General features: G+C 40.0%; 1 protein-coding gene across 2 annotated transcripts; it reads left to right on the top strand.

Annotated features, from left to right (window-relative positions):
- Positions 1-17523: 17523 nt before the first annotated feature.
- LOC126354263 (cytochrome c oxidase assembly protein ctaG) lies at positions 17524-49339 on the top strand. 2 transcript variants are annotated; one of them, XM_050003787.1, is made up of 5 exons: positions 17524-17627; positions 17788-18097; positions 24877-25032; positions 48878-49045; positions 49123-49339. In XM_050003787.1, exons 2-5 carry the CDS (start codon positions 17849-17851, stop codon positions 49267-49269), a joined length of 720 nt encoding a protein of 239 aa, XP_049859744.1. In that variant the 5' UTR covers positions 17524-17627; positions 17788-17848; the 3' UTR covers positions 49270-49339. The 2 variants fall into 2 exon arrangements, with proteins under 2 accessions (XP_049859744.1, XP_049859745.1); XM_050003788.1 differs by having other exon boundaries at positions 17598-18097.
- The last annotated feature ends 22750 nt before the right edge of the window (positions 49340-72089 follow it).

The raw sequence follows: 72089 nt of genomic DNA, 5'->3' as shown, positions 1-72089 counted from the left end.
ATTTGCGACGGCAACCTACTGCTCCACAGCGTTCTGAGCAGACTGTCTGGCACTGTAACGATGTCAACTTTGCTGCGTAGATATCTCAGGTTTTGAGAAGGCTTCCTGTCGCCAGTTTCTTCCTGTGTGAGAACCTGACGTATTCGGTCCTCTTGTGACGCGGCCACCCGTCGAATCAACTCTTATTTTAGCCTGGCATAAGCTCCAGTCTCGGGCGGTGCTGTGATTATGTCCTCCACCTCAGTTGCATAACGTTGGTGGAGCTGGTTCACAATCAGCGCAAATTTAGTTGCTTCGGGCGTTATTCCAGCGCAGCCAAAACTTGTCTCTGCCTGCGCGAACCAGAGTACCGGGTTGTCGGGCCGGAACGGCAGCAAACGGACTGCAATCCTGGAGACGGCCTGCTGTTCGGTAGTTATGTAATCGTAAGTTACGTAGCTCACGCCTGCTTCTTCTTAACCACGTCGGTTTGTGCTTGGATCACGTCATGATCACCAGTTGTCGGGTTCAGCTAAAATGGTGGCTGTCCGACCTTTGGTTAACGTGATTCAGAAGAATAAAGACCTTCAGTTCAGCAACAATAACTTTATTGCGAGCGCATATGGACTGATCAGAGTTACAAAATTTGCTTCCAGCCTCTACAGAAGGATCTTTAATCCTGGGAAAACTTCCGTAGTTATTGGAAAGAAAACAGTACTCGCCCATACAAACCAGGAGGCACAGAACTACCAATTAACTCAAAAAACAAGGAATAATAATAATAAACAGAACATATATAAAAGCTAGAAAACACAGCGCCTCTAGAGGTTGGTCGCGGAACTACGCAGACGTCGTGTACAGTAATTACGACCGCACAGCACTGCACTGACACACGCGCACACCACACACACACACACACACACACACACACACACACACACACACACACACACACCAGCGAGCTTGAATTAGCGCGCGGCAGCGTCGCTACAGGCTCATCTGTAAAGAAGCTTTCAAAACCATTTTCGCCACTGCATTACTCGCATCACATTCTGAAGAGCAATATTTCTGAAATTTTATGTTAAATACTCAGATGCTATCTGTAGTACACCAAAGGCACACTGGAAAGTAAGATTAATGTCTCAACAGTTATGCTTTGGTTTTAGTTAGTCAAGATTCTGATAAGTTACAGTTGCTGCAAATGTGACGCTTCATTTGCTGGTGCAGTACTTAATCCTGTAGCCATATTTCTACCAACGTAGAGAACAGTCATTTCTCACTGACTGCGCCAATACAGACACTTTTGTACTAACATAGGATTTTAATTAGGGTCAAGAGTAGCTTTAATAAAATCCCTTAAGGCACAAATATATTTTGTACTTTTGCTTTGGCGTAAAATTTACACTCAGAGGTAAAAGCAAAAATTTGTTATCATTATACAGTAATAAATACCTTCACAGTCTTGATCTTTCTGCAGTAATTTGAACCAGAGAAAGTCCACAATCACAGTTACAATATTTTTTGGGTCTGTAAAACATTTAAAACAATGCTGTGTTACTTTATTACAAATGAGTGATTATACAGATTTGCTGAATGTTACAATGAAACTGCAATAGCATGGTGTAAGAATATTATGCCATTTTACAATGTATTTATTTATTTAACTGATGATTAAGCTCATTATTTTGTCACGACACTAACTATTTATTAACTTAAACAAACGTTTCTAAATGTGTATAGTTAAACGAGTGCAGTATGAGAGAAGATCCACCTAGTGATAGTTGCTGAAGCTTGTAGGTAATGATGGGAGAAGCGACATTGTATAAAAAAGTTAAATGGCTTTTAACATACAGTGGTATCTGTGCAGGTAGGATGTTTCCACATATAAGTTGAGTTAACGAGTAGTGACGGGAACATGCACACGTAAGTAATTCATTTCTTCAGAAACTCAGCTTTTCAACTGGTGATCTATAATATGAAGAAAATTACTTAGTTTAGCATAATTTGGTAGGAGGTTTGTAATCATTGTTGGCAGCTCAGCTAATTTACCAAACTATTTACAAATATTTGATTTTTTTCATATTTACATTCATTTTTACTCCCTTCTTATGTACTCATGTGTTATTCTGTATGTACTAGATGCACATGGTAGAGGTTGCTTCCAATTGATAAGTTTCCTTTAAATATCTCACTGTACATAACCTACTCTGTAGCACTCTACACACAGACTTCATAACATATTTTAGGACTAACTGAGGGACCCTGGGAACTGTAGAGTGTTAGAGTAGAGTGAGTATTAGGATGGGGATGGAGGTAGGGTGAGTAATGGGGCACTATGTGTGTGTGTGTGTGTGTGTGTGTGTGTGTGTGTGTGTGTGTGTGTGTGTGTGTGTGTGTGTGTGTGTGTGAGGGTGTGTGTTACGTCTGTGAAATTTTATATTTACTATTATTTATATAAGATTTAGTTTTTTTGTGGAAAATTGTGACTTAGTTTGAATATTGTTCTTCTGGTATTAGTCTTTTGGTCATTGAGTATCTTTTTAGTTTTGTTTATGGTCTTCTGTATGAAATATGAGAGACAATCAAAAAGTTACCAGAATTTCATTACAATTGTTTTTCTGCCCCTCATATTAATCTGAATTATTATATATATCGGAGGTGGAGGGGGAGGAAGGAATGGAAAGGGAAGAGACTATTGATATCAGGTGCATGGGGAATTTATGCAGACTCAGCGGCGATGAGTGAAAATCTGCTGTTTACTAGACAACTGCCTTAACGACTGCACCATCCAGACACAGTGTTTATCCTAATGCAGCTAAAATCAAGAGTCCCTCCCTTTCCTTTCCTTTCCTTTCTCCCCCATCCACCTTCAATTTCCATAACATGTATCGCATCTGCAGTCTGATATCTACACATTCACATAGTCTGAATTAATTACTCTGATTTAAGTAATTATTCTTGATTACTCTCCAACAGCTTGCTTTATTGTTTGTTTACTAATTTACAGTTAAGAGTGTGTGGTGACTTTTCGAGTAAAGGGCGAAATTCAAATTCTTTGCAGCCTTTATAGCTTATGGGGACGCTGTTGTATAAGAAACAGCAGGTTACAAGTGGTATTCAAGATTTAGAGATGGACAGGAATCGTTGGGAGATTAGCACTACACTGCAGCACCTCCAGAAACAAATAAAGGGGCGCACAAATGAAACAGTTAATCAAGTCAGACTGACAACTGACCATCTACGAGCTGGCACAAGAATTGCAGATCTCTCATGAATTAATTCACGCAATCCTGTTTTATGATGTGAAGATAAAACGTGACAGAGCAAAATTTTTCCCGCAGATGCTTACTATGGATCAAATGGAAACACGTTTGTTGACTGTGGCCAAATGTTTTGAAAAAAGCACAGATCACCCGACATTTCTTAAAACAATCGTTTCGGGCCATGAAACCTGGGTGTAGGTGTACAACCCTTAAAAAACTGGCATCATCAGAATGGCACACAACATCTTCTCCTTGACCAAAGAAAGCCATCATGTCAGATCCAGAACAACAGTGATGTTCATTGCATTTTTCGACAACGAAGGTGCGGTGCACCATGAATTTGTACCAGATGGACAAAATGTTAACAGCGCATTCTAAGTACAGATTTAGAAGCGAGTGTGTGTGTGGGGAAGGGGGGCAATCTGAAGAATGGAATGGCACCCGAGATGCACACAACATTGTTCTCTTCCACATACCAGTTGTTGTGGTGATACAGTTCACAGAAATGAACATTCCACTCCTTTACCAGCCTCCTTACTCACCTTGCATAACACAAGCGGATTCCCCAAGATCAAAAGGGGTCTCAAAGGTTTTGTCACTGTAGAAGACATCAAAACCAAAGTGATGGATGAACTTTGGAACATTCCAATACAGCACTTTCATCGTTGTTTCCAGCAATGGCAGGAGTAGTGGAGCAAGTGTGTGTGTGCTGAAGGATCCTATTTTGAAGGCGATTATGTAAATGTGTACTAATACTATGGTAATAAATTGAGCCATGCCCGGCTCGTGTTCATGCCGCTTATTGCTTGTCGTCTTGTCTTTACGGTACTGTCGCCTCGTTTTTTATTCTGCTTACTGGCGTCTCTAAGTTGCTGGTTTGCCTGCCTGTGAGTGGCAGCAGCCGCACTCATCGATGAGTGCACTGTTGTACTATCTCTGGAGCGACCGCTAGTATTTCCGGGTCGTTCTCTGTCGGTGAGCAGTTGTGACAGAGCGCAAGTGAGCTCCAGACAGCCAGTACCCTCCGACCGCTGGCGACACACATGTACTATCTGATGGAAGGTGGATGCAGCCGGAACTACCGTTAGTTGGATGTTCGGTCGGTCGTCTTATCGGGCGACGTGTATTTGGTCTTTCGACCGTTTCTGGGCCTTGTCAGTTGGTTCCTTCCTTGTGCAGAGATGTCGTGGCCAATGGGCAAATGTTACCTCTCCATAGTTGAGTCGAAACCAGTGTGCCCTGGTCGCCGTGTCTTCGAGTTCAGAACGGACATGGAGTTGAGTTGGGATGGAACTGCAGTGAGGTCATCACAGCCAAGACTTGCTAAAATGTTGCTGACACACATGAATTGAATGGGTACGACCTTGGTTGGTCGTTCGGTCGGTCGTCTCATCGGATAATGTATATCTGGTCGCCACCTGCTTTGGGATCTCTGTGTGTGTCGACTTGTCAATCGTCCTTGTTGTTCCACAGTGATTGCTTTTATGATTGTTCGAGTTCTTGTAGAAGTGTTTTCATGGGACTGCTTCTAGCTTGTATAATTTCGACTGAGCAGTTACATTAATGCTATCTGAGTACTGAAGTAGGCAGTCGGTCAGTTGTGACAGAGCAGCGAGGAAGTCTCTGTGGCGCAAGGTCAGCTCAAGGCCACTGGTGGCGTGCACGAGTGGTCAGATTTGTGAAGCACTTGAGGCACATCTTCAAAGTGAAATTCATGGCATTTGTTTCTTTATGTTCAGGACCACTTAACTGCCTACTGATCAATTGTGAACTTCCTTGGGGGTTTTATTTGCTTTCTCTTCAAAGGGTACTTTTGATAACTATCATTAGTGGAAAATCATTGGGGTACATCAGCAACAGTATTTGTCCCCAAATGCTATCCTGAAGAACTCCTATATTCATGTATTTTTGGCTCTGGTGAATATTTTGCGAAAACGTGAGACTTATTTGAGATTAATGTTATCTCTGCTCTTTCTATCCTATTTGCTAGGTATGATCAGAACCAGTTATTAGCTAACCATCCTATTCCAAATCTTTCTAGCTTATTTAATAGAAAGGGTCAACAGTATCAAAAGCCCTATAAAGAACTAAAAATACGACTGCAATGCACTCATCTTTGCCAAGAGCATCAAATGCCACTTTGGGAATTCCAATGTGACTGAGTCTGTGCCTTCGTCACTTTGGAAACAAAATTGTGATTATTCAAATAACTCGTTAATCTGTCTTTCATAACTGGTTCTATTTTTTGGGAATGATGATTCCTTCATGCTCTGTGGTTACCAGCAACGTCATTATACTTAATGCATAGTTATTTACAGGTGTTATATTCGGTTTTTGAAATTTTTTCTGTAACTTCGCTATAAACCTTGAACAATATTCATTCTTATAGTTTGCTTATCAGTATGTTCTTATGCCTTTGTTTGTCTCTCCCTGTTTCCTCTTTTATGCCATCCCAGACCGCTTTGTTTTTATCCTCTGCATTGTATATTAATTTTGCATTAAACAACTTGTTAATCAGCACCTTTCTATAAATCTTTTTATATCTGTGATAGAAATTCAAGAACTGTGGCTCATTTTAATTCTATTTCATGAAATTAAGTTATTTAAGGGTTTTGGATGAGTTCTTAAATCTTTGTACTCCATAATGCAGGAATAGGGCATCTCCAAGTGCTCCTATTTAAATCGCCACCACCCAGGTGACGACTGTACCACAGAGAAATGTGGAAACTATGAGGCCACTGAATAACAATTAGTCTACATTGAAACAAGAAGTGGGTTTTCATTCAAATACATTTATGTAAATACAAAACACTTCACTGTGTCATATTTTTTGAAACTCTTCAGGGTGGACTGTTTCCTATCATCATTTCACTTGAATTGTTAACAAATAAATCCCTGTCATCATCAAAATCGCTGTCATCATAATCATTGTCACTCTCGTATTCAGTAACACATTTCTTTAAAAGCTCTATAACCTCTTCTTCAGAAAGGATTGAGTGTGAAGCATAGCCATTTCGCACCTATTTGAACATAATAATTACAACATTTCTCTCAACACATCTGCTGCAGTGCGACACTGAGTTAACACTGGCTTTACTATGGTAATACTATGTAGAACTGATGACTAGTCCACTCAGTTTCTAGAAAGGAGTATGTGAGAGCTATGCAACGGGAAACAAAAATCGCAGTGTTGAGTGCAATTCACCACTGGAGTGGAAACGATTAATACCTGCTGTTATCCATGTGTTTTTGAGACATTGATAACTTTTCAATCTGCAATTTAAGTAATGCTGAGAACTTAACATTCACATTGGTTTCTGTATAAACTTCATTCTAACTTTGGTTGCTAATTCTTGTAAAATCTGCTATTTTAAGACCTAATAAATTTCTCTTGTAAGGTTGCAATTTATGGAATTTGGCCATACTCGATTTTACTGTTATTATTTCACAGAATGGGCTGATAATCCCAGATCTTTTACAGATACATCACACTTTTCCCTGCCCATATTTGTGGCCACATGATCAGTCACTGATGCAGTCATTGTAGTAAGCCTTGTTGCACTATTGTCCCAGAATGACGTGCAAAACTCTGAAGGATATTTATGAGAAGCCTAGGACTACTAGTTCCATGTATGCTATCTGTGTTTACGTATATGTCGACCATTTCACTTGAAATTTTATCTAGAACTTCTGTCTATTTATTGAAAATCATGTCAACACTATCACTGGGAGGTCGAGACACACACAAAGTGATTAATTTCTTGGTGTTATCAATGGTTCGTGCTAATTAAATACCTGATACTTGTAAGTGTTTGTCTTCACTCACTGTGCTAAGATCATGTCTTTATTTGAACTAAACTCCTTTTCTGATATAAATTAGTTGTGATAATAATAAGCAAAACAAAAATAACTTTCTCTCATTTCATGTTATGTTCAATCTCTGATTAACAAATTGCAAGAACAAAGATTAATACTAGACTCTGACTTAAAATTGATGTTATCTACATAATGGAGCATTGCCTAAAAAACAACAAACAGAAACTGTAAAGATCTTTGGTTCTTTCCCCTAGGCAGTCCATTTCGCAGATCTCATTAAAGGCGTGGTGGGACAGCTATCTTTGCAAAGCATAATGTGAGTTATAAAGAAATCCAAACTTTTTCTGGTTTGATGAAGGTAAAAGTATTTGAAATAAAAGCTACTGAACTTACTGGCACCCACCTTACCGTGGTAACCCTATCAGATCCCCCAGACAATGATAAAGCAGTAAGTGTGGACTAAAGTAAACATGATGTCCTGTTGTTAACACTGGATTTTTAAAATTTATTATGGTTTGGAAGAGCTCATACAGCCAGAGGAATATCATTTATGACGATAAGAACGTAATGACAACACAACACTAAGTCTCCGAGTGGAGAAAATATCCGGTGCAACTGGGAATCGAACCTTGAGCCCCTTCACTTAGCAATCCAAAATGCTGATAATGCTGCTACCGAGGTGAACTAACATTGGAATTATGAACAGAGAAAATATCACCATTTAAATGTTTGAGTGCAGGGATCTGTGATGGTAATATAGCAAACTTTTATCACCTATTAATCTGGGAGACATGGGATGGAGTGTTCAATGAAACACATGTAAACATAATGTTCATGGAACATGTCAACACTCTTTTCATGTAGCCTTACCACTTAAGCAATGCGAATTAAAACCAACTAGAAACAAAATTTGATTTACTAAAGGTATACAAATTTCCAGTGCAAACAAAAGATTTGTGCATTCATAAAAAACAAAATACTGTATCATTAGAAATGCAAAATTATATTGAGGAGTACAGTAGGATCTACCACAAAGTTATTGAAAATCAAAAATGGTGTAATCATTAATACATTTGCAAATCAAAATACAAGACATGACCCACATGGAAAATCATCATATCTGAAACGGGCACCACGTCAGTGGCAAAAAGCATTGGCCTAAATCTGGAAGATGAACAAGTATCTGATACCACTTCAGTAGACAATATCTTTCATGAGTACTTTATCAAAATGGCAAATGATTTTATCCAAAGCAACTTTCAAACTCTAAATGTGCATCACACTGAAAACCACAAAATTCCCAGTGGGTCTATGTTTCTCACACAGGTCACACAATGATCTCATACTGGTAGTTTGATCATTAAAGAAATTTTCGTATGGTTTTGATGATATTCCATTCTGTATTATAAACCAAACAGGGCATTATCTTGTAGAACCATTGAAGCTTATTACTAATCACTCCTTCTCAACAGTTACATCTCCAAATCTCCTAAAGTTTGGAAAGGTAACCCCCTTGCACAAAAAGGGACCTACAGACAATGTTAACAATTACAGGCGTGTATCTCAACTTAATTGCTTCTCAAATATCTTCAGGAAGCTCTGTTATAATAGATTGCTAGAGTTTATTAAGAAAAACAGTTAGCTGTCAAATCATCATCATGGTTTCAGGTAATCAAGATCCACAATCACAGCAGTCCATGAATTACTGTGTGCTATCCTAAAGGCTAGAGATGAAAAGGAAATGCTTACTGGAATATTTGTGGACCCATCCAAAGCGTTTGACAATATAGATCATGCTATTCTCTCACATAAATTGGAGAGAGAGAGAATCAGAGGTACTCTAAATGAATAGATTAGGTCATATCTTACTAACAAACAACAAAAAGTTGTTCTTAAACAAGGTAAAGTCGGTGGAAACATTATAAAAACAACAACATACTTATGAGAACAAGCTAAAATGAAATGTGGTGTGCCACAAGGGTCGACATTGGGTCCAGTCCTTTTTTCATTCGTGTATAGATGACCTGTCCATGAGAAACAAAATTTTATTTCTTGATGACACAAGTACATCGATTACAGGGTTAAACCAAAAATATCTTCAGTTACTTACAAGCACATCATTGCTGGAGCTAACACACTGGTTTGAAAGAAATAAACTTGTAATAAATACTGGAATAATGGTAGCCATAAGGTTTCATGTACCCCACTCTAAGCAACAAAATGACCATTCATTGAAAGTAAATGACAAAAGTTTGAAACTGACTGATGATATGAAATTCCTGAAAATATATCTGCAGGGCAATGTAAAATTGAACACAAATGCTGAAGCTCTTACAGCTAAACTGACATCACTCTGTTGTATGCTATGGAAACCGAGCTCAATTTGTAACAGAGAAACAATAATACAGACATATCATGCACATCCTCAGTCAGTAATAAGGTATGGTATAATGTTCTGGGGGAATGCACTTGTAGTCAACCCATATTCAAAACCTCAAAACGAGCTATCAGAATCATATGTTACTTAAAACTGCAGAACCGCCACAAGTCGCATGTAACATATACATAAGAAATGTCAATAATATCCATATCTCCTCTGCCAGGACATCATTATATGAGAGAAGCGTTCTTCATAGAGAAGCATAATTATGTAACAACTACCTAACAACGTCAAATTATTAAAGAAAGAAAGTTTGATTGACAGCAGTTTTTACTCTGTAAATGAATTCTTCACCAATTAAAGTGGAATCTTATAATGAAAAATTAAGATACATATTATTGCAATCTTAAGTGTGATAAATTGCACTAATTTTATGTATGACGTTGTGTTGGTATAGTAATTTGCATTTACATCAAACTTGTCGAAAACTGTAACTTATTATAAATTCTGTTATTGTAATTATGTACACTGTGAAAAATGTAACAACACCAAAGGAATACAGCTGTATAGTGTAACGGAACCTATTAAAGGCTTTACTTTACCGAAGTATGCGATAGCTTCCAAATTCAACCAGTTTAAAGAGTATTTATGATTATAGAAAAGTTATTGTGTATGTTAACAATAATTGCATAACATGTCTCCATAAACAGTCAACCCATTAAATTATACTCAATAACTGACCCACACAAAAGTTCATATCACTTGATCACTGCTACAGCAAATGTCATCATGTAAAAACACCAAGTTCATCTTAAATAATTAATATGAAGTACGAAAAATAGTGGCCAACTTAGGTATTTTGGATCTCCTTAAATAAAAATCACCCAGTGAAACCTATTTGTTCACTAGGAGCGTTTTCACTCAGTATTCACGTAAAAACTCCTATTTTAGACAGAAACCAATGTAATTCTTAATAATTCGTGTTATTTATTTATTTATGCAAATTATAGAATTGACAGAATAATTCTTTGTTACAAAAAGCCGTTTTTTTAAGAAGTTTATCAATGATAAACTTCTTAAAAAAACGGCTTTTTGTAACAAAGAATTATTCTGTCAAGTCAACACATCTGTCTGTCATTTTAATAACCTGTTAAATTAGGTCACTCTATATAAATTAATAACTTTTCTGCAGATATTACGATAACAGATGTACATGTGACTTATAAACTATATCTGTTTTTAGTAGTTCTTTGTCAAGGTTATAAATACAAGCAGCAAGAAGAGTCGGGAGGGCAGTTGGAATGTCACTTTGGTAAAGTGTGTATGTGTGTTATTGTTGGAGGTGGATAAACAACGCAAAGAACATGTAAAAGAAGTACTATTTTGTGTTGTGTCATTGTCTTTGGTGGACAGTGGAATTAAGATGGCCACAAGAGTAATAAATATTTGAAGTTTAAATATTTGTTGGTGTCGCTCGTTATTTATCATCAAAAGCGTATCAAAAACACGAGACCTCATCTTTTTACCCCTAGACAACCAGATTTGGAGCCAGCACCAACATCGAGAGACAGCAGCGATCCAGCAATCAGCAGCGATTACCACAATGCATTTTAATGGCACCAACCTAACATCAAATCCTAACAAGCTCCATAAGTGGGAGTGAAATAGTGCGATTATAGCAATATGTACAACTAGGCAACCATTATAATAGGCAAGTGATTAACTTTGCAAGGTCACATGTTAATGTCAGTGTGAGATAAGCAAATTAAAATGTGAAACGCTGGCATATTAATAATGGGATTAAACCACCAGAGAGCAGAATGCAAGCATGCAGATGTGCATGCATTGTGTTGTGCAGGTGCCTGTATGTCAGTTTGTCAGTTGGATTTACATGCCTGTTGCACTTGATCGATCAATACAGGTATGGATAATGTTGGCTGTGGATGATGCTGGAGTTGTTGCCAAATGATATTCCGTATATGCTCGATTGGAGACACATCTGGTGGTTGAGCAGACCAAGGCAACATTTCGACACTCTGTAGAACATGTTGGTAACAATAGCGGTATGTGGGCGAGAGTTATCCTGTCCGAAAACACGCAGAGAAATGCTGTTTATGAATGGCAGCACATCAGGTCGAATCACAAAATTGACATACAAATTTCCAGTCAAGGTGCATGGGATAACCATGTGTGTGCTCCTGCTGTCATATGAAATTGCACCCCAGACCATGACTCCAAGTGTAGGTTCAGTGTGTCTAGCACACAGACAGGCTGGTTGCAGTCCCTCAACTGGTCACCTTCTAACAAACACATGGCCATCACAGTCATCACAGCTGAAACAACTATCATCAGAAAACACAAGGAACCTCCGCCATACACACCAAAGAAGCTCTGCCCTGACACCATTGAAGTCACAATTGGCAATGGCTGGAGTCAGTAGAATGCTCGCTACTGCGTATCTGACTTAGAGTTGACCTTGAAGTAGCTGATTTATAAGTTAGTTGATCGCCTGTGGTGCCATCTACCGCTCAGACTGCTGCTGCAGATGAAGTAAGATGTGCCAGAGCTACACACTAAAATGTTTCAAATGCCTCTGACCACTATGGGACTTAACATCTGTGGTCATCAGTCCCCTAGAACTTAGAACTACTTAAACCTAACTAACCTAAGGACATCACACACATCCATGGCCAATGCAGGATTCGAACCTGTAACCGTAGCAGTCACACAGCTCCAGACTGAAGTGCCTGGAACCGCACGGCCACACCGGCCGGCTAGCCACACACTGAACATGAACTTTGTCCTTCTTGGTAGTAACACATGGCATGTGGATCCTAGTTTTCTTGCGAGCGAACATTTTCTTGACCACCGCCGCTGGCAGTCATGTGCAGTGGCTATATTCCTGACAAGTTTTTCTGCAGTATCGCAGAAGGAACATCCATCTTCTCGTAGCTGTATCACACAACCTCATTCAAACTGAGTGATGCTCTGATAATGGCATCTTTGTCAGCTTAAATGCGTTCTTGACTAACATCAATTCAGACTGTTCGGTGACAAAGGTAACTGAAGCCCACAACTGTTAGTGTATTCAATGAAACCCTGGTTCACTCCAACATAGTGTCCCCACTGGCGCCACTGTTATATGACTGGTATGAAATCTGAAGACACATAATCTTTCAGATGTAGAAACACACCTGCCAGCATTGCAATTTCTTTTCCATTCAGCATACATCTAATATATATGTAATAATTTGCTTTTACATCAGACTTGTACAAAGCAGTCACTTGTGATCAATTCGATTATTGATATTACATGATCTCTATTTCTTCTGTATTTTTTATGGACTTGGTCTATGTCTATACAGGCTCTTGCAATGTAGAGGGTCGAAGATGAGAGTGACTAAGTTAGTTCTGCAGTAGTGAAGCTAGTTAAAATGTGGAGAATATTGGGAGCCAGAAGTCGTCACATTGGGTTGGGCAGTTCAGTGCTCGATACCGTGGCGTAATTGGGTCGGTGGAGCGCCGAATTCAGCAACAAGGAGAACACTGTGTCAACGAGCAGCTCGCTGCACAGTAGAAGACGTGCCAAGGAGCAGCTCGCTGCATGCCAGAGTGCAGTAATCGGGTCAGTTATGCCAGCTGAGCAACACCAGAATATTCCACAGACCTACTAGGGAAGAAGAACAGCAGACATCAGCGTCAGAAAGCCCTATTTAAGAACTGGCAGCCAGCTCATCAACGTCGTCCGTCATGAGGTGTTAGAGCGATGCAGGGCCTGTATCACTTAGCCCCACCACCAGTCCAAAGTCGTCACTGTCATTGTAATCATCATAATAGTCATCGTAGTAATGCAGGTCCTCACCTAGAAGGCGCTAGAGGACGCCGCCACTGTAACTAACTTCGGACGGCATCAACAGGGAGCCGCCAGCCGCCTCTCAAGGGAGTCATTGCTTGGGGTGCATTGTAGTAATACACTATCGCCAACGTCCTGGGACGTTGCCACCAAGTACGCCATGGCCAGGCAACCGCCCCTGGGGATATACGCTGAGACACAGCACTGATCTATCCCACTACCACACCTGCAGCTGCCAGCACAAGAGGTGTGTGATGTGTGGTTCCAAATGACGCAGTAAGTCAGTGCAAGGCCAGAGCACGGCTGTCGAGGTAGTAGATTCGAGTTATGGCAGTGCAGCTTTAGACGCAACAGTGGGTGCATATGTGAATGCCAAGAATATTACAAATGGAAGCAAACCTCGCCTGGGGTGCCCACAGCTAATGTATTGCAGTTGATCAATAAATGTTGTTATTCTGTCATCAGGAGCCATCCATGGACACACTCTCACCATCCTCTTCCTCACACTGAGAACCCATGTTCTAATCTGGCGACGAGCAGTGAAGTCCCATGCCTGTGACACACATACGCACAGACAAATGGTAGTGTGTGGCGGGAAATCACCGCAAATATGGAGCATGAAACGTGTCTACTTGTGAATCTGATCTTGTACAGTCTATTGTTGCTCATCTTTGTGTGCACACTGAAATCTGCAGTGATTTCTTCATGTCAATTCTCTAGAGAGGTCATTGCCAAATTTATCGAAATATATAGTAGTCACAGATGTGTGTGGGAAATAAAGAGCATGGAATACAACGAGCAGGTAGTTAACTGTAATTCTAAAAGTCTCTAACATTTTGCTGGTAGAATTGAAAATCTCCAGATACTTAGAACAAATTAAAAGACATCTCATTAACCTCTGCTATAGTTTATCAGAATATCTGAAGATCCGAAAACATCTAAAAATGTAAAAATGTTATATTGAGAGGTGGCAGAAGCCCCCTCTCATATTTCTATCTTACTCTGAGTAATTAGATTTTCCTCTCTAATTGCATGCGGTGAAAAGTTGATATTCCTTCCCACACGGGCTTCCCACGCGGTGTCTCTTGTCACCCGTGTGGTCCGGTGACAGGCGAGTTCCACTGAGCTTGAAAGGATTAAGCCGACAGGTGTGAGGGAGTCGAGTGGATGCTTTCCAGAAGCCGACATTGTCATAGGAGCGGGAGCGATACGCACAGATGCGCCGGAAGGGGCGGCTGGGATAGAGATTCCGTTACTTCGCAGAAACTTATTGAAAACCGTTTCTGGCGAGCTACCAGCGAGGGGTGGGAATGACTTGTGATCCCAAACAGTCTTGGTGGGCAAATTACCGCGATTTCTGCAAAATCGTAACTGTGATTGGCTTGCTCAGGGCATTGCTCCCTGACGTAGCAAAATCGGAGGAGAAATTGGCGCCAAGAATCTGCATTGGTGGAATGGTAGTGCTTCGGCAATAGAGTGGAATTTTCCGCCAGTTTTCGAGTTGCTGATTGGAACGTTTAACCACGGCCACTGCCGTGGGGGCGGGAATGTTCTGTGTTCGGTTTGTATGGGTGCTCTTGTGAGTGTCGTTTCTCGCGTTTTGGTAGGAGTAGGTTACAAGACTGAGCTCTCGCTGCTCTGGACAGCCTGCTTTCCGTTGGCTGTCTAATATAATTTTATTTAATTGTAACTGTTTGACGAAGTTGCTGAAGTTTCGACTTCAACGTAACTTTCCGAGTATAGTTGACAATTGAGCGTTCTGCGTACAAGCGGCCTATGTTGTCTGTCTTGAGCACTTTTGGTTAAAGTTGACTGTATCGGAGTTACTGTGTGACTTCGCCTGTTAACATCAATCACTGTACCGTCAGTGATTGTGTGGCGAGCCTTCTTCGTCTCCCTCAGAGGCTCATTTGTATTGCTAGGAAGTCTTTAGTCTGGAACAACCAGACCAGGATAATTTGTTTCAGGCTATACTCGCGACATTATCATCACCACGATGGGACGTCGAAGCAATCAGCCATCGCCTTCGGTACGCCAGATCGTGTCCTCGCAGTTAAGAAGACAGCTTGGTAATGTACGTCCATAACACTGGCAAAGCAGGCAATTTTGCTAGGTGACAATCAGAGCTCAGCAGAGCGCGCCTGTTCGTTTTTTCTAACTTTGTTCTGTTTTGGGTGTTCATTGTCTGAGTTCTCACTACTGTAGCAGCAATTAATGGTGGGTTGGCTGTGTGTTTCTCTTAAGATTTGAGTTGCAAGGAATTGGCTCCACGTACCACTTCATCATAAATGTCACAATGTAGTTTAGGGACAACTTCACCTTCACAGCATTTATTTGAGTATCCAATTTGAGCCAATTTGATGTATTGTAAATGTTTTGTTTATTATTTTGAGTTTAGTCATAATAAATCATATTGTTATTTTGGACAGAACTGTCATTCTGTTAATCGGTAGAGCAACCCTATCATTTCTCATTACGTTAATGAAACTTTCTTTTATTTAACTTATTTATCAAATTAAATTATTGCAGCTGCCAAACTATTTTCTACTCCACTTGCAGGGTCGATTACAGTCAGTTCGTGTATGTTTTTAATCAATGTGCAACAGCAACAGTCGGAGATAGAATAGGGGGCTTAGAGCATCATTTACATATGAAGATTCTAGAAGAATTTAGTGTTAAATACACTGCTAGTCCCGGCACCTCGCAATGTGTACCTTTTTACAGTTGATATATCAGATAATTGATGTACCAATACTTTAATTCTCTTCATGAAGTGTTTTTTCGAACAATGTATGTATAGCAACTTCACATCTGCTATGCACTATTTAGCTCACTGCGTACTTGGACAGTGCAGTCGAAAATTGTAACCTTCAAAACTTTGTCCTGATGTAAGGAATTGTACTTTAACTGTCATGTGATGAATCTACTTTACTACTGTAGGCTAAGTATTTCGTCGAATTATCGGAAGAGTTGCGGGTGTGAATACATGTTTCTACATCTCCATGCACATTCCGAAATGATTTCGCTATTCGTTGGTATCTCACAGTAACTCGAAAAGTAAAATAATATTTTGACCATTTACATCACTCTTTCTGCCTGTGACACACGCACTTTTTCAGTTGCGAAGACAGGTTACAGAAGAGTTTCCTTCATTAAGCCGAGCTCACATACGCAACAAAAGTGACTCCACAGGTAGTGACATACTGTTGTTGCATCGCAGTTGCATGTGTGACCTCCCAGTTTTAGTGGCACAACTTAAGAGACGCAACTTTTGTCATGCCACGTAAAGTTCAGCTTGGGATTACTCTGTTGCGTCACACGAGCACTCTGTTGGAGTTATCGGGATGTAATTGCTGCTGTATGCCGTTCGATTTTTGTGTTTTTTTAATTTTATTTCTGAACAAAAGTGAAAATAATGGTCGGCAGGTACATTTTTGCGTCTTAAAAGATCTTTGAACGAATAACGAAACTTAATATAGTTAACCACAAAAAGAGAGCCGTATGAACTTCGTAATTTGTGAGACCGCACATTGTATAAATTGTGTATTATGCGCAGGAAATAGTTCCAGAGTGTGATACGGCAGTTGTTAAACTAAAAATTAGTTATTCCAAACGCCTATAACAATGAATATAATAAGATCTTAAAATCTGGGAAGACTGGTGTCTCGGCCGATATTTACATGCCAGCTGTTGGTTAGTTTGCCATTGCAAACAGCATTTTCGTCTATGCGTGTTATTTCTTTTATAAGTGTGTTTTTCCTCCCGATTTATCCCAATGTGAAATCTATTTTCAGATCCAACATTTGGGTTTCGTCTTCCTTGTATTTAACTCGTGTCACAGCTCTAGGGCCACAACCTGCACTATAACATCTGACACCACGTTGAAAGCCGTGCAACTAGGTAGAAATTGTGGCATCCTGTGTGAGCGGTAGCCCGCGATGCCACTATATTAGGCAGGACGCTGTGGCACCTCATTATATGCGTGTGTGAACTTGGCTTTACTTGCTAAGTTTTCTGAAATGAAATATTCTTTGCTAGGAGGTAGCTATTTACCTATGAAACTTCTTTTCTAGTAGTAGTAGAGTGAAAGTATGTCGCAATAACGCACGAGATTTGGGGCGATATATTGCATACAGAGACTTCTGCGCAGACAGGTGCTGGTCTGTATACTGGTCATTACAGCTTGCTTTGTGGCTGGAATCGACCTACACCGCAGTCAGGTTCCATTACGATAATCGATTTATAAGTCCGATTGTTACCTGTTTCGATTAATGATAATTCGATTGTTGAATTTGTTTTTGTTGTGATAGCCGGGATTTAAATGTCGTCTGTTACGGTACGGGACAGAGCCGCTTATGCAATCACAGCCGCTTATGCAATTAATCGACGATGTTACGTCCTGAATAATGACGGATTAGTTAGCGACAGTTTTTAGTTATGTTGAGTGCTGAAGTTAGGTCTTCCTTTTTGTGCTCAGTAATGTATTTCTTTTTCAGATATTTCGGAAAGTGTTTAGGGAGATGTAAACTTGGAACTGTGCATTTTACCTGAAGGACAATGTTCACATGCGCCAGACATTGTCTCAAACGAACTTCTGTTTTGTCAACATGGCAAACGCAATTCATCAAGCAAAAGTTTCATTCATCTTCTTATAGAACTCAGAAACGTAAGAACAGTGACTCCCAAACAGCGCATCGAGGAAGGGAGCAAAAGTTGAAGTCAACTTTGTACTATTTAACTGCTGCAGGTGTTTTGACCGTCGGATTTAGCTACGCTGCTGTGCCATTGTATAGAATGTTTTGTCAGGTAATTGTGCTGTTTTACATTTCACATTTATAGAAATAATTGAAATGGTGCTTACTATGACTGTTACCATGACTATTTACCATGACTATTAAAATGTCACGCGGAGAGAGTATACATATAGCACAAGAGAGAACATGAAAACATAACATATAAAGGTCAGAATAAAAGGAAAAATGTGCCATCAGTTAGCATACGAGAAACACATCTTCCGCAAGTGCCAATGAATCGTACTGCGTGTAACACACGCCTTAAGCCTGTGCAAGAGTCATATTGATGCGTTATAAGCAAATTGTACCACAGTACACAGACAATACAATACAATTTAATCTGTATATATCTTAAAAGCACAGTAATTTCCCTAGTTGTATGGTAAGTTTCCTTTCTCATGGAAAAAAAGTGTAACAGTGGAGATGTTTGTCGCTCTTTTATTTCCTTGAGTAGCTCATTGATAGTGACAAACATAACCCCATATGTTATTGGATGCAATATTTTGCTTCCATTGTTTCCAATTTACAGTTAGAAGTGTGCCAGCCCTACTTCCAGCTGCTATTAGTTCTGTGTGATCCAACACAAAACTGTGGCTAAAGTTACATTGTAGGATGTCCCACTCCACCCCTGAAATCTTGCTTATGGTGACAGGCTGATCTGTACACAGCCCAAGGTCTAGCTTAGGGCAAAAGCTGACAATTTGGTTGAGAGTTGGTGAAGCCAGGGAATTGAAAAGCAGAAAGTCTGGTGGTGGCAACAAATTAACTGGTAGCAAAGCCTAATATTTACATCCGCACCATATTGGAAAAATGTAAAGAGGGTCCAATACATAGCATTTACCAGAACCACTACATGAAAACAAAATTTAGCTAAATCACTGTACACTGTCAGCCTTCTATTAGTACAAAAAAGGTTACATGATTGGGGCAACTCTGCACATGTCAAGAATATTCTTAGCCCAAAAACGGATGGTCGTATCTTTCGAGTCAGTTTGTGAACATTGTGTAAGCCATTGCTCAGGGGGTCTTGGAATGCTAACTCTGCCTTCCCTTTTATATATTCCACCATAGAATTTGTTGTTAACAATCTTGACTCATTCAGTAGACATTACAACATTCCTTCTGTGAACAACAGTTAGATAAACTATACACACTTGGATAACACGTGTTTAAGTGATGTGTACTATTCAACAGGTTTCATTTTCTGATGGTTGCCACTGGAACTGAAGGAATGGAATGACAAACCCTAAGTATTTAAATCCAAGTTGAAAGGTTTCTTTGTGGCACATTCACTGTAGGACTTCATTATGATAGCTGAGAACTTTTTCTGTATGTGTTATCTTCATAACATCATTCCTTTTCAGACAGTTTGTTGGGCACCATGACATTGGTAGTCGGACAGAGATAACAAACAAACAAAGAAATGGTAATGTTTTTCAAGTCTCAGGTGTAGCTATGTTCATAGTAACAATTAATCATATATCGTCCACATCACAGTCAGCAGAAGAGAGCTAATAGTTTGTGCACAATTTTGGTATGATGTGCCATTTCTCCAGTCTATTTATCAGTTACAAATAATAACATGATGATTCTAGGTTTGGAGAGATATAACAGGTTTTAAACTGACACAAGGGAAGTTTGTTCGTAAATTGTAGGCATTGCTGTTTAATTTTGTACTTAATAATACTTCACAGAACACCCTCTGTCATGGAATTGACAGCTGCTTGCAGGGTATACATGTAGGTGAAACCACTCTTTAAAATTTGATTAGATTTGTGAGCTTCATTTTTGTTCTTAATCTTAGGTGGTCACTCCACCCAAATTATGTCACTCATGGATATTCGTTTGAGAACAAATACTCCAGTTCTACATAATCTTTATGTGGGTGAGGCTTGATAATTGATGCCGAGTTTATGGTACAGCTAGACCAACATATTTGAAAATTGCTGATACTGTTTATTATGGGCAATTAGTCACTGAAGCAAATTGCATTGACCCAACACCCAGGCACTGGAGGCCAGTAAACTACCAGTTGCTGTACAGTTGGAGGTACCAATAGTTTGCAATGTGTACAGCATATTCTCACTCTTGCAGTCACTGGCATTCTACATATCTATGCTTGCTCTACAGTGTAGTGAAACTCCATCAATTGACACAGAGAACTGGAAGCATTTGAGGTCCTGTTGCAGACACATTACATTCCTAGCTGAGGGTTAAATCCTTTCCCAACTTGTCCATACGGAAACGTAGAAAGAACTGCACTCCAGACTATGTTTTTAAGTCCATGTTGTAGTATTTTAGCTTAGCACCAAAACTAAATTTAAACCGGTCAGTCTAAGCATTGTTATACTGTGGTATTCTGTGAAGGTGCATCAAGATTTGCTCACTTGATGGTGTAGAATTGTGTGTGATTTTGAGGCACTGCAGTGGTAGAAGTGCTATTGTGCCTTAAAATGTCTCGTCTATACTTACTACCTAGATGCCGGAACTTGGAAACAATATTATGAAAAGAAATAAGGAAGCAGAAGAAGGTGAGATGGGAGGTAAGGTACTTCGAAAGGATTTGCCAGAGCACTGAAAGACCTAAATCAAAGCAAGATTCCCTCTGAATTATTGAGATTCTTGGAAGAACATACCAAGACAAAGCTATTGTACCTTGTATGCATGATATGAGACAGGTGGAATACCATTAATGAGTGTTACAATACCAGTTTCAAAGAAGGCATGTTCTGACAATTGTGACAATATCAAACAGTTCCTTTAATGAAGTGGAGACTCAGGGTCGCAGATAGGCACAATAAGAAGTCTCTCACAATTACAGCTTTCGGCCATTAAGGCCTTTCAACAACAACAACCACCCCCCCCCCCCCCCCCCACACACACACAAAGGCAGTAATTGAGAAGGGTGTGAAGCAGTGTTGTAGCTTCTACCTGCTGCACGTGTGCAAATGCAACTCGCACACACTACTGCAGTCTCAGGCAACTGGAACCACACTGCGGGTTCATTTGTCTGAGATGGCAGTTGTGGGTATGTGTGTGCGTGCGCGCGCATGTGTGTCTTTTGTTGACAGAGACCTTAACGGCCGAAAGCTATAATTGTGAAAGTCCTTTTGTTGTGCCTATCTGCGACTGAGCATCTCCGCAATATGGTGAGTAGCAACTCATAATATTGTTACATTCCACCCTGGATTTTCCATTGTGTGATTCATTTAAAAAAAAGTCATGATTTCATGACACTGCCATGATTATTCATAGGAAAATAGAAAGATGTAGAAGCTGACCTCAGGAGAGGTCAGTTTGGGTTCTGGAGACATGGAGGAACACGTTGACCTATACTTTACCCTATAACGTACCTCAGAAAATAGACTGGATAAAGGTAAGCCCATATTTATAGCATTTTAGATTTAGAAGAAGCGTTTGTCAGTGTTGGCTGGGATAAATTCTTTGAAATTCTGATGGAAATGAAGACAAGATGCAGCAAGTGAAAGGTTATCTACAACTTGACTAGAAACCCAACTGAAGTTATAAGAGTCTTAATATATGAAAGGGAGGCAGTGTAGTAGCTTCTACCTGCTGTTTTTCAGTCTGTACCTTGAGCAAGTAGTAAATGAAACCAAGAAGAAATTTGGAAAGGGAATTAAATTTCAAGGAGCAGAAAATGAATTTTAGATTTGGGGATAACATTGTTGTTCCATCAGAGAGGACTTGGAAGATCGTTTGAGAGAATGATAGTACATTTAAGCAATTGTAAGATGAATATCAAATAATGTAAAACAAGGTAATGGAATGTTATCAACTTCATAGGAAATTAGATTACGAAATCAGGCACTAAAAGTAGTAAATGATTTTGTTGGTTTGTACCTGTAAAGAAGTTAAATATGAGTGATGAACATTCAGACTAGAAGAAAGTGGAAGTTTTTTGGATGTGGTTTTGCAGAAAAATACTGAAGATTAAATATGTAGATCAGATAGTGAATGACAAGGAGCTACAGGACTGAATTGGGAGAAAAGGAATGTAAGGTACAACCTGACTAAAAAGAAATTGATCACTTGATTGTATACGTCCTGAGGGATCAAGGAATAATTAATTTGGTAATTTAGGAGTATGTGCTGGGTTAAAATTGTAAAAGGAGACAAAGACGTGACTATAGTAAGAGAATCAAATGGATGTAAGTTGCAATAATTATGAAAAATGAAAAACGTTTACAAAGGACAAACTAGCCTGGAGATATTCATCAAACCAGTCTTTGGACTAAAGCCCTCAATAACAACAAAACCACCACCAACACCTGTATGCACCAGGTAAACATATCTAGGCCACCTAAGATGACCTCCTCCACTTACAAAGGAGGAGGGAAGGTGGTGTCATTCTGTTAGCTGCCAGTATATTTAAAGGGGAAATCCTGCAGAACTACATGTTGTCACATATCTAGTGAGGCACAGCATCATGTGCCAACAGGAAGAAGACTGACTGAAATTTAGGGAGAACAAACTGCAGTTAATGAATCCAGCCACGGCAATCTTTCATCCTGCACTAAGGCAGGAGGAAGTAATTTTAACCCTCTACCAGATAGTATACTGTCTTGCTGACACACATCAGGTCCTTCTCCTGTAAGAAAACGCATCATGTGCAGTGCTTATGCCATGCAGATTAATGGACATTATATTGTATATTATATTTTGACAAAAGTTCAATAACTGGTTTACTTGCCCATTATCTTTTTTAACATATCCTTGCAACATTAATACCATCAGAATATGTTTGTTTCAATTTCAGTTTATAAGCCAGTGTCCATAGTTTTATACTGTTAATGTACATATTTTAATTTATTATAATCAAATTATTCCATGTATGTTTTGGCTAATGGTTAGATTAAATTCAGTTTTCGTTCCATAGGTCCAAAAATGTGACAGTTCTCGTGGGTATGGACCAAGTCAGAAAATCTAAAATAAAAAACATAAAACATATGAATATAATACTCTCTGCGCTAATCATTTGTAATGAGATTGGCAAAATATGCAAATAGTGAATACATTACAGTGAAGTGGAACTGCTAATATTTACAGAATTACTACCCTGTCGGAATGAAACATAGTTATGCACTTTTAATAATTTCATCGTACACATCAGCTTGCTGAGCACTCCAAATCCAGTTCTTCACCGTTGCCTCTCATCCACTTCCTTACTATACTCTGATTCAAATTACTTTGTGATTACATTTTAGCTATCTGTGTGACGGGGGGGGGGGGGGGGGGCAGTCACCATCCAATTGAAGTTCTTTCTCGAGCACCACATGCTAGATGTGCTGCCTGCTTTGTTAACTACATGCAGTGCCTTGTGAAGTGTGGCTTGCTGCACACTGGCAACATTGCTAACTGCCTCTGCATTCTATCAGTCACAAAGTAGTTTTAATCACAGTATGCCATGTGGAATCAGTATTTGGTGTTCTCATTAATTTTACTGCACAACTTTCCAGTACATTTCTCCTCGGAGTGGGCTTTGGTGCACAGCCTTATTACACAACTCCAAATAAAATGAATGGAATTAATGACATATTTGAAATCCATTTTGAAATGCTGAACATACGATGTAGAGAATATTGTGTTGAAAATTAGATTTTGTGACAAACAAGACATGAAACCCAGAACTCTAGCGTATTTCAAGCTGGTGGTATAAATGCTTAGGCTTTCCTCGAGACCTGAGGTAATTTTTATTATCACCTATATTTCTCATATTATTCATGAACATGACAATAAAAGTTCCCTCGAACAATCTAGACATCAAGTATGTGGTTGTCAACAAATTATTTTATCTCTGAAGGTGTTACTAAGCTATATTATGTTAGTGGTTAGCTCACTGGACTCTTATATGTAAGGGTGAGGGTTAAAATTATGATCTAGATTTTCAGTGTTTTCCGCAAACTGAATAAGGCTAATATTAGAATTTTTTATTTTAAATGACACAGTTGATTTCATCCCTGTCCTTGCCCTACATCTTATGTCCATCTTTAAAGACCTTGTCATCAACAGAATTTTAAACCCTAATCTTCCTTTCTTGATAAAGTATTGCTGTAGAACAGCTTGTGCCTTTTTGTGTTCTTCCTTTGCTGCTGTTGACACAGGTGTTGCATATACCAATCTGCTACATTATTGAAACTCGTTGTTATGAAAACTTAATTGTTGTAACTAAATTTTCTTTTCTTTTGAAGTGATTCATGATATTGACAGGCAGTATGTAATTTTGATTTGTATTAGTGTATTGTACTGTGGTTTCATATTCAGCTACTCAAACATAGATGTTCTTCTGCAGTTTTATTTCTTAGAAAGTTCATTGGAGCTCATGATATGTGAGAAACATACTGAGGGAGACTAGCTGAAAGTACATTATTATAGCTGCACAGAGAAGCTTGATTTTACTAGAATATCAATTTTTAGTTGTGCGGGATTTCCTTGTAATAGCATCAAGTCATCCATACTGTAGTCTTACAGTGCAAGCAAGAGCTAATATTCTGATATCCTTCTGTGATGGTATATCTTCTAAAGGACAACAAAAATCAATAAATGTAATCATATTCTAAAATCATTATACAAATGATGCATGCACAGTTACAGATTCAGTGTTTCCAGCGACTGACTGTGTTACTTGTTTAAATTTTATTTCAGCACATCGTTTGGATTACAAATTTTTTCTTGTACAGACTATTAGTGTATAGCTGTCTGATTCAGCATCCACTGAAAAACTGCCGAATGAATACATAAATTTGAGAAGTACAAGTTTCCATTTTATTTCAGGCATACAGCTATGGTGGAACTGTCAGTAAACATGATGATACAGGGAAAATTGAAAATATGGAGAAGAAGTCTGACAGAATTGTTAAAGTGAAATTCAATGCAGACTTGGGAGCAAGCATGAGATGGAACTTCAAACCACAACAGAATGAAATAAAGGTAATATATTGCTTGTGGATATGTCTTTAAATTTAGTTTGTGATTATTTATTCTGGTCAGGTACCATGTAACATAATTTATTGCAATACATATTCACTCTCTCGCACATACACACACACAATGAAGAAGAGAATTATACAAATCACCAGCTAAATCAACAAACTTAATGATATAAAAACACAAAACTAGACATTAAATAAACATGTTTATTTTGAAAATTTCCTTTGAAAGATAATTGAACAAAATAGTGGAAAAAGTAATAGTTATAATGAACATCAACAAAATTTACACACAAAACATGGCAGGAAAAAATCCAGGGCCGAAGCTAACTGCAAAATAATTTCTCCAAAAATAGAAGAAAATTTCAAAATATGCTGGGCTAATGCCAATGAACCTAAACATTATGAAGTAAAATAAAGATAACATCGTTAAGTAGGTGAAACAAGACTTTTGTCTTTGGATTTGTAGTTTTCAGTTAGATTTGTTTTCATTTTAGCAATATTTTGACAGCTTCCTTAACTGTTCATATATAATAGAAGACTCATGATTGCTGCACCAGAGTAAGAGATCAAGATCTGCAAGAGTGTGTAATATGCAGTATGGTGGACAGATGCGTGTAAGAAATTCTGCCAAACTCTCTTGGCCGAGCATTATCAGATTTCCCTAGAATATACAAAGTAGACATTTAGATGATGTATTCAGCAAGATCATGCCAGATTAATTTTTCTCATCCTAGTCAAGTGTGAGCACTTGCCCATTTATTGCACAGAAACTGTGTGGTGATTGGCATAAAACTGTAAAAATAATATAACAGGGTGTGTACACCCTGGGAAAAACCCGGGAATATTTTAGAATCCTGGGAATTTTTCATAGTTTTAATTTTCAGCTAAATTTCTGTAATTTTGACTGGTAAGAACATATATGATAACAAAGACATTTGCTTTAGCCCACTACTTCAGACTAATACTGTAGTAACAAAATGTAAACAAGAGAATAACACTAAAATAAAACACCAGTTGCAAAGAAAATGCGCCATTACATCAACAAAACACAGTTTTCACACAAGCATTGGTCAACAACAAAATGTGTCAAAGGTTTTAGGATGAAGATTATGCAGTACTTCTTATCAACAAACTGCTTTTGTTTACATTTCTAATAGGCCACAGTGAAATATTGCGAATTGTGGTTCAAGAAGTGTTACTTTCAAAAATGAATGTCTTAAAATGCGGAGTGTTTGACTCTCATTCAAAACTTAACACAGTGACGATCAACCACTCAGAAAACTGTCAGACCCAGAAGACTAGCGATTTATGCCACTGTTTAAAATTTTACTAGCACTTTAGTGTTTAGTATATCAAGCTTCAAGCTTAGTTTTTCATATTGATTTTAGTTCTTTTGTAGATTACAAATTATGTAAGAACGATGGCAAAAAGTATAACTATCTTAAAAGAAGTGTGAGGTGAGTTCTTGAGCAATTTCACACATAATTGGGTTTTCTATGGAAAAGTGGGAGTGCTTGGCAGAACCTGTGTTCAGCTCGGTAACCCACGAAATGTTTGGTTCATAGCAGTGAAATTTATAATAGAGCTTGTCAGGAACGTTCAGCTGATGCAATTTTGGCTGTGCTTTTACAATCCTACCTAATCACACTCTTGGAAAAAACAGCAAAAAATTTTTGATTATATGTGAAAACTTAGCTTTTGTTATAGCTATACTGTGTACTTATTAATTTAAACAATTAACTTTTCCTATTTCTGTTTTCATGCTACTTAACAGTGATGGCTGATTGCATCACATGTCCTATGTTCTGAATATCTGCTGTCATAGTCTGGCGAGATCATGAGACGTGCTATAACTGGCTGACAAAAGCCTGTCTCAACTTCAATTTCAGTGTTGTGGAAGCTCCGTGCTTTATTTGGTGGGATTCATATTTGTACTTTCGTAATATGAAAATATACAGTCTACAGTTTTTGCTGCAAATAGAAGCTCTTTCCAAAATGCATTGTTTTTTTGCTAGTTTTCGTATTGCAAAGTACGTGTGTGTGTGTGTGTGTGTGTGTGTGTGTGTGTGTGTGTGTGTGTCTGTGTCCAACAAATAAAAAATATAACATGTTAACATGTTTAACAGCCATGCATACCCCATACATAACATAAAATTCTTCTGTATAAGTACGAACGTGAGTATCTATACATCTAGGCACGTTCGTATCAACGTGAGTATCTATTCTCGCAGGAGGCTCACCACTCTTCAGTGGGTTCATAGTTGGCTACCATGGAGCTCCAGCCTTTGCAGCATTTATTACCTTCCATGCTGCATGTCTATCCTCTTGCTATTCTTTTTCCCCTCCCTTAGGGAACATGTCTGGGTTCTTGGGAATGTTCTGCATTCTGTCGGTGGCGTGCGAAAAGTTTCACCTTTGTTTCTTGCTCCCTTTTCCTTTCTTTGTTTCCCTTCTCCTCCCATTCCTCCGCTTCAGTATTTGAGGATCCTCTTTTTTTCTTCTTTCTCTCTGTGTGCTCCTGACAGCTGGCCCAAGCATCTGACACATAACTGTTGACCATGTAATGCGTAATTCCCAGCCCCAGGTCGACAGGTAGGGTTTGCAGGTACTCCTTGGTACAGGCCAGGCCCAAGGAGGGGTGATTGCCTGAGTTGTAACCTTCCCAGATGGCTGATTGGTCCCTCCGTCAGGTGTTTGGGAGGTGTGAACAACCACCGAAAGCAGGGGCGCCCCCTTGTGAAGGAGCGCACCATCGGAGACGATGGGGGATCTCCTCGCGATGAGTTGATCATCGTCCCACTCAACTTCTACAAAACGTAAATGCAACGAGGCTAATGATTCAAAGACCCTTCCCACTGCTCCACGGTTCCTCGTGGTCTCACATGGTGAAGATGGTCAGTCCTTTGCCATGGTAAAGCCGTTCATTATTCAGAAAGGTGTAGATGCAAATGCTGGCCCTGTGAAATCCTGTACTCGTTTATGGAATGACACTTTGCTTTTGGAGACCACTTCTGATTCTCAAGCACAACTACTGCTTGCTGCCTCACTTCACTACGGTTACTCTGTGTCGAGGCCCACAGAACTTTTAATTCTTCTTGTGGTATAATTTCCACCAGGCTGCTTGATGGTCTAACCAGGGCCGAAATACAGTCTGACCTCGCCAATCGGGGTGACATTGCCATTCACCATGTAATGAGAAAGGTAGATTTCTCCTTAGTTCTTACCCACACTCTCTTTCTCACCTTCGATTGAGTGGTACTGACATCCAAGCTCAAGCAGGCTATGAAATTATCAGCATCTGGCCATACCTTCGGAACCCGATGTGCTACTAGCAGTGTCATCATTTTAATCACACTAGAACATCTTGTCGACACCCAGCCAAGTGTGTCACCTTTGGTAGGGTTGCGCATGATGGTGATAGTTCACCTCCTTCTCCATGCTGTAGCAACTAAAATGGTGGCCATGCCACCTCCTCTAGAGTGTGTCCCGTGTATCTTGATGAGCGGGCTGTTCAAGAGATCCAGGTAAAGAAAAAGGTGCCTTATCCAGTTGCTCGCAAGTTACTGACTAGTTGCAAACCCTGTGTTTTCTCGTCTGGTACCTATAGTTCTGTTGTTGTTACCCCTTGCTCCATGAAGGACATGGCCACACAAACATGCGACCTGCAATTTAGCTCCGAGGTCGTGAAATCGCCCAGTGTCAAGGTAGCATCGCTTTCCATCCTGTCCATCTGTGCAACAAGCCATTACTCTCTCGCCTCAAGGGGTGAACAAGGGGTGAATCCACCAGCTACACAGCTGGTAGGGCGGAAAGGACAGAAGGTGTACTCTCATGAAGACTTCCTCCATCCCTCCAGCCAAATGACAGCTGAGTCTTCATCTACCTAGAAAGGCTCGAAGAAGTCCTCCAAAGGCAAAAGGTCTTCGCCTTTTCCACGCCGAAGATCCTCTTTGAAGGTGTCAGCATGTGATACCTTCGCCCGGCTAGCTTCCGTTTTGCCAGTGCACATCAACAATCGTATTTTGGTGTTGGACTCCACAGACCGACCACACAAGCAAGCTGATGCTTCTGTGGACCCCATGGACCAGGATCCTCCTGCTTCTGTGCCCTGTAGTCGCACCTCTTCCCCAGCTGTCACTTGGCAGCTGCAGAGGTGACACCCCCACGTCTCTTCATCATGACTCTCCTCCAATGGAATGTTCGAAGCCTTCGGTCTCACTAAGAGGAATTACGGCTGCTTCTAGTGTCACAGCATCCCCTTGTACTCTGCCTTCAGGAAATGAAATTGCGCCCTCACGACCGCTTTGAGCTTTCACATTTCTTACCGATTCGTTTTGACCTCCCCCCTGAGGTTGGCATTCCCTCTTATGGGGGCATTGTGCTGCTCATATGGGATGACATTCATAGTCAACCCATCTTGCTGATTGCCCATCTTCAAACTGTTCAGTTTGCCTTTTCCCTCCCCACCTGACTTTTTCCCTCTGTACCATTTATGCCCCTCCATCATTCGCTGTCACCAGGGCAGACTTCCTTCAACTTCTTAACATTGGAGTACCCACTTTCCTTTCCGACTCCTTGCACACCTATTTGCATTTGGACCTGTACCTCGGACCTATTCGCATTTGGACTTGTACCTCTGCACTGCCGAGCTCGCCCATGATCTTGAGTGGTTCATTCTTTCTGACACCTACTCAAGCAACCATTTCCTGTGTGCTATCCATTTGCTGACCCCTACTCCATCTGTGTGCATGCCTAAATGGCAGCTTCCTAGGACTGACTCCGCCCTGGCGACCTTCGAACAAGATTTCCCCAGTTGTGATGCCAAAGTCAAATATCTCACAAACATTATCATTACTGCTGCAGAACAATCCATTCCCCACACTTCCTCTCTACCACGTTGTGTCCCAGTCCCTTGAAGGACTGAGGCATGCCGCAACGCAATCCGTGCACGTACACCTGGTCTCCGCGTGTTTAACCACCACCCTACACTGGCAAACTGCATTCATTATAAACAGATGCATGCAGAGTGTCGTTGTGTTCTTCGGGATAGCAAAAGAACTAGCTGGATTTCATTCATTAGTTCTTTTAACAGTTCCACACCTTCCTATGTTGTTTGGGCCAACCTCTGACGTCTCTCTGGAACCAAGATCCATTGCCCAGTTTCTGGCCTGACAGTTGCTGATGATGTCATTGTGGACCCTATTGCTATCTCCACCACCTTGGGCCACTATTTTGCGCAAGTTTCGAGCTCTTCCCATTATCACCCTGCCTTCATCCATCGGAAACGAGTGGAGGCGACTCAGTCAATGCCCTTCTCTTTTCCGAATCGTGGGTGCTACAATGCTGTCTTTACTATGGGGGAGATAGATCATGCTCTCAGTTCATCTTGATCCTCCACCCCAGGACCAGATGCCATCCACATTCGGATGTTGCAGCACTTTTCTCTTGCAGGCAAGCACTTCCTGCTCGATATGTACAACAGCATCAGAGGGCACATTTCCTGGATGCTGGCTTGAAGCCACTTTCATACCCATACCTAAGCCCAGTGAGGACAAAAACCTTCCTTCTGGCTACCACCCCATCTCTCTTACCAGCTACATTTGCAAGGTGATGGGACGTATGATTCATGCCCAGCTGTTGTGGTGGTTTGAGTCTCGACATCTATTTATTGCAGTTTTCCACGGATCTGTCACACTGAGCAGCATCTTCAGCACTGTCTTGATTGTCTTTACTCCTGGAGCATTGACAGTGGCTTTCGCTTTTCCTGTGACAAAACCATGTGTGTGAATTTCTGGCAGTGCAAATGGTTTCTCCCACCATCTCTACGTCTTGGGTGTGTTGCCCTTCCGTTCGTTGAAACTATTAAATTTCTGGGGCTCATGCTCAAAAGGAAACTCTCTTGGTCCTCCCATATGTCTTACCTGGCAGCCCACTGTATGTGATCCCTCAATCTCCTACTTGTCCTCAATGGTACTGCCTGGGGTGCCGATCAGACCACGTTCCTTCGTTTGTACCGGTCCCTTGTCCACGAAACTTGACTATTGGTGTTTCGTGCTCATCCCTTTTACACCATCTCTACACTATTCACCATTGTGGCATCCATATGGCCACAGGCAACTTTTACACTAGCCTCGTTGAGTGTGTGTATGCTGAAGCTGCTGAACTACCACTGTCCTGCCGCTGTGACATTCTCCTCAGCAGGTATGCATGGCATTTGCGTGCCATGTGTGGCCGCCCCTCCTATGCCTCCTTCTTTGATGATTCCTATGATTGTCAGTATGGGGCTTGTCCCTCTTCTCTGTTACCTCCTGGAATACGCTTTCGCCACTTGCTACAGTGGCTTAACTTCACACTACCTGCAACTTGCCTGGCGAGTGTGAACCCTTAACCACCTTCGCTTCGTGAAGTGACCCATGTTAACCTTGGCCTTCATTCGCTTCCTAAGGACACTACTCCAGCCTTGGTCTATTGCCTCCAGTTTCACGACCTTCACATGGAACTTCGCTATAGTATCTTTGTCTACACTGATGGCTCTCAGGCTGACCATGGGGTCAGGTGTGTCTTCGTCATTGGCACCCATGTCTTTCAATATCACCTTCTGGCACTTTCCTCAGTATTCACAGCCGAGCTCTTTGCCTTGTATCAGGCCACAGAGTACATCCAGTGACACAGCCTTCCCAGCTGTGTCCTGTGCTCAGACTCACTCAGCTCCCTCCAAAGTTTACATGTGCTGTACACTGCTCATCCCTTGGTGCAGCAGGTCCAGGAAAACTGTCACTTGCTCACTCATCATGTAGCCAGTGTCGTGTTTCTGTGGATCCCTGGTCATGTCGGTGTGCCAGGAAACAAGGCTGCTGACACTGCTGCCAAGGCTGCAGTCCTCGTACCTCAGCCCATGAGTACATGTATTCCCTTTGATGATCTCTGATATTATGGAAATAAGCTTCAGCTCATTAAGCCTCTCCCAGTGCCTTGGACGACCTCTCGGCCCTCCCGCCGGGAGGAAATTATTTTAACTCGGCTGCATATTGGGCACTGCCTTTTTAGCCATTGTCATTTGCTAAGTGGTGCTAGCCGTCTGATTATCAGCCATTTTAGCGAATCATGGACTTTCATTTCTGCGTGGTGTTTTTGTAGCTTCTTTTCCACGTGCCTGTTTTTAGGTGTCTCCTATTCTGTCCATTGGGACTAACATATAGTCGTTTAACTCCTCTCTGTGTTCGTGTTCTATAGTTATGACTTAGGCGAGTATGACCCCAGTTGTTTTTTGCGCCCTAAAGCGAAACAAAAACAAAAACCTAGGCACGTAGTGAGTGCTGGTGGTGGCCCGGGTCCTTCCTGTAGTTATGCAAATAGCTGAGGTCAGTAGAGGGCACTGATGCTAGTGTAATTTAGTAAAGAATAATGCAAATTCAACAGTTAATATGCAATATATGTAGTCATTAATTAACATCAGTTCCTATGCAAAAATGAGCATCCGACAATAAAACATAAACTGACATGCAGTTTGTGGGAATAAAATCCATACTTAAAATCTGCATAAAATGTGTAAAGAGTAAAAGTAAATAACATACAAGATTGTTAACAGTCAGAATAAAAAGTTTAAAAGCTAAACTTCACAAATATTAATTGAAACCCTTCACCATGACAAAGCAATTAACTGTAATCATAAGTATAAGATAATTAACAAGACTATCACTGTTAATTAATACCTCAATTGTCACTAACACATTCAGTGTGGAAGCTGACTGGCTCCACCTCGTAGCTTCTCTGCAAGAAATTTTTATTCTAATATGGTGGTGCTTGCAGGAGGCGGCCCAGTCTCCACACTGTTAGTGGCTGGTGCATATGGCTGCACACCAAGTTGCTGTGGCATGTGGCGCCACTCAGAAGAGTAGGTTTTTGAATATATCATGATAAGCATTCAAGTTAAACTCACTCTGTTCATTTAGTAGTAATCACGGTTGTTGTTTCCTATGTACATGAATTTCCATTTTCTCCATAGGTTCAAAAAGTGACTTGATGCCTTCTGCAACACTTCCATATTATCCTCTATGTTTCCTGCCATATGTTCTTCATTATTCAGATTTGTATGGAATGCACTCTTATTTTGGTTATATGTATGCTCTCTAAAATGAGTCTTGAAATTCTAAATATTGGTTGCAACTGTGAGGTGTAGCTTAGAACCAACTGCTCCTTTTGTTTGAAATTGAATTTTTATTTTCATTTTTCTGAGGGCTTGTTTAACTCCGTTGGAAAATGCCCTGTTGGATGACAGCAACAAACCATTTGCTCTCTGGAGCTGCTGTCCCCTTGTTGATATGTATTTGTGACTTTAGCTTGTCGTAAAGATTTGTGATGTTACAGTACTTGCATCCATTTGCCATGGCTATGGGTGAGTGGTAGTTTTAGCAACCTTTTGATCATGGCTCTAAATAATGTATTTTCTGACAGAATAGCACAAGCCTTCATGAAAATGAAAAGTACAGTTGGTTCTAGAATATGGCACAAAGCTGACAACGACAGCAGCAAATATTTAGAATCCAGTGTCTGTAAGATCAACTGATGGGACTTTGAAAAGTTTCATATTGGTAATGTGGGAACGAATTTCAAGAAAGATTTTAGAGAGCATATATGTAGCCAAAATACGAGGGCGAGTCAAATGAAAACCTTAAATATTTTTCTAAATACTATTTATTGTGCAGAAGTGGAACAAAGTTGTATCACTTTTCGACATATTCTCCCGCACGCTCAATGCAAGTCCTCCAGTGCTTCCAAAGTGCATAAATTCCTTTAGAAAAAAATTCTTGTGGTAGTCTGCGCAACCACTCGTGCACCGCGTGGCGCACCTCTTCATCAGAACGGAACTTCTTTCCTCCCATTTCGTCTTTGAGTGGTCCAAACATACAGAAATCACTTGGGATAAGGTCTAGTGAGTATGGTGGATGAGGAAGAGACTCAAAATGCAGGTCTGTGTTTGTTGCAATTGTTGTATGGGCAGTGTGGGGCCTTGCAATGTCATGTTGCAATAGGACACCTGCTGACAGCAATCCACGTCGCTTTGATTTGATTGCAGGCAGCACATGATTTTTTAGGAGATCTGTGTATGATGCACTGGTGACAGTGGTCCCTCTAGGCATGTACTGCTCCAAAATGACACCTTTTTCGTCCCAAAAGAGTCAGCATAACCTTCCCTGCTGATGGTTCTGTTTGAAACTTCTTTGTTTCTGGTGATGAGGAATGGCACCATTCTTTGCTCGCCCTCTTCGTTTCCGGTTGGTGGAAGTGAACCCAGGTTTCATCTCCAGTAACGATTCTTGCAAGGAAGTCATCACCTTCTCATTCAGAGCGCCGAAGTTCTTCACAAGCACCAATACGTCATTTTCTCCTTTCAGGAGTCACCTGATGTGGTACCCATGACTAATCTGTAAACATGCTGCAGTGTCATTGAGTATCACTTGGCAGTTTTCCTTCACTATGGTTTCAACTGCTGCAATGTTCTGTGGAGTCACAACTCATTGTGCCTGACCTGGACGAGGAGCGTTTTTCACTGAAGTCACACCATTTGCAAACTTCCTACTCCATTCGTAGACTTGCTGCTGTGACAAACATGCATCACCAACTGAACCTTCATTTGTCGATGGATTTAAATAGGTTTCACACCTTCACGAAGCAAAAACTGAATAACAGAACACTGTTATTCCCTGGTGTAAGTCGGCAAGTGGGGCGGCCATCTATATACTGATACTGTGCACTATGCTGCCACCTACAGGCACACTGTTTGTAGCACGCTTACCAACTTACAGGATAGTGGCGCGAAATTTCAATTTGTTATTACAAATTTAAGGTTTTCATTTGATTAACCCTCGTAATAGCACTTTCCATACACATTTGGATAAAGGAAAACATGTGGCAGGAAATGTAGAGGATAGTATGGAAGTATTGCAGAAGGCACAAAAAGGATGAGTGTTGAACCTACTGGAGGAAATGAAAATTTACATATATAGAAAATGGCGACCAGGGTTACTGCTGAATGAGCAGAATTAGTTAAACTTCAATGCATATTGTGATGTATTCAGAAACCTACCAGTTTTAGCAGTGTCACATGCTGCCACAGGAAAAGAAAACTTCTTACAGAGAAGCCACATAGCAGCACCAGTCAGATTCCATTTTGAATGCATTATTCACTATTGAGGTTTCAATTAATAGTCATTGTCTTGTTAATTTCATCACACTTACAGTTATGTTTAGTTGCTTTGTCATGGTGAAAGGTTCCAAGTAATAGATGTGAAGTTAATTTTAAACATTTTATTCTGACTCTTACACAACTGTGTGTTGTTAGCTTTGCCAGGTTGTGAGCTTTCTATTGTCACTCTTTACATGTTTAATATGGATTTTAAGTATGGAGTTTATTTCCACATATTGTATGTCAGTTAATATCTCATTGTCAGTCACTCATTCCAACATATGAACTATGACTATGCATACTGCATTTGAGCTATTGAATTTACAATACTGGTTACTCATGCAAGCTAGCGTTAGTGCCATCTACTGGCCTCAGTTATTTGTCATCACCAGCACTCACTGCGTACCTAGGTGTATAGATATTGACATTGATACTTACATCAGAATACTTTTGTGCTATGTGTGGCTGGTACTCAAGGCTGTTAATCATGTTATGTTTTATATTTTTTATTTGTTATATCTTATATATTCCTAGGCTTTTTCTAGATTTATCTTTGCATGAAAGAATAGCTGATGAAATCATTCTTGCATGTGGTCTTGTGAGGCTGACAGCAGATTATAACTATCAAATTTATTAGCAATTAACAAAAAATCTTCAAACCAGCTACACTGTAGACTTTTGTGTGTAAATCAAGCGAATGTGCTAATAGGACTCATTACCATTGATAACATTAACTGCAATGAACAGAAAGGAGGAGAAAGTGAAAGATGGCAAGCAGTTATCTGTATAATTATTCGAATAAGTAGATCATTCAAACAAATGTGTCCATGAATAAGCTATTTGTAACTTAAATAATGAATAACATAAAATGTCATTGCATTTTCTTTGTTTATTTCTTATCCCAAATTCAATCACTGTTATTTGTTCCATTGGCTCAGTGCAGTTTCTGTTTGATGAATAACTTATTAATGGACTGTATATAAATGTGGCTCAGTGGGTTAAGTTTCAGACTACAAAGCCAAAGATTATGTGTTGGATCCCCTGTTGGTTGTGTGATTATTTTTGTTACTTATCACATGTTCACCTCTAACAATGAGAAAAATGTAAAGTCAAGTTGTGCCATATTTTGCAGCACATGTTGAACTGCAGGTCCACTTCTGACTGGCTTTATAAGTAGCTTCAGAGGTGGGAGGAAGTCAAAGCAACCACCATGCTTAATAAAGTACTGCAGTGATCAAACTAACCTTTGTGTTGAGTAGAGCTTTACTTTCTTAACAGTTATCAAATGCAACACAAAAATACTTCATAAGCAGATGGCCTTAGCAGTTACACTATTCACATAACACAACACAATTCAACTGACTGTGCACTTACCAATTCTTCCCTCCTCTCTCTGCTAACATTCAGAAGTACTCTGCACACGTAGCCAAAGATAAGAATGCAGCCAACGGAAACTTTCAGTCTGGAGCTCCATCATCCATTGTACAAAGGCTGCTAACACTATCAGAAATGATCATATCATTGATATAATTATGCAGTTTCCATGTCTATGTTGTGCTACAGTGTGAGTGAACAAAGTTAGAACTCATTTGCTAACGACTAACATCGACAGACTTAAATCTGTAGGTCTTCTAAAACGTTTGTGGAGTGCTGCTGGATATCCAAGTCACCCAGAAGTGTTTTAGGTTTGACTCTCAGTAAGCTTTACATTAGAATATGGAAGTTTTTTGTTCCCACGTGGGTTTATGCAATTATGCAAAACTTTTTGAGATTCAGGAAATTTTGGAAGAGTCAGTGGGTTTGAAGAGAAAGGAGTTTATAATACTGTAGCACACTGGCAATTTTTTATGGAGAAAATGTCAAGAGATGATTGGAAAACTTTTCCACCTTTCTGCACCATTTGCAGTCATTGCAGCAATGTCTTACCCAGAATTTAAAAACAAATAGTTCACCTGTGTTACTGTTCATGATCAAAATAGACCTACAACAAACTACATGCAGAAATGATGTTATGATATAAAAATAATTTTATTTTGAATGGAATTTTAGTATGGAAGTTAATGTATAATCACAACAAATTATTAGCAAAAACTACAATGAAATTGAGGATTTCTCAGTTTCTGCCGAAGAAGGTTGTGAGTTGAAGTAAAGACGATTTCAGAAGATGTAACGCATCAATATCCTCTTTGTGTATGTAGAACATATTTTCTTTAGTGTCACAATGGCAGATGGAACCTTATTTAATGAGCACCTCCCATAACGTGCAATTTGCACAATGAGCAAGACAAATCGTAAAGAAACGAGTGATGTTTTGCATAACAAATGATGATGATTTAGTGTGATGTCATCAGCTGTTTGCTTGTGACAGGGGAAACGTTCAACAATTTGAACACTTCTCACTGTCAGCAGCAGCATATGAACAATGTCTTTAGTGCATATTGGAGTCTGGATTTAGCACTCTTTCTGCTACCATCTTAGTGCATCTTGTGATCACACATTTTTCTAAACTTGTATTCACACAGTGATTTGTTGTGTGCAAATTTTATTAACCTTTGGAGACACAAGAAGACAAACATGTGAAAAAGGGAATGGCCATAGAAATGAAATGTAAAATCATTGAAAAATGCGAATGTGGTGTGAGTGTTGGTGATTTAGTACACACATACTTTCGATCAACATCAACTATTTGCAGTACGTATCCTCAAGAACACGGACAAAATTAAGGAGATAGATGCTTCAAAGGGAGTGACAGTATTATCTAAACAATGATTTCGTATTCTGGAAACGTCTGGTCGATGGATTACCTCAAAATTGAAAGGTTGCTCCATATATGGATAAATGAAAAGCAATTGCAAGGCGACACTATTAATGAGAACATCATTTGTGAGAAGGTGAAAAGGATTTTTGCCGATCTTGTAAAGGAAGCATTATGATCATTAGCAGCTGAAGAAGTCTTTAAGGGAAGCTGTGGCTGGTTTGAGAAGTTTAAGAGAAGAATCGACATCCACAGCATTGTCAGGCATGGCATAGCAGCCAGCTCTGACACAAAGGCAGCAGTAAACTTCATCAGCAGCCTCAAGGTGCTTATAGATTCTGTGGGTTATCTGCCGCAACAGGTTTCTAATTGTGACGAGATGGATCTACTCTGGAAAAAGATGCTGAAGCCGACCTTTATAACAGCAGAGGAGAATGCACTGCCTGGTCACAAGCCAATGAAAGACCGTCTCAAACTGCTATTCTGTGCCTATGTAAGAAACAATTTGAAAATTAAACCACTGCTCGTTTACCTTTTCAGGAAATGTAGCAGGTTAAATGCGATGTGAAGGTCCAACAACAAGACTTGGATGGCGTGTGAACTTCTGTGTGATGGGATCAATGAAGTATTTGGCCCTTCAGTGAAAAAATATTTGCTTGAGATGAATCTGCCACTCCATGTCTTGCTTGTTAAGGACAACACTCCTGCCCGTTCTCCAGGTCTATAAGACCACCTCCTTGATGAATTTCAGTTCATCAAGATCCAATTTCTGCCTGCAACACCACTCCGTTACTCCAGCATATGGACCAGCAGAGTATTTATGACTGTGAGAAGCTCTACACCAAACCACTCTTCGAGCACTGCTTTGAGTTGACCGAAGCTACCAATTTCACTCTCATAGAGTTTTGGAAATATCACGTCAACATCTTTTTTTGTGCTTCAACATGATTGTAGAGCTGTGGGAAGGGGTTTCTAAAAGAACTGTCACTTCTGCTTGGAAGAAGCTTTGGCTGGAGTGCATTGTCGATTGTGACTCTGAGGCATTTGAGTCAGTATCTGTGGAGCTTGTAGTCAACGAGATTGCGTCTTTGGGCACGAATATGGGACTAGAAGTTGATATTAGTGATACTAATGAGCTTGTGGAAGATCACAGCCAAGAAATGACCACTGAAGAGCTTATGGAACTGCAGTGTCTTTCACAGCAAGATGCCGCTTAGAGGAGGAGGAGGAGGAGGAGGAGCAGTAACAGCAAAGCAGCAATTGTCTGGCGTAAGAAGAGAAAAAGCATAGTAGTCAGTTGCATCTTACGTTGAACATCATCGCCGCAATAATGCAGTGGCTATGCACACTACAAATTTGTATGACGATCATGCTGTGTTGCATTTTTGCCAAGTGTTGAAGCGTCGGCAGAAACAAATGGTATAGATAGCTTCCTAGTAAAAAAGAATTAATTATGTATCATGAATAATAAAGTACATAATACTGTGTGTACAATTTTCTTGAATAAGTGGCATGAACAAGATAAAACTTGTAATACTTTTTCTGTGTGGAACCCATTATTGTGTTTCCCATTACTGTAAATGGGATATATTGTTTTGCTTAATGGGTGTCTCACACTATGAGCAATATTCTGAATGAATTCTGCTTGCTATGCAAATTCCACTGTATCTGATAATATTTTTGACAAAAAGAATTGTTCTGAAAAATAATTTAAAAGCCACATCAGCATGGCTGTGAAAAAGTGCTCACTTGGCTGTGCCATCCACGTGGCTGAGTACAAGTGCTCTCTCTACTGTCATTAGGCAAGACAGCATTGATAATCTTTGGCAACTTCCACCAAAGTATGTGAAGTACACGAGAAGTGTAAGAGAGCAAGTGCGAGGTTGCACGAACTGTGGCTGGTGTAAGATAGGCACGTCTGACGGACAGCGGGCTCATGCTGCAGTGACTGTAAAGAGCAGCCCAGGAACAAGGATACCCACCCCGGAATTGACGACCTGGAGCCTCCTGGCGTGCCAGATGAAGACACTCTAGAGCGGTCTTCCTTTAGCGGCAATTGCTCAGAACCCAGAACTACCTTGTCTATTCTCCAATGAAAATTCCTTTGTGATTGGCAGATTGCCGTGGTGGAAGGCAGTGTTGCCAGCGCACAGCCAACTATGCTTGACAAGTTGCTGCTTGTAACTACAAAATAGGCAACAGTGAGAGCATGTGGCGCCACTATTATGGGATGGCGACTGATCCTCACAATTTGACTCGCTGAAACATCAATTTGAAAGTAATTTTAATCAGAGTTTAGCAGTGGCTTGTACACCAGCTGCTATTTGGTGACAATGCTAAGGGAAGCTGAAACTGCATTCTGTTCCCATTGAACATTCCTGCTCATAGCAAGTGGTGATACAACTGGGTCATATATGGGCTATATCCAGTGGGGCCCTGTCTTCTGGAAATATGGTTGTATTATGAGGATGTCCCATGAGCATCCTCCCACACCTGTCTACCCAAGTCTCTCTCGCAGTTTGTACTACTATGGAAGAAACATTGTGAGCAAAAATCACTGCACACCAAGATTACCGTAATTTCTCTTTAGAAAATGTAAATTATTACACTTACAAGACACCAGAATCAACTTAAATACACAGCCCACATGATATCCCCCCAATTAACTGTTAACATACAACAAGAATGAATTGCAACATGTAAATTAACATATCAAGGCATATATATAACAAAAACCCTTTATCTTTTGTGTAACATTCACTTCGCACAGTGTCATTACCATGGTACATGACTTGAGATATCAAAGAAAATTGCACCTAATAAAACTCTAGGATATTTAATAAGCTATCCCTTTCATTTTATATTGCCTTAACCTTAGTTCCTAATGCGTAAAGCATTGTGCAGGTACCTATCCCCTTCCTGCTTCCTTCAGCCTTTTTTGGAGCTGACACTTGTAATGGTTAAAGAGTTTGGTGTGCCCTGAAAGGGATGTATACATTCAACTTGGACAACTGTTGTACGATTGAGAGGTTGTAACTTCATGTTCACTGACGAGGTCATCTCAGTCACTTGGTATGGCCCTTGATAATGAGTGGAGAATTTTTTTGTCTTACCCTACAGGGTATACATGCTCATTAACACCACCCTCCATCTTACTTGGTATTCAGTTTTTGTTTTGAGAGGTTGTGCCTACTCTGCAAACATTCCAGAATAATCCCAAAAACGGCTGCAGTTCCTTCTTCAAACATGATACTGGAAAATCCTTCACAGCTTCTACCAACCTTCGGCCTGTTTGGACTCCTTCGTTGTTGTTGTTGTTGTCGTTGTTGTTGTTGTTGGGTCTTCAGTCCTGAGACTGGTTCGATGCAGCTCTCCATGCCACTCCATCCTGTGCAAGCTTCTTCATCTCACAGTACCTACTGCAACCTACATCCTTCTGAATCTGCTTGGTGTATTCATCTCTTGGTCTCCCTCTACAATTTTTACCCTCCACGCTGCCCTCCAATACTAAATTGATGATCCCTTGATGCCTCAGAACATGTCCTACCAACCGATCTCTTCTTCTAGCCAAGTTGTGCCACAAACTTCTCTTCTCCTCAATCCTATTCAACACCACCCCATTAGTTATGTGATCTACCCATCTAATCTTCAGCATTCTTCTGTAGCACCACATTTCGAAAGCTTCTATTATCTTCTTGTCCAAATCGTCCATGTTTCACTTCCATACATGGCTACACTCCAAACAAATACTTTCAGAAACGACTTCCTGATACATAAATCTATATTCGATGTTAACAAATTTCTCTTCTTCAGAAACACTTTCCTTGCCATTGCCAGTCTACATTTTATATCCTCTCTACTTCGACCATCATCAGTTCTTTTACTTCCTAAATAGCAAAACTCCTTTACTACTTTAAGTGTCTCATTTCCTAATCTAGTTCCCTCAGCATCACCCGATTTAATTTGACTACATTCCATTATCCTCGTTTTGCTTTTGTTGATGTTCATCTTATATCCTCCTTTCAAGACACTGTCCATTCCGTTCAACTGCTCTTCCAAGTCCTTTGCTGTCTCTGACAGAATTACAATGTCATCGGCGAACCTCAGAGTTTTTACTTCGTCTCCATGAATTTTAATACCTACTCCAAATTTTTCTTTTGTTTCCTTTACTGCTTGCTCAATATACAGATTGAATAACATCGGGGAGAGGCTACAACCCTGCCTCACTCCCTTCCCAACCACTACTTCCCTTTAATGCCCCTCAACTCTTATAACTGGCATTTGGTTTCTATACACAGATCTGTATCTCCAGGCGTCAAGCTGCCATCACCCAGCACAAACAGCAGGTGTTCTCAGTACTTTAATACATTGAGCGCATGTAATATCGGATGATGAAAACCTCCACGCAGAATTAGAACACTTGGAGAAGGTTTTTAAAGAGAATGGCTACACTTCACGCCAAATAAGGAAGGCCATGCGCTACTGTCATAACAAGGAGCAACGCACTGAGGACGCTGATGATGACTTTAAGTCAACTGTGTTCCTTCCATACGTCGGGAATGTGTCGTCGAAAATAGGCCGATTACTGAAGAAAAATAAAATCAAGGTTATCTTCCGTCTCCCAGCAAAGAACCGGGCCCTGGGTGGATCCGTTAAAGACGATTTGCAACTGAAGAAAGCAGGCGTCTACAAAATCCCTGTAAATGTGGCTCTGCATATATTGGCCAGACGACAAGAACTGTCCATGAACGATGTCAGAACATGAAAGATACACCCGTCTGCGGCAACCGTCAAAATCAGCAGTAGCAGAGCACTGTATTTCATTGGGACATTCAATGGAATACAATGAAACAAAAATTTTAGCTCTGGTTTCCGGATTTTGGCATTCCGTAATCAAGGAATCAATGGAAATACGTTTTGCCGATAATCTTATAAATCGTGACAACGGTTTTCAGCTGGATAAAAATTGGAATCCTGTTATTAAAATTATACAATCACAGCGGAATCGACACCGTCATTCGATACTCAATGACTAAATGATCTCTCATTCTCACCACCGAGGGCAGCACGTAGAACTCGGCTATGCCTCGCATGTCAACACCTGATGCATTCGCTGTAGGATGCCAGTACATTTCCCATGCTCGAGATTCGGTATAAATACCGTGACTGCACCTGGGCTCTTCAGTAGTTGTGTACTCACCTGATGATGGCCGGTCGTCTCTGGGCCGAAATATCGTGGCAGAATGTCGACGGGATCCGGCTGCACACCCGGAAATTATTAGTAGTATCTATCTTACCCCTAGAGAGATAAGCCTCTACATCCTTACATTGATCCTCTAGCCATCCCTGCTTAGCCATTTCATGACCCACATATTGTACTTCCTGTAGCTAAAAGTGATACTTCTTTGTACTGAATGTTAGGTGCACTGCCCACAGCTACATAATACCTCTTTTAGCCGTATCACATGTTCTTCAATACCCTTCACAAAAGGCAATTATGTCATCCAAATATACCATTCACTGCCTTGGTTTTAACCCTTGTAAATCTGCGTAACAAATGCTGAAACATGGCTTCAATCCAAACAGCATATGACGATATTGGTAGTGTCCCAGAGGAACCGTTAAGTGCCATCTCTAGCCAGTCCTTGGATGCTACTTGTATCTGATGATAGCCACCTCTTAGATTCTAGGTGGAAAAATACCTGCACTGCCCCAAATTACCCAAAGTTTCCATTATATTTGCAATTGAATAAGCATCTATAATCCAAGCCTGCCAACCCAAAGTTTGGTACAGATTTATTGACGACATCTTCATGATCTGGACTCACAGTGAAGAACAACTCCAGAATTTCCTCTCCAACCTCAACTCCTTTGGTTCCATCAGATTCACCTGGTCCTACTCCAAATCCCATGCCACTTTCCTAGATGTTGACCTCCATCTGTCCAATGGCCAGCTGCACACATCCGTCCACATCAAACCCACCAACAAGCAACAGTACCTCCATTATGACAGCTGCCACCCATTCCATATCAAACGGTCCCTTCCCTACAGCCTAGGCCTTCGTGGCAAACGAATCTGCTCCAGTCCTGAATCCCTCGACCATTACACCAACAACCTGAAAACAGCTTTCGCATCCCGCAACTACCCTCCCAACCTGGTACAGAAGCAGATAACCAGAGCCACTTCCTCATCCCCTCAAACCCAGAACCTCTCACAGAAGAACCCCAAAAGTGCCCCACTTGTAACAGAATACTTCCCAGGACTGGATCAGACCTTGAATGTGGCTCTCCAGCAGGGATACGACTTCCTAAAATCCTGCCCCGAAATGAGATCCATCCTTCATGAAATCCTCCCCACTCCACCAAGAGTGTCTTTCCGCCGTCCACCTAACCTTCGTAACCTCTTGGTTCATCCCTATGAAATCCCCAAACCACCCCCCTACCCTCTGGCTCCTACCCTTGCAACCGCCCCCGGTGTAAAACCTGTCCTATGCACCCTCCCACCACCACCACTCCAGTCCTGTAACCCGGAAGGTGTACACAATCAAAGGGAGAGCCACATGTGAAAGCACCCACGTGATTTACCAACTGACCTGCCTGCACTGTGATGCTTTCTATGTGGGAATGACCAGCAACAAACTGTCCATTCGCATGAATGGACACAGGCAGACAGTGTTTGTTGGTAATGAGGATCACCCTGTGGCTAAACATGCCTTGATGCACGGCCAGCACATCTTGGCACAGTGTTACACCGTCCGAGTTATCTGGATACTTCCCACCAACACCAACCTATCCGAACTCCGGAGATGGGAACTCGCCCTTCAGTATATCCTCTCTTCTCGATATCCGCCAGGCCTCAACCTCCGCTAATTTCAAGTTGCCGCCGCTCATACCTCACCTGTCTTTCAACAACTTCTTTGCCTCTGTACTTCCGCCTCGACTGACATCTCTGCCCTTAACTCTTTGCCTTTAAATATGTCTGCTTGTGTCTGTGTATGTGCGGATGGATATGTGTGTGTGTGTGTGCGAGTGTATACCTGTCCTTTTTTTTTTTTTCCCCTAAGGGAAGTCTTTCCGCTCCCGGGATTGGAATGACTCCTTACCCTCTCCCTTAAAACCCACACCCTTTCATTTTTCCCTCTCCTTCCTTCCTTCCTTCCTGACGAAGCAACTGCCAGTTGCGAAAGCTTGTAATTCTGTGTGTGTGTTTGTGTGTTTTGTTCATGTGCCTGTCTGCCGGCGCTTTCCCGCTTGGTAAGTCTTGGAATCTTTATTTTTAATCATAAGATTATTATGATATCTACAATGATGACAAAATTGATATATTTTCATGCCATTAATACTTTTTCTGGAACTGTCACCACTGGTACTCCCCAAGAGCTGGTACTTTCTTTAATAATACTGCCTTATAACTGTTGGTTAATGAGCTCGCCCATCACCAGCTGCAGATGATGTGGTATTCTGTATGACAATACATAGGCGGGTCATTCCCAGTCAAGATTTAGTGCAATGGTTAGACAGGTCTTCAAACTCCATTGTGAATCTCTGCTCCTTCCAAGTGTTTCACTTTCTCCCATAATGCGGCTAAACTGGTGACTTGCTTATGCTTAGGGTCCAATTTATCTGATCCAGAACACTTCCTTTAAAATCTCCAAATTGGCAACCATCAATACCTTAGACAAGTACATGTCTTTGGCCCCAAAGTTACGTGCTTACTCACTACCTCCTGTACACCTATCACACTCCGTACAAAATGCTGTGCTATGTCTAACTTGTCATTCTCTTTTAATGGCTTAATAACACACCACTAGCAAATCAGCTCCTACTCTCACCCATAGTAACTTCCCCACACCTTGTGGTACTTTTAACATGCAAATTAATCCTTACCGGCATATAATTGGTCCCCTTCTGTGAGGGATTAACATTGCAGTATGTGGCATGGACAGCAGTTTCCCTCAGATGAAGCAATGTTCCGTTGGGTTCCACTATGCACTGTGAAGGTCAATTTTAGCATGATGTTCCTGTTGAAAACCTGACCTTAAAATTGCACAATAACCAATGCCTATATAGGCAAAATTTACATACATCTTGGGAAATGTTTCGCTACCACCTGAAAATTCAGTATTGCTGACCCCAGGGAATAAACATCACTACCACCCACTGCATATGGTCATACATTGGTGGTCTCAACCTCCTCTTTTCCACGAGGTCAATACTTCCCAAAAACACCTGAGAAACTTGTTCTCTTCTGTACACTAAGCCAGTTAAGCAAAATTCTGCCTCTGCACACATTTTAGTTGTGCTAATATGTACTGGGAGAGCTGCTCATTGGACCTGGGGTTTCCACTGCCAATTAACAGTTGGTTACCATTTTCATTCCATGTCTTTGTGTCATGATCATTATTCTGTCTACATTCTCATTCCTGATGCCCTACACTGCGGATGACAGCACCCTCGCCATGTGAGACTGACCTTCCACAATGGTAACACTTCACACCAGTGGAATATATCCCCCTTCTATAGAAGAGGCGGGTCACTGCATCCATTTCCTCGAATGCTGTTGCTGTTACTATGAATCCAGCTAAATCTTTAAGAAATCCTGTCCATACTTTTCATGATACTTCTGGTGGCAACCCCCACAAAAGTATGTTTGGTGCTCTGTTCTTTGTCTTGCAGAAGGACAGTGTTGGTGTTATCATTTGTCCACCTGTCAGTGGGTTCTGAAATCTGAATCGTGGTTGTTGCTGCTACAGCAGCATGTTACTTTGAGCCCAATTTCTAGAACTATTTAATTATCATATCTCTGTTGAGTTTTGCCTTGCACTATTTGAACTGAACTAATGCTTGTATACATATCTTCTTGATTGGCTGAAAATGAAATTTCAAAGTGGTAGATCTACAGGGAGAGGCATTAGACAAAATTCCTTGTACCTATGATTTTCCTTCCAACTTCTGTGAGTGCCCCTTTTTGGAGGTGTCCTTTCCTCTGAAACTGAACTGCCTACTGAACTATTGATTATTGCAGTATCTATAGCTTCAGAAACTTTGAGCATATCTCTTCATTCCGTAGTATTTTCCAATTTTTTTGCCCATTGATTCTTCTTGATTAGTCTCTTCAGCTTCATACTGCTCATCATTACTGAATTGTGATCTGAGTCTATATCTGCTCCTGGGTATTCCTTAAAAGCCAGTATGTGATTTCGAAATTTCTGTGTGACTAAGATGGAATCTAACTGGAACATTCCTATATCTCCTGACCTTTTCCAAGTGTACCTACTCCTCTTGTCAATCTTGAACAGAGTATTTGCTGTTACTACCTAGAATTGATTGCAGAACTGAATCAGTATTTCTCCTTTCTCATTCCTACTACCAAGCCCATAGTCTCTTATAACCCTTTCTTCTACTCTTTCTCCTACAACCGTTTTCCAATCCCCCATAGCTATTAGGTTTTCATCTCCATTTACTTATTGAATTACCCATTTAGTACCAGAAGCCTTCTTTTGGCCAGCAACATCTGTTTGCCTGCCCTAATCTACTTTTTATGTACTCCTTGATTTGTTCGTCACACTATTTTGCTACCAAGATAGCAGAATTCCTTGAGTTCATGTTCATGGTCACCAATTTCAGAGTTACGTGTATCACTAATCTTGTGTGTGCTACTCCGCAATATGTATGTTTTTCTTTGGTTTACTCCCAATCCCTAGCTGTCAAAAAAAGGTAAATAAAAATGTTATTTATCAAAAATAAAAAGACTTTTGAGAGGATTCAGTATCCTCATATACTTCCTCTCTCTCATCATCTTCTGCTTGCAGTGTCCGCATATATACCTGAACTATTGTTGTCAGTTTGGTTTGCTGTTGATTCTGATGAAAATTACCCTATCACTGAACTGTTCACTGTAGCTCACTCTCTGCCCTACCTTCCTATTTATAGTGAATCCTACTCCTGTCACACAATTTTCTTCGGCTTTTGATATTACGCTTTACTCATCTGATCAGAAATCCATGTCTTCTTTCCATTTCACTTCATTGACAATCTGTGCCTCACATTAATAAAACAAAGAACATCAGTGTTGATACCAGGACAAAAGGTTGTTACCTAGGAATAATGTTATAGGATTAATAAATGAAACCATCATACAACTAACATATATCTGAGGACGAAATTTCTGAGAACCTGCATTTGTAGCATGGACTGTGGGAAAAATGGAAAAAGAAGAGAGTTGAAGCATTTGAGATGTAGTTATCAGTAGAATTGACAAAGAAATGAAGATATGGAAAACACTGACAAAAAATGGACAGGACGATAGGATACATGTTAAGGCATCATGGAATGACTTACATGGTACTAGAGAGAGCTGTAGAGCATAAATACTGCAGGGGAAGACAGAGACTGGAATAAATCCACCAAATAATTGAGGATGTAGGTAAGGTGCAAGTGCTGTTCTGTGGTGAAGAGGTTGGCACGAGAGAATAATTCATGGCAGAATGCATCAAACCAGTTAGTAGACTGCTGACTTAAAAAAGGTGGATGGGGGGGGGGGGGGGGGGGTAATTTTACAAACATATGAATAACCAATTTCACAAACATATGAATAACCGTATACTTTCATAAGGTTATTGTTATAATGTAAAAACTATTTTGTAATTCTCTGTCATCTTACAATGACACCATCTGTATGTTTACATTAATGACAGGTGTCATGCTTACATAATTTTTTATTTCCATTTTTGTGATCTGTCATTAATCAAGCAACATATGTTGGAGATTTGTTTTCTGTGATACTAAAGATTTCAGATTGGTTTAAAATTTAGGTATTGGTTTCTTGTGGTAGTTGATAAAATCTCAGTAAATTAGTTGTGTGTGTTTTAAATACATAATTTTGTTTTCTTACTTTTGCAGGTGCCAGTGGGTGAAACTGCATTAGCATTTTACACAGCAAGAAACCCAACTGACACACCTGTTATTGGAATTAGTACTTACAATGTGGTACCATATGAAGCAGGACAGTATTTTAATAAAATTCAGTGCTTCTGTTTTGAGGAGCAGCAGCTGAATCCACATGAAGAGGTTATAAGAATTTCTTTTTGTTGATGTTACTTTATATCTTCATTTACAGTGTAATTTTACTCTTTTTCAACTTTCAGGTGGACATGCCAGTATTTTTCTACATTGATCCAGAGTTTTCTGAAGATCCAAAAATGGAGTTGGTTGATACAATTGTATTGTCCTATACATTTTTTGAAGCAAAAGAAGGTCTTACATTACCAGTGCCATCATTTGTACGAAAGTGATAAACTGCTCTTATAATGTACAGAGAAGAAAATCAGATTTATCAATAAATGTGGAATGATTTGTGGCAAAGCAGTGTGAATTTCTTTTGAATTAATTACTGAATTAACAAAAATTTATATGGGTATATAATCATAGGCTTCTGTGGCCATTGTTACAGTCAGTAAAATTTTTCTGGGTTTGTTGACCGCATTGTCAATATGTAAAATACTGACGTTTCGATCATTATTGCAAGTGACCTTCTTCAGGAAGTTTTTATTTACTGTGAAGAAGGTCACTTGCAACAGTGACCAAAACAATATTGACAATGCGGTCATAAACTCAGAAAAAAATTATTGATTGTGTGGGTATCATCAGATATATAAGTTGAAAAGTAGCATATACATCATGAATTAGTGTTGATCAGAAATGAGTACTGGAAGACAACTGTTAAATATTTGTGTCTAGCAGACAGAAATGAAGGGTTAATGACTTTAATGTAAATTTATTACACAAAACTGACAGGAAGCATGATCTAGGGATGCTATTAGTACTTGACTCTTCACTATTGACCATAAATTTTTCCATCTGAGTAGCTCAAGGTAGGAAGTACCTTGATACATAATGTATTCATAGAAAAAGCAGAACATAAACCAATATAATGCCTGTCTGAATGCACATCACATACCTTAGCCACATAAACAATCTGGAAACATCAAAAGAGAACAACAATAGTGATGACAAAACAGTGGAATATTTTAAAGAAAGCTTAAAAAAGGCTGACACTGTTGGAGTTTACAGTGAGCCTAATTCCATATCAAAATTGAATATGTTTCTCTGTAAGTTTGTATCCAATTTTAAGAGCATCCTCCCCCTCCATAATTCTGACCTCCTGCCTCCAACACGCACAAATAAAATCTCTACTATGAAGTCTTGAAAGAAATCTTTGATTCACTACAGGTATTAGAGTATTTTTAGGAATGGAAAACAGAAAGCTACAAAACAGCGAGTACAAGTAAGGATCCAGAAGTACTTTTATGGTATAAATGGTGCTGTAATATATTAAGAAAAGTTGTAAAAATCCAGGTAATACACACCTTGTCAGAAATGAAAGAGCAGACAATAAAATCATATTGTTAAAAGAGAAAAGAACCTATAGAAGGTAACATTTTTCTACGAAAGAGGATACAAGCATTTGAAATACAGATTATGTGTAGCAGAGGCTTTTAATAATTACTTTTTAAAAGCAGATGAGAAAACTGGTTCAAAAAGTTCAGAAGGAAAAGCGTGGCATTACACTGAAGAAAAAAATTTTGTGAAATGAATGTTTTTGACATATTTACATCCAAAATCAGGAAAAACATTGTGACCCTTAAAATAAGACACTAAAAAGTTGTGGTCCTGTAATATCTAATGTTCTTAATCATATGTGAAAGATATAAATAACATAATTATTCCATTGTTAGGCCTATCTATAAGAAAGGTGATGCCACTGATGTCAGTAACTGCTGCATTTCGTACATCATTTCCTAAAATGTTTGAGAGGGTTATGTATTCTAGAGTTGTTACCCATTGGTGGGGCTGCAGTGAAATATCTTGTTAATCCCAGTTTCAAAGGAACAGCCCTATTGGCACAACTATTTATATTTTCACTGAATACAAAATAATTTTTATATGATAAAATGGTATTAGTTTGTCTACTATGACTTATCAAAGGAATCAAATTGGGTTGAATCACAGTATTCTACAAGAAAATTTAAGTTTTTCTGGGATACATGGATCTGAGCATGCCTCGTTTAATTCCTATTTAGCCCTTTACACCAGTGATCACTTTTCAGGAAGGCATCTTGTTATGGAATAGGCTGCATGAGCTTTGCTTGAGAATGAAGTATTGTGTAGGCAATCACACAGAGCAGGAGACTGGACACAACTGTTGTAGGAATGCTGAGTCTCGCAGTGGGAACATTCAATAAAATGTTCTCGGTTTTCTAACCATGTCAAATGTTAAAATTTTAACCATTCGATGTGGCTGGAAAACAGAAATTTTTACTTATGTCTGTTGGTTGTGTTTTAACTATCAGTTATTGTGTATTATTACGTTTCACATTAAAAACAGAATTAATTTTATGGAACAAAAGTGAAAAAATGTTAGTACATCTCTGTTCTGAAAAGGAAGAAATAAAGGAAGGAGGGATTTGAAACTTTAATTGGGTGGGTTACATAATATCTGTATTGTTAATACTGTATATCTATTTGTGTGTGTGTGTGTGTGTGTGTGTGCGTGCCCAATGTATCCCACATCATTTATTTTGCATGTGAAAATAGTAGCTTCCAATTTTTTTTTTTTCATACATATGAGTAAGTATCAACAATATAAGGAAAAAGGTAGATTCCTACTCACTGTAAAGATGACACATTGAGTTGCAGACAGGCACAACTAAGAGACACTTACACACTAGCTTTTGGCCAAAGCCTTCTTCGGAAAAGGAAACATACATGCATTGATTCACACAAGCAAGCACACCTCAGGCACGCATGACTGCCATGTCCAGCAGCTTGGACTGGACTGGTGGTCATGTGTGCATGAGGTGTACTTGCTTGTGTGAATGAATGTATGCATGTGTATAACAATGTAGGACAAGACAGATTGCTACTTACTGTAAGGACACGTTAACTGCAGCCTTCATCAGTAAAAGAGACATGCACCACTCATACACACAAGCAAGTACACCTCATGCACACATGACCACCAACTCCAGAATCTCAGGCCAAAATACTGTATCACATGAGATACAAACACCAATCTGGAAAGGGTAAGGGCAGGGGGGTGGGGGAGAGGGAGAGGGGGAGAGAGAGAGAGAGAGAGAGAGAGAGAGAGAGAGAGAGAGAGAGAGAGAGACAAATACTGTCTGGTGGAATGTGCATGGACTAAGAATGCCCGCAGGCACAGCGTCAGGAGGTTGTGGGGCAAGATGGTGGGGAAAAAGGAGGAAAGATGGGCAAATTTGTTGGCAGAGTGCAGCAAATAAACAGGGTGGGATACAAGAAGGGAGAGGAGATGACAGGACAGAGTGGGTGGAAACTGTTGGGTGGAGTGCTTGGGGACAGTAGTTATTGTAAGTTGAAGCCAGGAACAGAGAACGTGTTGTAAAGATAACTCCCATCTGTGCAGTTCAGAAAAGCTGGTGGTGGAGGGGAGGATCCAGATGGCTCAGGTAGTGATGCAGTCATTGAAATCAAATGTATGATGTTCAGCTGCATGTTTTGCCACAGGTTGGTCTACTTTGCTGTTGGCAGCAAATTGGCTGTGGCCATTCATCCTGGTGACAGCTGGTTGGTAGTGATACCAATATATAAAGCTGTGCAATGATTGATTGCAGTAGAGCTGTTAAATGACATGACTGCTTTCGCAATTGGCTCAGTTCCTGATGGAGTAGGATAAACCTGTGACAGGACTGGAACAGGAAGTGCTGGGTGGGTGGATTGGGCAGGTTTTGCAACTGCATCTTCCACAGGGATGTGATCCTTGTGGCAAGGGGTTGGGATTGGGAGTGGCATAAGGATGGAGAAGGATGATGTGGAGGTTGGGTGGGCAATGGAGACCACTTTAGGAGGAGTGGGAAGTATCTCAGGTAGGATGGCCATCATTATAGGGCATGATGATAGGTAATCAAAGCTCTGGTGAAGGATGTGGAACAGTTGTTCCAGTCCAGAGTGTTACAGGGTGATAAAGGGGACACTCCTTTGTGGCTGGTCCTTGGGGCTCATGGAAGGATTGGTTGTGTGAGGAGAAATGTTGTGGGAGATCTCTTTGCTGACTAGGTCTGGAGGATAGTGCCTGTTTTTGAAGGCCTTTGTGAGATCCTCAGCATACAGAGCAAGAGAGTTTTTGTCACTGCAGATATGCCATCCTAGGTGCCCTGGCTGCATGGGAGGGATTTTTTGGTGTGAAAGAGATGACAACTGTCAAAACACAGGTACTGTCAATGGTTGGTGGGTTTAATGTGGACAGAGGTGTGGATGAAGCCATCGGAGAGGAGGAGATCAACATCTAGGAAGATGGCACGCAGAATTGAGGAGGACATCGTGAAGCAAATGAAAGGTAAAGTGTTGAGGTTGTGAAGGAACGAAGATAGGGTGTCTTGGCCCTGAGTCCAGATCATAAGATATCCTCAATGAATCTGATCCAGACTAGGGGTTTGGTGTTTAGGGAGGCTAGGATGGTCTCCTCTGGATGGACAATGAAAGGTTGGCATAGGAGGGTGCCATGCAGGTGCCCATGGTTACTTCTCCTTTGAAGGGAAAGTATATAAAAAAATCTGTAGCACAGCACAGTTGTACTTGCATGCAACTCAGTGTGCCATCTTTACATTAATTAGCAATCTATCGTTTTTCTTATTCTGTTGGTATTCCAACCTGGAGTTTCCATTGTTTGACATGATTTCGTATTGTAGACTGAACTTGGAAAGTGGTGTTGCGTTAACCAAAGGGGTGATGCATTTAATGACAGGTTTCTATAACACTTTTCCTTTTTTCTGAGTTAATACACTACCAAAATTTGGCTTACAAAACAGGTAGAACTATGTGCACTAAACCATTTGTTCTGGTTTTAAGTTTGTGTATTCTGTGCACGTTTAAGACTGATATTTCTAAAATATATATTAAAAAAAAGTTTTGAACAGATTTGATCAAACTAATGATCATATTCAGTCTCTTCCCGTACCCCCATTGGCTCATGGTAGGCAAGAGCACATTTTGATTTCTGGGCCTTCCTCTGGTTTTGTGGTCAGAGTTTCTGTTACTCAGAAAGTTGTGTCCTGCAAGTTGTGAGGATCCAAACTTCTGTCTTATCACACCATTTGATGGCAAGTAAAATATCAGGCAATCTGAACTGATCTTCCTTCTGCTGTTCTTTCATTCCCGGCACATCACACCTTTTTTGCGAACAGTGTCACGCACATAATACTGTCATGCAACTAAATAATAATGCTGGAATGGAATATTAATCATTCACAGAAACAGTATGCCCCTTGTTTGTTGTTGTTGTCTTCAGTCCTGAGACTGGTTTGATGCAGCTCTCCATGCTACTCTATCCTGTGCAAGCTGCTTCATCTCCCAGTACCTACTGCAACCTACATCCTTCTGAATCTACTTAGTGTACTCATCTCTCGGTCTCCCTCTACGATTTTTACCCTCCACACTGCCCTCCAATGCTAAATTTGTGATCCCTTGATGCCTCAAAACATGTCCTACCAACCGATCCCTTCTTCTAGTCAAGTTGTGCCACAAACTTCTCTTCTCCCCAATCCTATTCAATACCTCCTCATTAGTTACGTGATCTATCCACCTTATCTTCAGTATTCTTCTGTAGCACCACATTTCGAAAGCTTCTATTATCTTCTTGTCCAAATTAGTTATCGTCCATGTTTCACTTCCATACATGGCTACACTCCAAACAAATACTTTCAGAAACGACTTCCTGATACATAAATCTATATTCAATGTTAACAAATTTCTCTTCTTCAGAAACACTTTCCTTGCCATTGCCAGTCTACATTTTATATCCTCTCTACTTCGACCATCATCAGTTCTTTTACTTCCTAAATAGCAAAACTCCTTTACTACTTTAAGTGTCTCATTTCCTAATCTAATTCCCTCAGCATCACCCGATTTAATTTGACTACATTCCATTATCCTCGTTTTACTTTTGTTGATGTTCATCTTATATCCTCCTTTCAAGACACTGTCCATTCCGTTCAACTGCTCTTCCAAGTCCTTTGCTGTCTCTGACAGAATTACAATGTTATCGGCGAACCTCAGAGTTTTTACTTCGTCTCCATGAATTTTAATACCTACTCCAAATTTTTCTTTTGTTTCCTTTACTGCTTGCTCAATATACAGATTGAATAACATCGGGGAGAGGCTACAACCCTGTCTCACTCCTTTCCCAACCACTGCTTCCCTTTCATGCCCCTCGACTCTTATGACTGCCATCTGGTTTCTGTACAAATTGTAAATAGCCTTTCGCTTCCTGTATTTTACCCCTGCCACCTTTAGAATTTGAAAAAGAGTATTCCAGTCAACATTGTCAAAAGCTTTCTCTAAGTCTACAAATGCTAGAAACGTAGGTTTGCCTTTTCTTAATCTTTCTTCTAAGATAAGTCGTAAGGTCAGTATTGCCTCACGTGTTCCAACATTTCGACGGAATCCAAACTGATCCTCCCCGAGGTCCGCATCTACTAGTTTTTCCATTCGTCTGTAAAGAATTCACGTTAGTATTTTGCAGCTGTGACTTATTAAACTGATAGTTCGGTAATTTTCACACCTGTCAGCACCTGCTTTCTTTGGGATTGGAATTATTATATTCTTCTTGAAGTCTGAGGGTTTTTCGCCTGTCTCATACATCTTGCTCACCAGCTGGTAGAGTTTTGTCATGACTGGCTCTCCCAAGGCCGTCAGTAGTTCTAATGGAATGTTGTCTACTCCGGGGGCCTTGTTTCGACTCAGGTCTTTCAGTGCTCTGTCAAACTCTTCACGCAGTATCGTATCTCCCATTTCGTCTTCATCTACATCCTCTTCCATTTCCATAATATTGTCCTCAAGTACATCACCCTTGTATAAACCTTCTATATACTCCTTCCACCTTTCTGCCTTCCCTTCTTTGCTTAGAACTGGGTTGCTATCTGAGCTCTTGATATTCATACACGTGGTTCTCTTCTCTCCAAAGGTCTCTTTAATTTTCCTGTAGGCAGTATCTATCTTACCCCTAGTGAGATAAGCTTCTACATCCTTACATTTGTCCTCTAGCCATCCCTGTTTAGCCATTTTGCACTTCCTGTCGATCTCATTTTTGAGACGTTTGTATTCCTTTTTGCCTGCTTCATTTACTGCATTTTTATATTTTCTCCTTTCATCAATTAAATTCAATATTTCTTCTGTTACCCAAGGATTTCTAGCAGCCCTCGTCTTTTTACCTACTTGATCCTCTGCTGCCTTCACTACTTCATCCCTCAGAGCTACCCATTCTTCTTCTACTGTATTTCTTTCCCCTATTCCTGTCAATTGTTCCCTTATGCTCTCCCTGAAACTCTGTACAACCTCTGGTTCTTTCAGTTTATCCAGGTCCCATCTCCTTAATTTCCCGCATTTTTGCAGTTTCTTCAGTTTTAATCTACAGGTCATAACCAATAGATTTTGGTCAGAGTCCACATCTGCCCCTGGAAATGTCTTACAATTTAAAACCTGGTTCCTAAATCTCTGTCTTGCCGTTATATAATCTATCTGATACCTTTTAGTATCTCCAGGGTTCTTCCACATATACAACCTTCTTTCAAGATTCTTAAACCAAGTGTTAGCTATGATTAAGTTGTGCTCTGTGCAAAATTCTACTAGGCGGCTTCCTCTTTCATTTCTTAGTCCCAATCCATATTCACCTACTATGTTTCCTTCTCTCCCTTTTCCTACACTCGAATTCCAGTCACCCATTACTATTAAATTTTCGTCTCCCTTCACTATCTGAATAATTTCTTTTATTTCATCATACATTTCTTCAATTTCTTCGTCATCTGCGGAGCTAGTTGGCATATAAACTTGTACTACTGTAGTAGGTGTGGGCTTCGAATCTATCTTGGCCACAATAATGCGTTCACTATGCTGTTTGTAGTAGCTTACCCGCATTCCTATTTTCCTATTCATTATTAAATCTACTCCTGCATTACCCCTATTTGATTTTGTGTTTATAACCCTGTAGTCACCTGACCATAAGTCTTGTTCCTCCTGCCAGCGAACTTCACTAATTCCCACTATATCTAACTTTAACCTATCCATTTCCCTTTTAAAATTTTCTAACCTACCTGTCCGATTAAGGGATCTGACATTCCACGCTCCGATCCGTAGAACGCCAGTTTTCTTTCTCCTGATAACGACCCCTTATGAAGATCATATTTTTGGATGTCACTGGCAGCCCCTGTATAAATAATGAAATCCAGTACACAACCAGTTCCAGAATCACATAACATGACCAACATTATTCTAAATCTGCTATTCTTGTGCCTGAAGAATAATCTCCTTTTGAACAAAAGCAAATTTTCTTAGAATGTGACTATTTTAGGTTGTCATTGATACTGAAAGAAACAATTTTACTGTTACCAGTTTATTTCCATAACACATTTTAAAAAACTTCCATCATCAGGTGGATCTTTGCAGTTGTTGTGTTCGTTTTGACATCAATCTTGACATAATTTGGAATGAAATTGTTTTTTAGGCAATTTCTGTTGAAGTGAATGTGTTGTATTGTCATTCCAAGTTTTTCTGGTATATTTTTGTATCTGAATCATGATGATGGAATTTAAAGAAAATATTCATCAATACATAATTTATTAAATGGGTATAACACGTTTTAGAAGGTCTGAAATAAACTCCTGGAAATGGAAAAAAGAACACATTGACACCGGTGTGTCAGACCCACCATACTTGCTACGGACACTGCGAGAGGGCTGTACAAGCAATGATCACACGCACGGCACAGCGGACACACCAGGAACCGCGGTGTTGGCCGTCGAATGGTGCTAGCTGCGCAGCATTTGTGCACTGCCGCCGTCAGTGTCAGCCAGTTTCCCGTGGCATACGGAGCTCTATCGCAGTCTTTAACACTGGTAGCATGTCGCGACAGCGTGGACGTGAATTGTATGTGCAGTTGACGGACTTTGAGCGAGGGCGTATAGTGGGCATGCGGGAGGCCGGGTGGACGTACCGCCGAATTGCTCAACACGTGGGGCGTGAGGTCTCCACAGTACATCGATGTTGTCGCCAGTGGTCGGCGGAAGGTGCACGTGTCCGTCGACCTGAGACCGGACCGCATCGACGCACGGATGCACGCCAAGACCATAGGATCCTACGCAGTGCCGTAGGGGACCGCACCGCCACTTCTCAGCAAATTAGGGACACTGTTGCTCCTGGGGTATCGGCAAGGACCATTCGCAACCGTCTCCATGAAGCTGGGCTATGGTCCCGCACACCGTTAGGCCGTCTTCCGCTCACGCCCCAACATCGTGCAGCCCGCCTCCAGTGGTGTCGCGACAGGCATGAATGGAGGGACGAATGGAGACGTGTCGTCTTCAGCGATGAGAGTCTCTTCTGCCTTGGTGCCAATGATGGTCGTATGCGTGTTTGGCGCCGTGCAGGTGAGCGCCACAATCAGGACTGCATACGACCGAGGCACACATGGCCAACACCCGGCATCATGGTGTGGGGAGCGATCTCCTACACTGGCCGTACACCTCTGGTGATCGTCGAGGGGACACTGAATAGTGCACGGTACATCCAAACCGTCATCGAACCCATCGTTCTACCATTCCTAGACCCGCAAGGGAACTTGCTGTTCCAATAGGACAATGCACGTCCGCACGTATCCCGTGCCACCCAACGTGCTCTAGAAGGTGTAAGTCAACTACCCTGGCCAGCAAGATCTCCGGATCTGTCCCCCATTGAGCATGTTTGGGACTGGGTGAAGCGTCGTCTCACGCGGTCTGCACGTCCAGCAGGAACGCTGGTCCAACTGAGGCGCCAGGTGGAAATGGCATGGCAAGCCGTTCCACAGGACTACATCCAGCATCTCTACGATCGTCTCCATGGGAGAATAGCAGCCTGCATTGCTGCGAAAGGTGGATATACACTGTACTAGTGCCGACATTGTGCATGCTCTGTTGCCTGTGTCTATGTGCCTGTGGTTCTGTCAGTGTGATCATGTGATGTTATCTGACCCCAGGAATGTGTCAATAAAGTTTCCCCTTCCTGGGACAATGAATTCACGGTGTTCTTATTTCAATTTCCAGGAGCGTATTTCATCAATAAACTACTTTGAAAAGTCGGTTTTCACCAGTAGACAAGGTACTCTCAGCAAAACGACCAGTAGACAAGGTACTGTCAGCAAAATGCAGTAAATCAAGAATCAAATGAAATCTGTCTTTCAACACCACATCTCCATAAATTGACATCATTAATAATAATAATAATAATAATAATAATATTTATTCAACATCGAATAATCAAATACAATCCCAAGAAATAATACAGTTTCAGGACATCATACAGATAATTCTTCTGAATACGTCAGTTTAAAAATTACAAACTAAAGGTTTGTTTGTATTAATAAATTTGACATTTTGAAGGATTTTACGTATGGTAGTATACAATCACGATATTACAAATATTTTTTTTATCGACATTATGTTAGTTGCAGGTTACTTAAAACTATGAGCTTGACATACTTATGAAACACTTTTCATACAGATATAATACTCGTCTAGGGAATAAAAAGGGTTTTCAATTAGAATTCTTTTTAGCTGATCTTTTAATTTGTTAGTAGGAAGGGTTGTGAGACTTTTTGGTATTGCATTAGCTAGCTTCAGCCCAGCATGAAGTGCATTTTTTTTCATACAAAGCTGTTCTGTGGTTATTTACATGGTATCAGAACTTTTGCCTTGTATCATATTGGTGCAGGTCACAGTTGAAATTTGGATTTATCGTTTTCACAAGCAATATAACTTTCAATATGTACACACCTATAATGGTAAGCACACCTAATTTTGGGAACAGATTCCGACATGATTCTTGAGGTTTGGCACCACAAATGACCCTGATAACTTTTTTCTGTAGTATTAATAATGTACTTAGGTTGGCTTGAGTTGTTGCACTCCATATTTCTACAGCATAGTTTAAGTTTGATGAGAATAGGGCATGATAAGCAGTTTTTAGTACGCCCATGTCCTTACAATATTTGCTAATCATATTTATAACAAACAAATTCTTCGACAGCTTACATGCTAAGGAATCAATATGCATGTCCCATCTGAGGCTGTCCTGGATTGTAATTCCCAAGAACTTTGTCCATTTTTCCTTTTTTACAATGGAATTTCCTATGGATAATTTCATGTCAAATTCTATTTGTTTCCTTGTCTTAAATTCCATCGTTGCAGTCTTTGAAGCACTTACATTTAGATGGCTTTCATTAAAATACTTGACTATTTCATTAGTTACGCTGTTGCACTGTACCTCCAGACTCTCATAGTCTTTGTGTTTACACACTATTGATGTGTCATCTGCATACAATATTTTTGTACAGTTAGGAGAACAATATTGTGTATCATTAACATATATCAAGGAAAGAAGGGGTCCCAGACAGAACCTGGAGGCACTCCATATTTGATGTCTGTAATTTTAGATTTGTAAGACCCACTGTTTGTTTTAAGCAAGACAAATTGTTTTCTATTGCTCATATACGATTTTATTAGCTCGTAGCCAGTTCCTCTGATACACAGGTTCCACAGCTTGTCAAGTAATATGGTGATGTTGACACAATCAAAAGCTTTTTCTAGATCAAGAAACACTCCAGTTACGTACTCCTTGTTCTCTATGGCCGTTATTATTTTGTCTATTAATTGTGCTGCTGCTACTGATGTTGACTTGTTTTTCATAAAGCCATTCTGATTTTCAAATATTAAATTCTGTTGACTCAGGAATGTCATTAGTCTAGTATAAATAACTTTCTCAACTACCTTAGAAAATGCAGATAAGATTGAGATGGGGCGGTAGTTTTCAATTTTAGATTTATCACCTTTCTTGTGAATTGGGGTTACTTGTGCTGTCTTTAGACTATCTGGGAAACAACTTGATGCAATTACATCATTTACTGCTGTGGCCATGGCATCAGATATGTTGTCTATGCATCTTTTCAGTGGACAGATAGACAATCCATCATAGCCTGCTGATTTTGTATTTTTTAATGGCATTACTATGTTTTTGACTTCCTTGTTATTGGTTGGAGCCAAGTATGTGCTTTGTTTGATTGGAATGCCCCTGTATCTATGCTGAACATTCTTAAAATCATCATTGACAGATTTTCCAACAGAAGAAAAGTACTGATTAAAAACATTTGCAATCTGACATTGACATTTCATGATAAGGCCCTTTATGGTTTATACACTCCTGGAAATGGAAAAAAGAACACATTGACACCGGTGTGACAGACCCACCATACTTGCTCCGGACACTGCGAGAGGGCTGTACAAGCAATGATCACACGCACGGCACAGCGGACACACCAGGAACTGCGGTGTTGGCCGTTGAATGGCGCTAGCTGCGCAGCATTTGTGCACCGCCGCCGTCAGTGTCAGCCAGTTTGCCGTGGCATACGGAGCTCCATCACAGTCTTTAACACTGGCAGCATGCCGCGACAGCGTGGACGTGAACCGTACGTGCAATTAACGGACTTTGAGCGAGGGCGTATAGTGGGCATGCGGGAGGCGCGGTGGACGTACCGCCGAATTGCTCAACACGTGGGGCGTGAGGTCTCCACAGTACATCGATGTTGTTGCCATTGGTCGGCGAAAGGTGCACGTGCCCGTCGACCTGGGACCGGACCGCAGCGACGCACGGATGCACGCCAAGACCGTAGGATCCTACGCAGTGCCGTAGGGGGCCGCACCGCCACTTCCCAGCAAATTAGGGACACTGTTGCTCCTGGGGTATCGGCGAGGACCATTCGCAACCGTCTCCATGAAGTTGGCTACGGTCCCGCACACTGTTAGGCCGTCTTCCGCTCACGCCCCAACATCGTGCAGCCCGCCTCCAGTAGTGTCGCGACAGGCGTGAATGGAGGGACGAATGGAGACGTGTCGTCTTCAGCGATGAGAGTCGCTTCTGCCTTGGTGCCAATGATGGTCGTATGCGTGTTTGGCGCCGTGCAGGTGAGCGCCACAATCAGGACTGCATACGACCGAGGCACACAGGGCCAACACCCGGCATCATGGTGTGGGGAGCGATCTCCTACACTGGCTGTACACCTCTGGTGATCGTCGAGGGGACACTGAATAGTGCACGGTACATCCAAACCGTCATCGAACCCATCGTTCTACCATTCCTAGACCGCCAAGGGAACTTGCTGTTCCAACAGGACAATGCACGTCCGCATGTATCCCGTGCCACCCAATGTGCTCTAGAAGGTGTAAGTCAACTACCCTGGCCAGCAAGATCTCCGGATCTGTCCCCCATTGAGCATGTTTGGGACTGGGTGAAGCGTCGTCTCACGCAGTCTGCACGTCCAGCAGGAACGCTGGTCCAACTGAGGCGCCAGGTGGAAATGGCATGGCAAGCCGTTCCACAGGACTACATCCAGCATCTCTACGATCGTCTCCATGGGCGAATAGCAGCCTGCATTGCTGCGAAAGGTGGATATACACTGTACTAGTGCCGACATTGTGCATGCTCTGTTGCCTGTGTCTATGTGCCTGTTGTTCTGTCAGTGTGATCATGTGATGTTATCTGACCCCAGGAATGTGTCAATAAAGTTTCCCCTTCCTGGGACAATGAATTCACGGTGTTCTTATTTCAGTTTCCAGGAGTGTAGTAAAATCACTTGTTGATCTGTCCTTACAATCCCTAAAGCTATTTATTACTTTCCAAACAGCTAAACCTTTGTTAGTAGAGTTTCTTAACATTGTGGCTACATATTTACTTTTAGTTTCTATCAGAAGATCTTTATAGTAATCCTGATAGTTCTTAAATTCTACCTTTAGTCTATTATTATTGTTATTACTTATCATTGCATACTGGGAAAGTATAAGTTTCGGTCTTGCTGTTTTTACTTAATGATTTATCCAGTTATTTTTTTGTATCTTTTTGCAGTCATTTGCTGTAGAGGTCATTTCTGGACATGAGCCATTGAAGCAATAACAAAAATATGATGAAAATTCACTGAAAGTAATGCTGGTTTTTTTTCACCCCATTGTAAGCTTTTTAGCAAACTGTTGAAATCTTTAACATTGTCATCATTGGTCATTCTTTTTGTCACATATTGTTTCTCTTTTCTATTGACATGAAGATTTTCAGCTTCTATCTGTACTGTGTGGTGGTCAGAAACGGCTAGCTTCAGAACTGATGCACCGCATGTAAAGTGGGACATGTTAGTTATAATGTTGTCAATGCATGATTTTACACTATTGACCTCTCTACTGGGCTCGTTTATCAGAAATGTTAAGTTAAATTGAGCTAGTATTAGCATTAGTTTTTTTAGATACAGAGTCATTGGACAGCAAGTCAATGTTTATATCTCCAGTTAGTATTATGTTAACCCAGCCATTTTTATTGCAGTGTTTACTGTCAGTGTCAACAAGCAGGTCATTAAGAACAACAAAGAAACTATCTAGGCTACCAGATGGAGGTCTGTATAGGCCTATAATAATTAAGTTCTCTTTCCCCCACTCGTAATTAATTTCTGCTAGTTCTATTACACCCTCAATGCTGAAAGCACTTACTTCTATTACACTATAATTATTACCACTGGCTGCAAAGATAGCGACCCCTCCACCACGTTTCTCTTTTCTACTGGAGGCAGAGCAAAAGTTCATGGAAAGTGGCTTACATACACTAATTAGCTCATCTGTGTACCAGTGTTCACTTATAACTAAAACATCAGGCTTATCAGTAGCTGCACTGGTATCCAGCTCGTTGTGCTTATTGCCAAGACTTTGAAAGTTCTGCTGAATTAATTTGAAAGTGAGTTGGATTGTTGAACGCTTGATGGACGTGTCACTCTACCAGAACCACTTATACATTTATCCCTAAAAAGAAATATCAGTTGACAGATTGGGTTTGGTATTTTTCACTGTCCATTTATTCAAGCTCGTCTGTTTCCATGTACTGGGAGTCTGGGAAGAATCAGCTTTACCTGATGTTTTCAGCAGCCATTTGTCCAATGTCGTCTGTCTATACCCATTCCTGCAGTCTTCTTGTGTTGTGGAGCACTCATTCTTCGAATGTGTGTGTTTTGAGTATACGTTGTTCCTAGCATTAGAGGAGAAACTTCTGACCAACACTCATGTAGTGACAGCTTCTTTATGCAAGACAAAAGGAGGGTATGGTGTGAGATAAAGATGAAATTCTTCACATGTTATGTCTTCCCAAATAGTCAAGTGAGAAAGAAGTGGTCACTTTTCTTTAGTCACACGAAAGCTTCTTTCTTTTGCAACAGGCTTTTAAACAGTGGCGATACAAATAACTGGAAACATTGCAAGATTGAACATCCAGCACCTAGATCACAAGGAACTTCTGTATTCTCTCATTTAAAGTTGTGTGCTACTGTACGAAATTCATTTTATGTGGACACTTCTGTGTTTTCTTAGAAAAACCAATACAGTGTCACTTTCGTCTCAGTCTGAAGAAGATTCTGAAATAAAATATCTTCATGTGTGATAGTTGGGAAGGTTGAGATGATATGATTCATAAAAATCAGTATTTTTCAGATCAGTCAGGGTTAGTCTTTTCCGATTTTTCTCTGTAAGGTAAAGTTTTATACTATGGCTTTTTTAAACAAAGATTTATGATATGAAAAAAGGTTTGTGACCAATAAAGTAATTTTTATGAGGGAGATCGATTGAAAAATTAGATTGTTTTTAATCTTGTGCACCAGAGAGTGATTCTTGATCTCTGTATTGGGACTGTTATCTAAGTAATATAAACTCATTGAAAATGTGAATGCATTTGACAAATCCCAACAGAAACCAAAAGATAAAAAAAATCACATATTTATATCATGGAGGTCAAAATTTGAAAATAACAAATTTATACGAAAAATTAAATAATTTGTCACAAGAAGTGTGTTATGAAATTTTCTGAATATGATTAAATACGCTGCAATTACAGTTTCAACAAAGTAAAAGAAGTACTAATTGTTGGATGACATCTATTGTTGCCTTCAGTATTGCTGACAACATGATGGGAGTTACTTGCAACGTATGTCGTCAGAAGTCATTTTATTCCTTTCCTTTTTTTATCATTATGTGGATAGCTACTTGGCAGATTTTACAGAGGACACAATGATTTTTTGTATCCTCTTTTATGACAGCTTGAAGATGAGAACTGGCTGACTTTGATGAAATTGCTTCGGACATGATCATGTTTCTCTATAACTTTTTTCTTTTTACCAAGCATCTTATAGGTAAAATTTTGAAAAAAATGCACTCAGATATGAAACTTCCAGGACATTGGTTTAGGAAACTTGTTTCCTGTAGATGGCATATGTTAGAACCAGCTGGACTGAGACTTTTAAGAACGGTGGTCAGCTCTTGAAGAGTACTTTCTTCAGTTTATATGCCAAGAAAAAGAAAGCTGAGAGGTTCTTTGAAATCCAAGAACATCATTAAACTCTTAAAAGACAAAACTACTAAAAAGAAATTATGTTTGCTTGTACAAGTTCTCATACATCTTCAAGATTCATTAGTTTCTATCAGCAGGGAGACTCTTTAATGCAAGGGTGGCCAAGAATTTGCATTACAAACCAGTGTGCAGCCTGGCTGCACACTTCCCCCGCCGCCACACCATGCTGCCTGAGATTGAAAAGGGGTGCGGGGGAGGGGGGGGGGGGCAAATTGTGAACACACCACACCATGTTTAGTTGGCAGTACAGTCGCATTGCGTACAACATGATTTCATTTTTCTCAACAACATGGATAACAAACGAAACAAATATTCAGTATTATTTAATTAATTTATTTTTATCAGCTACAAACATTAGCATATCTGGGACAAAAACAAAATAGTGTTTGCTAAAGACAGATCCCACTCTAAAACATATGTTATTAGCACTCTGATACATGCAGAAAATTTCACTTAACACATATTGATGTAGCACTTTTGCAACCTCATTATAGAGACATGGAAACTCTACCTGAGGCAAATAATGTTGACAACATCCTCGACAGTTTTAACATAAAAGGATTTGTGTTTAAAACAGGAATTATAGTGCATCAACAAGTTACATTCACACATGCATTGGGGCACTTTCAACTGAAATGGCAAATGATCATGAAAACAGATGTAAGATTGGCAGAGTCTTCAAAATGTTTAAAAACTATCCTTGCAATTCTTCCAAGGCCACAATAAATCCTTCATACCCCATGTTTTCTTTAACACCAGCGGGCTTAGAGAACTGGTCTTTGTCTGTAAGAGTTTGCCCCTTCTACAATGTGATTTTCTTTTTTTAATTGCATCTCCATCAAATCAGAAATAACTTGTTTGTCACCTTGAAATTCCTTACTGAGGGCAACGTGCATTAAGTCCACATAAAATGCGAGGTCTGCAATCCATTCCAGGTGTTCTAATTTGCATTTCTGCATTCCCTTTTCCTTCATAAATTCATCAAGGGATTTAAATTGGACAGTAGTTCCAGGCATGCCCCTTGACTTAACCAGTGTACTCTGCAGTAGTATATAAAGTCTCCATACTCTTCATTCAATTCCATCGCAAACTGTTTCAGCTGACAGTGGAATACTGTGTGCAACTTCATAAATTTCACTATTCATGTGCTCCATGCCTGCAAATTTAACACAAAGTGCTTCTTGATCTACGAAACTACAAATACTATTGTTGAGCATTGTAATTTTTTACCCGCTCACTGTCAATTAAATCTTCAAACTCTTTCTGCATGTTACTGTAGTGTCATTTCATGGCACATTTGTAGTATCCATTGATTATGTGAATGTATAATTGATATTGAGAATCCTCACACTTCTTTCATTCCCGTTGATTTTTAAAGGCGTCTGATGATTCATTTTTGTGCAAACAGCCCCTGGACATGTGTATGTCTTTCATACCAAGAACAAATGGCAAAGGGTAAACAACACTTATACCATGTTTCTGTTGAAATGAAAAGAGTTGTGCCAACTGAAAAATGCTACACCACACTGTTGCACTGTACCAGATACTTCCAAGAAAGACCAGGCAAATCTAAGGCAGGCCGGCTGCAGCACACACATCCAGCTTGTGTGTGGTTTGGCACGCCATAGCTGGCCCTGCTTTAATGTATTTAATCTATAAAGAGCTCTCAAGCCCTGTCCAAATGCTCACAAACTAGTTTCTGTTAGTGATGTTCAGCTGGGTCTGGAAGCATTTTGTGATGAGTATTACTTGGAAAACATTGTTTGATATTAGAGAAAGTGAATACCTAAAGAAGCTAAGCACACACGAAAGATCCAAAATTTCTATGCAAGCCAGAAATCACTGTGTTTGCTTGTATATATATTTTGGAAAAGACTTTTTTGTGGGTATAACTGTGTTTGGTGTCTTGATGTTTGCATCCGGCAAAGAGAGTGAAAGAAATATTACACAAAAACATAACGAAACTAGCTGCAGTTCTTCCAGTTGAGTACAGTAAACAAGAACTGATTGTTGACTGGAAGCTATTGACTGTAGAAGAAGAAAAACCACACAGTGACAAGAACCCAGTCAACTTTTACTGGAGTCAATTTTTTGAGAAGACATACCTCTGGAGGAAAGAAATATCCTACTGTGATGGCTGAACTTGCACTTTTGTATGGCAACATCGATGTAGAAAGGGAAGTCTCACTGCCGAGAACATCTTGAATGAAGATACTGCAGATATGTGTGAAAGAACATTGGATCCTAATTTGACTGTAAGATGTGCTGTGGCGACTGTTTGAGGGGAAGGCTCATTTTGTAATTACCACTTGGTAAACAGTTTGATCAGCACATACAGTTCATGTCGGATACAAGCAATACTATGAAGATGAGAATAGAGTGGCTGTGGGGGGGGGGGGGGGGGGGGGGGGGGGGGAGTTGCAAGCAAGTATGAAAGGTAAGTGTGCAAAAGAAAAGGTAAATATTGAACACAATGTACAGGCACTGAAGAAAATGAAAAAGTAGGAAAATATTGTCTATTCCAGATTACTGGGTGGCGCAAACAAGTACTTACAAGAAGCAATAAATAAAAAGACCTTGGTGGGAATTAGTGTCGCCTAAGCAATGTTTGAGACTTCTATGAAAGTTTGTCTATGAAAGACAAAGAAAAGGTACAGAACAGCTGACAATCAGAATAGCAGTGTTATACCATTTTTTCAAATAAGCTAAAATGAAGTGAGAGTTAATGATGTGATTTTGTAAAGAAAACTAGATTATTTTGTATATTATATTTATAAAGTAGAAGTTGTACATGTTTTGTTCGTACTATTCCGAAAATGGAACTGTACAGCTACACTCTAAAGCTTTTTCTAGTTTTAGGTATATTTGTGGTGAATAGGGGTATTTTAGTATTATTATAATAAAGTGCAATGATTTTCCTTATTGTTTACTATTGTTGTTATATGTAGCTTTGTAATAGTTTTGTTTGTTGATTACAATTAAAACAAATAGTTGTGAGATAGCGCCCAATGGGGACAGTGGAGGCCAGATTAAAAAAAAAAAATTGTTTTACACCCTTCCACCCTAATGAGAAATCTGAGTCAGTATTTAGATTTTTTATGTCAGAACTAGTAAATTCAGTTTTTGTACTCAAAATATTCGATAAGTCAGTAATTTTGTGAATGTAATCCAAAAAACACTGAACTAAATAATAACTATTCCAAACATCACATTAATTACTGAATCTATGCAAGCTAGTTGTCCTAGTGGACTGCATAAAAATCAGCACATGCTTAACTGAACAGGCAGACATATGAGAGCAAGATGACATTATTGCACATACAATACCTTACTTACCCACCATCATGCATCGTAACAAAACCACTGATATGTCAGCACAACTGCGGGTACTGCGGGGTAACAGCTAGTATTTCATAATTTCTTTATTTTTCTTAATATGGATACAGAAGTGTGCATCTTGTTGACAGTAAGAAATGTTTTTAACTAGCAGCAGTCTGAGGTCCACAAACATAACAATATGTACATATAGTAAAATATTTATTGCAAATACATTAACAGCTTCTTGAACAAGAACAGTGGAACAGAAATTTCCATAACCATTAACAGTTTTTATATCTCCTCAGTCATCAGTTGTTTAGGGTTCATTTATTACTGATATATCACTATTTTAATAATTTTGAGGAAAATATCTCAAACATGCAGGTACCTGGACCTTTGCATGTGGTCTTCAAACACTGAGTCTATGTCATGAAAGGAAAATCAATATTTTCAAGGAGGTAGATATATCATTTAGGGAAAAAAACTGGCATATCCTGCAATAGAAATCAGATTATCTTTTGAATAAATCGACAGAAGCTCCTCCTTAATGCTTTTAAACAAAAAAGGACTGCTTTTTAAAGCTTATGTAAAGCAGTAATATGGCCAATTTTATTTCTGCCCTCCTTTTTCTCGTCATTACCTTACACCAAAAGGAAGCTTCTGAGAAATATCTCAGTCTTTCTAACATCATGAGAAAATTGACCAATGAAATTAATTTCATTATTCTCATTTTACATAACAGTAGCACTTTGATGAAGGAGATAGTCTTAACAGTTTGCTGAACAGTAATTGAGATTTTTTTCTTTTATACCGAGGAAAGCTTTGCTGTTAATTTGTGGCACATTTATTTCCATTTCAACACACTTATACTATGAACTTAAAACAAGTATTCATTAATGAGCTAATTGTTATATGCTTTTAGAAACAAACTATTGTGCAGCAAACTGTTCTCCCTTTAGTTATAAATTTATTTAATTCCCTAAAACAATATATGCAATGATATGAGTGAACCATTGTAATATACCTAATGTTGCAATAAGTTATTTTATGTTATGATCCTTGTTTCTATGAATCAAATTGAATTTTAACAATTTCTTTTTCCAACAGAGCTTCCTTGTTGGCATGACACTCACCTAGAATAAACCAAAGTTTGGGTTCTGCATTTATATGAAGGTTCTTTGTTCCATGGTTCATGTCTTGAACTTGCTGAGTTTAATGAGTAGCAAGGAGCTATGTGCCCTGAACAGATAAACCTAGCTCGTGGGCTGAACTTTTTTGTTTGAGAAATCTTTGTGTTTAATACTTTCCACTGATCAATGGAAGTTTTTCCTGAAAACAAACTAAAGGGTCTAAAATTAATAACTGAGATATTACTGTTCATATAGCCTTCAATAGAATGTAGACATGTAATGTCCGATGGTCTCCATTGCCCATTGGTATTCGCAAGGACACTGGAGTACAGAGTTTTTATTTATATATTGCATGGATAACCATCACGTCTTTGGGATATAATTTGTTTTTTGTTCCACCTATAAAATTTATTTATCGTGGTATGATAAGTCTCGAAACTAAAAAGAACTCATTTATATAAAAAAATGTCAATTTTAGAATTTTGCTCTCTCCTGCTCACCTGTCTACCAGAAAAATTTCTGCAGATGCCCATGCCATTGCCTTTTCTGTTTTCTCTTTGAAATGGAAAAAGTCATAATACTTGGCAATGGTAAAAAATATGACAGCATAAAACTATTGAATTTTAAATGCACTTTGGTTTGTAATGCTTTGCCTCTCTCAACAATGAGTTTCTTTAGTCAAAGGAATTTACAGCAATGACACTAAGAACATTCTATTACAAAAATTCTTATAATTCTAAGTATGTTGCATCCATTCCAACCATTTCAATAACGTTTCAAAATATACTGTTCACCTCCATTACATATTCTGTATTGACAATCTGAGACTACTGTCATCATTTCTGTCCCTTGCTGGGCTGCGAAGCAGCACATCATCAAAATCACAATGTTTGTTGATCACACTGTCCACACTATCATAGGAGAATGTGCAGCCCAGGCTGTTTACAAAATTCCAAGCAATGTAGCAGAGAGCACTCGGCTGATCAGTCATGGCACCTTGAGGGTCATAACACTGTTTATGCACTGCAGTTCCATCTCAATTTGTCTGCATTAGTGATTGAAAAAAAACTGTAACAGATCACAAAAATAGGCCCACCATGCATGCCTTTATTAATTTCTGGACAACTGCATAAGTTTAGTAGATCATAAACAGCCTGCTACAGATATATGCCTTGATCAATCTAATGCATTAGATATGACAAAATTTGAAGTTTTACCTGAAACTGGATCTCTAGTTACCTGAATGGAAGAAGAAATTTTACTGAAGTCAGAAACTGCAGAAATTATACGAATTCTTAACATGGAAGGTCAGTCACACAAAGTACAATATATGGTCTCCCATAGGACCCTGTTTTTCGGCTCTGTACACTGATGACCTTCCACAGCATATAACAAAGGATAGTTTGCTTTTATATGCACATGTCACAAATTACTCATAATCTGCAGAGGGAAAACAGATAATAAGAGGTTGTCAATGAAGATACCTCATTTTGTAAAATCGTGGTTTGAGGCAAACAGATAAGTAATAAACATTCTGAAAACTCAAAACACGAACTTTGACACAATGCAAAATGTTATCCTTATGCAGATATACTTGTTGCCAGGAAGATCTTTGTCAATTTATAGAACATCAAATTTCTTTCATTGTCCATCAGTAACACACTAAACTGAAGCTACATCCAAACAAAATCTATTTCTTGTTGAGGTCAAAAAGAGGTATTGCCAACACAGATGCTTTGAAGTTTGGATACCATTCACTACTTGAGTCTGTCATAGGCTATGGTCAGACCTTCTGGCAAAATAGTCCTGAGCTCACAGCATGTTTATTTTACAGACACAAGGTATCAAATAAAGGCATTTAAAATGAAAGCTGATCTAGTTAAACTGCTGTTCCAACAGCTCAAAATCCTGCCACTGCTATGCATTTTTATACTGGAGTAAACATGTTTTACAGTACAGCACTTATAATTATTTCACAACACTCTAGATTGCCACCCCACAACACTCCAATGAAAGGCAATCATGAATTATAGTATGTGAACCCAAACTGTATACAGATGGTACTAAATCTGTGGGAAGAAAAATATACAATCACCTCACAACAGACAGCAAGTCGATCAATGTTCAAGAAAAATAAGATACAAACTGTGAAAATTTTTACTAAGCTACTGGTTCTACTCTGT

Source organism: Schistocerca gregaria, chromosome 3 (assembly GCF_023897955.1).
Source record: "Schistocerca gregaria isolate iqSchGreg1 chromosome 3, iqSchGreg1.2, whole genome shotgun sequence".
In the NCBI taxonomy this organism is placed as follows: domain Eukaryota; kingdom Metazoa; phylum Arthropoda; class Insecta; order Orthoptera; family Acrididae; genus Schistocerca; species Schistocerca gregaria.
This window is presented reverse-complemented; position numbering and strand designations above follow the sequence as displayed.

What these genes read in the sequence shown, in the direction of transcription:
- LOC126354263 (XM_050003787.1), top strand. Translation starts at nt 17,849, where the DNA reads ATGTTCACATGCGCCAGACATTGTCTCAAACGAACTTCTGTTTTGTCA. An exon ending in TGTATAGAATGTTTTGTCAG is followed by an intron (nt 18,098 to 24,876) that starts GTAATTGTGCTG and finishes ATTTTATTTCAG; the next exon opens with GCATACAGCTATGGTGGAAC. An exon ending in CACAACAGAATGAAATAAAG is followed by an intron (nt 25,033 to 48,877) that starts GTAATATATTGC and finishes TTACTTTTGCAG; the next exon opens with GTGCCAGTGGGTGAAACTGC.